The following is a 72089-nucleotide window of genomic DNA, read 5'->3' as shown; positions in this document are numbered from 1 at the left end:
TTTTTTTAAGCTTTATTGGATCTAGGCTGAGTGACTTGTTTTTCTCGTCATACACATTTCATTGTATGTTGACCCTGTGTTAACCTACATATGACAAATAAACCTAAACCTAAACCCAACACATTTATGAGAAGCATGTCCTTTTATGATAGAAATCGATTTTTCAAACCGTATTTTTGGGCCTTAAAAGGTTGAGAACCCCAGTCCTCAGTTCCAGTGTTAGCAAAAACCCATTGCCAGGTGTCGCAGTTACTTCCCCAATAATATTTCGTAACAGTCATACACACGTATTTGTCAGACCAGGTCCACTGGGCTTGTCGACCAGTCCCACAGTTGATAATAGAGCAGAAATCAACCTGCACTGATGTGGTGATTCCTAACGGGAAAGTCAAGGTGACCAGGGCAGTAGACAAGGGAAAAGGAAGCATAGTAGCACAGCAATCAAGGGTGCCATCTCTTGCAATGTGAGGTGTGAATCCAGGCGGGCAATCCTTCCATTTTCACTGCATGTGGAGTGGACAGAAGAACTTGGAACGGTCCTCTCCACCTCAGCTGATGCCAATGTTTCCTCCGAGTGTCATGGACGAGGATCCAAGTGCCTAAGGGAATCGGCGTGTCTTTAGATGGAAGACTAGTCCTCCAGGCCTGGTTAACCTGCTCGTGGACTTCTTTCAGAGAAGCTCGGAGACCTGTAAGACAAGAGAGAAGATCATTGTCCACAGTATGCAGGTTAACATTTCCCATAACCATGCCCACAGGCATGGGTCGTCCGGTCAGAATTTCAAACGGCGACAGTCCTAATAGCCGGTGTGTTCTACCCCTCAATCCCATTAAGGCCAGAGGCAAAGCGTCCGGCCAGGATAAATTTGTCTGCTCACAGATTTTTTTGCTAATTTAGATTTTAGGGTGCCATTATCAGTTTGCAATTTCTGTGGTATGCCCCACCTGGGAATAATTTCTTTGATTAAAGCTTTGGCTACAGTTTTAGCATCAGAGTGTTTAGAAGGAAAAAAATTCTACCCATTGGGAGAACACATCAACAATTACTAGAAAATAACGATAACCTTTAGACGGAGTTAGTTCAATGAAATCCATTTGGAGGTGTTCAAACGGACCCATTGGATTAGGTGTAACGGCGGGACTTACCTGCACTTACCTGCCCTTTCCTACATTAGACTTTTGACATAATGCACAGCATCTGCAGAACTGCTCTGCATATGTAGAAAAGCCTACAGCTTCCCAGTGTTTTTCAACATCCTGAATTATAGCGTCCCTTCCAGCATGGTCTAGACCATGAGCGATTTTTGCCATACCTGGGAAAGAAGCCTTTGGGAGGAAAGGTTTGTTAGTTTGCCTATGGGTTCAGACTCCATCAGAGAGGGACCATTCTTTGGACCATTTTCTTTTTTCTCTGTCCGTGGCTGCACTCTGTAAAGAAACAAGTTGATTATCAGGGTCCTGGTTATTTCACTGTTGGAATAAAGAGACTGGTGTGTTATTATATGCAGCCTGTTTAGCAAAGTGATCAACTAATTCGTTTCCTTTGCTGACAGGATCTTGTTTTCCTATGTGAGCTTGACATTTAACGATCGCTAACTTTGATGGTTTAGTTATAGCTTCTAAGAGGGTTTCAATCGTTCCATTGCTATGCCGATGACACTCAGCTTTACCTCAGGACTACTCCCACCTCCTCTACTGCTCCTCTGCCAACATCTACATTGTCTACCTGCCTGCAGGAGATAGAGGCTTGGATGAGGCTCAATTTTCTTCAGTTGAACAGATCCAAAACAGAAGCCATCTTAGTTGGTACATCACATCATCTTCGCTCTTCTACCATCACCAGTATTACTTTCTCTGTCCAAAATATTCCTCTTTCCACATCTGTTACTAATTTGGGTGTTAGAATGGACTCCCAACTTACTTTTGACACCCACATCAAATATCTCTGTAAGTCATCTTTTTACCATCTCAAGAACATCGCCAAACTCCGCCCATTACTCACCCTGGCAGATGCAGAGAAGCTCGTCCATGCCTTTGTCTCTTCCAGGCTGGATTACTGTAATGCACTCCTCATTGGGATTCCTGGCAAGAGTATCCAGAGACTCCAGTATATTCAGAACAGCGCTGCCAGGATCCTGATGAGGGTGCGAAAGTATGATCACATCACCCCAATCCTGAAAACCCTTCACTGGCTCCCTGTTTCATTCAGAATAGAGTACAAGGTCTCCCTTCTTACCCATCAGTGCATTTATGGACATGCCCCTCTTTATCTACAGGAACTCCTTACCCCCCATAACTCCTTACGTTCCCTCCGCTCTGTACTCACTAACACTCTTCAAGTCCCCAGAACTAAGCTCAGCAGCATGGGTGACAGGGCGTTTTCATCGGTGGCGCCGAGGCTGTGGAATGCCCTCCCTGATTACCTGAGAGCCCCACAGTCGACTGAGGCCTTTAAGCGAAACCTAAAAACTCATCTTTTTAGAAAGTCATTTTGTTAAAGTATTTTATAGACTCTTCTGTTCTTTTTTTATTTTATTATTCTATTTTTACTCTGTAGCACTTTGGGATTGCTAAAATATAAAGTGCAATATAAATAAAATTTATTATTATTATTATTATTATTCAATCAGCTTTTGATTTTGGATCGGTTTGCCAGCGCTGGTCTTAAATCCTCTTAATTTCCATAAGGCTCCATAATCATGGCAGACTCCAAAAGCATATCTGGAATCCGTATAAATTGTTATAATTTTCCCTTCGGACAACTGACATGGTCGGGTGATAGCTATCAATTCAGCTGCCTGCGCGCTTAAATTTGATGAAATTCGGTTTGCTTCCAGCAGGTGGCCACCTTTCACTACTGCATAGCTGGTCGAGGGTGTTCCATTTTCCAATCGCAAAGAACATCCGTCCACAAAAATTAATTCTCCAATATCTAACAGTGTTTCGTGTAGGTCTGGTCTAGGCTTTACAACTTTAGCTATTTCATCATGACAGTCATGTGGCTCTCCGTCTTCTTCAGTTGGAAGAAGAGTGGCTGGATTTAAGGTAGAGCATCTTTCAACAGTGACATTGGACAAAGTATAGAGTACATTTTGATAGTGTATTGCTCTTGCAGTTGTGAGATGTGAGGTTTTAGCCTGTACTAAAATAAAATGAACGGCGTGAGGTACCTTTACTGTTAGGGGCTCATGGGCACTTTGTTTGTCCGTATGTGGTTGCGTTTAAACTGCATTCATTAATCCCCCCTTTTTCATCCACGAACAGAGTGAATGGACGAGAATATAGTCAGTGAGAGTAATGCATTTTTTTTTTTTTTTAAATCACATAGAGCCTTGTCAGCCTGCTATACCACTGCATGCAGCCAGATGGCAGTGTTAGCTAGATTTTGTAAAGGCTGTGCTCCTCCTGAAAAACTTACAATCAAACAACTTCTCAGGCCGCAAGCTGGTACTACTTTTAAATTAGGAATACATCTTACCGTGGTGCCATACATGCTAGCCTCCAGATCATGGAAAAGTCCGAGGCGGGACCGGGTCAGCGACAACAAGGAAACACTAATTTCCGTGGCGACCCAAGTGCCAGCTGCAAACAAAGATAATCCATCTCGGGAAACACACAGCACAACTCCATAACAAGAAAACATTCCCATCAAAAGCTATGCAGCCACAGAGAAATATGCTGACTTAACCTGTTGTTTTGTGACCGGTCTTGGAAGGTTTTGAATGATGGTTAAACGGCCGCTAGAGAGAGCTCTTGTATCGCAAGAAATGTCATGACCTAAATACTTAACGATAGCTTGAAGTAACTGCAGTTTTTTTTTTTTTTTTCTTCGACACTTTTTTATGGCCATTTTCACCTAAAAAGAATAGCAATTTTCTGAGTGTCATGTGCACTTGTTGTTTATTTATTTTTCTTTTCTTTTTTCTTATCTACATACTGTATCAATTTATTATCTTTTTCCGGCCAAAACCATAAACACAAGGGGCTTCAGTATATCCCTGAGGCATGACGGTCCGGGTCCATCAGCGGTGTTGAAAGGTAAAAGCAAACCAGAATTGAGAATCAGGGTGCACGGGAATGGAAAAGAAAGCGTTAGCAAGGTCAATAACAGAGAAGTACCGGGCGGACAGGGGTATCGTGGAAAGAATAGTGGAAGGATTAGGAACAATAGGTGTTCTAGGAAAAACCGCAGAGTTAACTTGTCATAGGTCTGGAACAAAACACCAGGAACCGTCAGCCTTTTTTACAGGTAAAAATGGGGGAGTTGACTGGAGAGTATGTAATTGGAATAATTACTCCTCGCCTCACGAGATCAGAATGTACAGCGGCGATGCCAGCCTCTGCCTCTGGAGACAGAGGATCCTGGACACGGTACGGGCGGAAGGAAGATTTTGAGAAAATCACCATGGGTCAGTGTGCTATCCTTCCATAATCATTTTCCCCTTGGGACTACAGTGCTAAGAAAGAAAAAATTCTAACCAAGGTGTGTCCACTTCAGTAGGGAAATACTGGGCAGTACAAGGCAGGGTGTCCGGGACTTGTAAGTGAGGAAATAGGCATGAGGGGAAAGAATGAAGGGCTTTCAAAAGGAAGGTGTGCAGGGAGATGTTCAGGGTCCAGGCTTCAAAAGAGGGCTTGGGGTGTGAAGTTTTGGCACAGGAGCTTAGGAATGGAGCAGCAAAAATCCTTGTTCAGTTAAAGAAAATTGAGACTGACAATTAAGTCATAAGATCCCATCCCAGCAGTTTCACAGGGCACAAATGATTTAACAGAAAGCAACGAGTCAATAATGAAACTGTTAGTGCTGAGCTGTAATTGCAGAGGTTTTAGACCAGCAAAATATGAGGCTGTCCCGAGGTAGTTAGCACTTTTACTGTATCTGTCGAAGCAGGAAACTCCTTCAGCGCGTGGCTCCTGTGTCCATTTCAAAGGCAGTTTCTTTGCCATTAAAGTCAATAAAAGATCAGTTTCAGCATGACGAGTAAGCAAAGGAAACTGGAAAAAGTGGCTGGGGTCCCTGATAATTCTTAGGACCAAGGAATGTCATTAGGCTCAGGGAGAGGGGGTGACGGAGGCACTTGTGTGGGCAGTTGCGTCTGAAATGTCCAAGTTCACCGCAGCCGTAACAGGCATATGACGCTGGCGTCTGCTCTGAAGGGTTAGGCATCTCAGCAAAAGGATTATTAGGGTTTGATAAATGGAACCCGCGTCCTCTTCCGTGCCCTCGCCCTCGACCTCCAAAGAATTTTCCACGTCCTCTCCCCCTAGCCAGGTCAGTTCTTCCAGTATAGTAATTTATTTGTGCAGCCAAAAGTTTGGTCTGTGTGTCTGACTCTTTTAATTTAGTCTGACTGTCAGCATGCTCTGCATGACGCTTGTCTTCCTCGAACGTTGCGGTCTTCCAGCCTTTTGCAGGACGTGCAGACTTTGCTTTGAATGGCACTTCTCAGTCTCGAGATGAAAGGAGGCACTGCAGCACCAGTTCTATCGTTTGTATTGTCTAGCCCAGAGTGATTAGCCATCAGATCTTGCAATCGGTGAGCCGGCTGAAATTAGTGACCAGTTTGTGCCCTTTTTCTATTTTTTTTTCTCTGCCAGGGCTCCTTTCAAAGGCTCTCACTGGGCGAGGAAAGGACCTTCATTCCAACGCCAAGGGACACCGTTATGATCACCGTGATTTACAGTTGCCCATGCGGTGCTCAGCTGTCGACGGAGCACCTGTGTCCACTCTGCAGCATTTGTTTCATACATGTTATCCAGCTGCTGTAACAGCTCCACAAATTGCAGTCCACCGACTGCTCGTGCGCTGGGAGACAGATGACTCTTTTAATTTCTGCCATTGCAACCCAGTAGCACCTTGTGAATGATCTGAATTATCTTCCTCAGGGTCAATATGTGAGGACGGGTCATAATGATATTGTTCATCGTAAAAACCTGCTCCAGACGGTTCGTCTGTTAACAGAGGTGTTGTTGGAGAAGAGGGTGCAGGAGGTGGAAGCGGGGGAGTTTTGGTAAGGAGGAGGTGGACAGATTACGGGGTATAGGGGGTCTTTCTTTTCGGTCTGCTTTCTTTTACTTTCAGGCTTGGGCGCTGTCTCTATCTTCATTTTCTGCAACGCTAGCAATAATTCTTCCTTGTCTTTTTTGTGTTTTGACTTCAGCAGCCAGCAGGTTGTTACGCCTCTGCTTATTCCACTTCTTACATGCCTTTTAAAATCCAACCCAGTCTGCTTCTCTATTAACTGTTTAGGGGACCCGTCTTTCAATCCCGACGGTGTACTAGGAGCCTGGTGATTCTCTGAAAATAATCCTTCTAACATTAGGTTTTGAGGACCCTGGGGGACCTGTTTGACTGGCTTGCTATTTATTTCCCATAGTAAGCGGCAGGCCTTCAACAGAGAGCAACTCAATCCCCGATTATTTCTCGTCCCACTTGTCGTCCCGGAAATTAACCAGTCGACAAGTGGAAAACACGACCTCCCCTCTTCCAAATTTCACACGTACTCTAACTGCCCCTTTCACCCCTATTCCTCTTAATATAGGAACGTGCTACTCGGTCCTTTCTACTCGAAATCCTAAGGGGTGACTTACTAACATTCACACTGTGCCGTCACTCTCTATGAATCCCTAAAACCCTTCTATGTCGATACGGTTTGATTCTCTATTCTTTCAGCATGCTTTTTTTTTTTTTTCTTTTCCCCGTATACGTCTATTTCTCCCAGCACACCAGTCAAACCAACGGGAATCCCCCGAATCTACTCACCGCGACTCCTTCTGCCTGCCTGGAAAAATCCCATCCAGTTGCTTTTCATTTCGGTCAGGAGGAGGTCAGCGACTCCCCACGCAGGAAAACGCCCAAGGTAGGCCAGTCCTAACTTTTACCGGAGCTGGTCCTCGATCCGCGGAAATCAGTCCACTTGGACGAACCCGCCCAGGGAGTCGTATGCCCGTCTCCTGCCCCATGTTGGGCGCCAAAAACTGTGGACGAAAAAGGCACACTGAAAAGCAGACAGATAATATTTTTTCTCAATTCTCTTGTTTATTCATTCGGAGTCACAGTAAGTACAGATTCAAAAGAGCATAACTTATTGCCGCAAAGCTCAGTTGAACCCTGATCAAAAGCCAGGAGGGGTTTTTTATACTTCAGCATCTCATGATTAATAAGACAGAAAGAACATCCTTATCAAAACAGTAAAGTTAAACAATATGTCTGTTGAGCTAAGCATTATCTGTGTTTTCAAAGCTGAGCACAGGAGAGATGCCTTTGCATAAACTACATGTACTTTCTGCAGCTTTGTGACCTTGTCCCTGAAACATTTACTCTGAGAAAGGGAAAACAAGAAACAGCTTAGATTTTATTCATGTGGACACTATTTCTCCTGAACCCTGGAATAACATATTTTTGTTAGTTCATAAGCCAAAGCGTCTCTCACTGGCAAGTTGGAAAAATAGTTATTATAAAAATTCTAATTTACTAAACACACAAAATACATGGTGCTGAGGAGAACATTCTTCTTCTACACAACTTATTTGTTTAGAACAAAATCATCCTAAACTTCATCTAAAAGTTGTAAAAGTTGGGATCATCTGTATTATAGGTTAAAAGTGGGTTTGGGGTAAAGAATTCGCTTGTCCAGTGCAGCTAAAAAAATGCAAAAGGTAAAGCATTGAGTCAGCATATAAAGACGTTGTAAGGGTTAAATGGGTTTGAGAATGACATGCCATTTTGAATTGAAGCACAATCCAAATAAATAAGCAAATGCAGCAAATCCTTTAAAGATTGCTAAATACTGAAAAAATTCAAGGGTCTGAATTCTGAAACCCAGAAATCCATGCCACCCCAGCAGTATTCTTTAATGAATAATTCATCATTTTAATTATAACATGTATAATTCTGAACTAAACCTGTTCCTTTGCACTTTTCTCACACCCTTACAAAATTAACTACTCAGAAGGACTAGAGATTCGTTGTCATCATATCTCCAACGCTTTACTTATCTGACAGAATCTTTAGCAACTCCTAAAATGAGTCAGGCCAGGTTTATATTTAAAAACCCTCATGAAAACAACATCATCCGAAATATCCTATCAGCTAAGGTTGTGGTTTTGGGGTTTGGATTGACCGGTATACCAATGCTGGGATTGCAACATTACACCTCCAAACAGACAGAAAGAGTGCTTTATTAGTTCCAAGGGTGCAATTTAGCTTTTCAGAGAAGCTCAATAAATAAATAAATATTATAACAAACAACAACTCCCCTTAAATGTACACCTGAATTACTAAAAAGAAAAAAAAAATCTGATCTGACAAAAGATAAAAAGAGCAATCCCAGTCCTAGTGAGACATTATTTCCATTTCCATTTATTTATTAAGCTGGTGCGTTGCCGTTGGTATGAAGGACCCCCAATTGCGTTTCCTGACACACCTCTGCTGAATGATTTGTTGACTAAAGAGAGAGGATGTGCAGCTTTGTTGATAATGGCACTCGGTTTTGTCTTCATTTTCTGCTCCTTTACAGCCTCCAAGGACTCCAGAGTGCATCCCATAACAGAGCCTGCCTTCTTCATCAGCTTGTTGATTCGGTGGTCTTTCTCGAAGAGATGCTACCCGTGCAGCACACTAAAGACAGGCCATCACTGAGTTGTAAGAAAAGAGAGTCTGCCCTGCCCTGCCTCTTAAAGCTCTTCTGTCTTACTAGACCAGTCTAGCATGTCTCTGAATCGGACCCAATGCACCACCTGCACTTTCACTTATTAACCAATTCATTGGTTTTGATGATGTTGACTTGCAGACATTTCTCAAAGTTCTCCACCTGACTATTGCACTCAGTCATGTCTCCCTTGTCAATACACACCATTAGTGCACAATCAGATAATTAGATAATTTCTGCTAGTAACATGACCTGCTATTATAGTTATAGCCCGAGGTGTAAAATGGGACAGAAATGGTGAGAGGTCTGTTCCTTGCAGAGCTCCAGTATTGCTCTCTTATCCCTCGAGCTTCAGAAACTGCAGTCTACTGGACAGATAGTCCATTAATGCTGACACCATAGGCTTACCTTGGTACATCATACACTGGCTTTGTGAGGCTGTGTTAATGAGTGGGCCCTGCACTGTCCTGGGGTCACATCTCCTTCTGTCTCCCCAGCGATAAATTTATTGTGAAAGCCCAGGGCGTGTACAGCCGCCCTAAACCCGACACAGACAGGCAGGAGGCAGGTTTAGCACTCAGCACATGGTTTATTTACAGTTCTTCACATTGCACAAATTACCACAGCCCAACACAGTTCACCTGCTGCCAGTCCTTCTGCCTTCACTCCTCCTCAAGAGCTTTGTCCACTTCCTCCCGACTCAGGCCCCCCAAGTAGTGGCGGCTGGCTCCTTTTATATGACACCCGGAAGTGCTCCAAGTGCTCATTGATGCATTTCCGGCAGGACTTCCAGATGTGGAGGAAGAGCTGCACTCCAGGGCTCAGCAGCTACTGCAGCACCCCCTGGCAGTGCCCACAGATCCCAACAGGGCTGTATCCAACTCCAAATCCCATGGAGCCTTGTGGGAGTCTGAGGTACCGCTGCAACCCTGCGGGGGCCGCCATCTAGTATTCCAGGGGAGGTACTGCTCCGGATACGCTCTCTCCCCCGGTCCTTCCAGCGTGGAGACGTCTCGGCCGGTACGCCACAGCAGGCAGACTTGTTTTGCTCAACTGGATGAATCCCAATGCACCTTCTGTATCTCAGTTGGAAAGTGATTTGATTTTGATTTGATATATTCTATTAATCCCCGGGGGAAAATGGTCTTTTTGCATGACCTTTGTTGGTCAAAGCTCAGGGCCAGTCATTTTAGAGCACCCCAGAGCAATTTTCAAGTTTAGGGCCCAACGGAGTAGGATCCTTTTTGGCTTTGAAGCAGCAACCTTCCAGACACCAGCAGAGACCCGTAGCCTCAGAGCCTCCACTCCACCCATAACAGGTGTATTGTATAATCTCAAATTGGATAAATTCAGTATTATATTCATTGGTTTTAGTTTCATTGTTGCCACATATATAGAACTCAGACAAACTCCCAGCTTGCAGGTCCTGATCAACATGCAAAACAGCACGATTCTCAGGTGCCATTATAGGTGAGAAGAACTACTTTACCTTGAAATTTCTGACTCTGTAAATAAAGACCACAGAACAAATTTGTCATTAACGAATAGAAAAAAGAATGATATTATACATATGAGGGTATACATTTCCTGTAGTTTAAAGAATTACTAAAATTTCTTCTCAATGTGCACTTCCATTTTGTAAACCAATTATCTTGCAACACAGAGTCATGCCTTGTTGTAAAAATCATTTCCATAAATTGTTCTTTATTTCATTTCCTATGTGACTATGCCACTGGAGCAGGGGTGTCAGACTGGGGGATGCAGTGGCTGAAGTTCTTTATTCCTGCCATTTTCTTCATTAGTTTCATTACTGCTGCTAATTATAATTGACTTCCCTGTTTGTTTGTATTTTTTCCTTAAATGCCAACCAAACAATAAAGTGATACAAAGCAAGCCAACAGATAACAAGCTAACTTAAATAATCCTGAAGGGCGTTCATTTCACTCCAACCAGTCTCCTATTTAGCTCATAATGAGGCCCATTATTTGATTCTGTTTTGTTAGTGTACTCATTCTGCTATGGATTGTGGAAGAGGTGAAAAAGAGAGTGCAGGCAGGGTGGAATGGGTGGGGAAGAGTGTCAGGAGTAATTTGTGACAGATGGGTATCAGCAAGAGTGAAAGGAAAGGACTGGCGAGCTTTGTGGGGCTGGATGGCCTGTTTTCGTCCTGATTGTCCTAATGTTCTACAGATGGAATGGCATCATAAAATGTAACGTTATGTAATGTTAGTGTTTAGGAAAATGATGGTAACGAGACCAGCTATGTTATATGGGTTGGAGATGGTGGCACTGACCAGAAAGCAGGAGACAGAGCTGGAGGTGGCAGAGTTAAAGATGTTAAGATCTGCACTGGGTGTGACGAGGATGGACAGGATTAGAAATGAGGACATTAGAGGGTCACCTCAGGTTGGACAGTTGGGAGACAAAGTCAGGGAGGCGAGATTGCATTGGTTTGGACATGTGCAGAGGAGAGATGCTGGGTATATTGGGAGAAGGATATTAAGGATAGAGCTGCCAGGGAAAGAGGACAAGAGGAAGGCCTAAGAGAAGGTTTATGGATGTGGTGAGAGAAGACATGCAGGTGATCGGTGTGACAAAACCAAGATGCAAAAGGACTGAAAGATATGGAAGAAGATGATCTGCTATGGCAACCCCTAACGGGAGCAGCCAAAAGAAGAAGAAGAAGACTCATTCTGTCATTCAATTACAAAATTTTTTTTTTTTCTAAGATTAATACCGTAATTCGTTTTGGAAAGCAGCAGATCAATATTTCTCAGATCTTCACTTTTTTTCTTTCCTAATATTTAACTGAGACAGTTGATGTATGAAAGACACGGGTGCAAATGGGATCCAAGTTAGCCTGATCATCTGATGGCTCACTATGCACCTCATTATTACTAGGCTATTCATTAAAGAAAAAAAATGTGACAATTAAAAAACAAGTCAATTAAAATATAACATATAAAATAACTATAAAATAACTAAGACATATTATACAATTTTAGTTGTTGTTCACCTCTCTTTATTTAATAGTTTGCTCATTTCAACTGATGGCAGTGCAAACTGCTAGGTATTGAATTAACCTCTCAATCGATTTGAAGGCCTTTTTATAGTGTGTGTGGTTATTAAGATTATCTTGGGCATCAGTCTAAAAGAAGAACACAATCTTGTAATGCAAACATGGCAGTGCTTTTAAGATTATCAATCAATTATTTACTCATTCTTATCTCCATGTGGAGAAAGACCATTAAGTTTGGGATGCCTGCTGCACACAGATAGAGAAGACAAGACAATTCAAATAAAACATAAGAACAAGAAGAAAGGATCTTCACCATCACCCAGGCCAGATGTCTGCATTCCCACTTACACTAGTAGATAAAAGATGTCTGTGGACTGAAGAAACTTTTTAAGACAGGTGTGCACCAGGCATAAAGGAATTCTCCTCCTCCTCTTCCTCATCATCATCTTCATCTGTATCCTTACAGAAAGTATCTTTCAATAAGGCTTTTTTTATTTAATACATTTTGTAGTTTTCGCCACTACTAAGTTTACTGTGCTTTATTAATTTTGCTTTATTACAATAGTAAGTTTATATTGTTTGGTTGGGTAAAGACACACTGTTAAGAGCGCCTAACGTGGAGGGCTGCCATATTCCCAACAGGAGTAAAAGGCCTAGAGAAGGACACCTTGAACAAGTAGCCATGTAGTGAGTGGGCATCTGCTTTGGTAAGTGGCAGTTTAAGTGTTGTGGCACGCAGCTAGGGGTGGTACCCAGCCGGGACGCCCAGGAGGACCGGAGGAGGGCTCACGCCTCCTCCAGACCACGAGGGAGCGACCGCCCTGGTTCCTTTGGGGGCCATGGGTACAGAGCTGGGAAGCCCGGAGGACTTCCGGATACGCCGACAGAGCTTCCGCCACACAGGGGTGTGGCTACAGAAGCCCTCAGGATGCACCTGGAGTCCTTCCGGGGTGAATAAAAAGGGCCGCCTCACTCCAGTCAGGAGCAAGAGTCGGGTGGAAGAGGACAAAGCTTGGTGGAGAGGAGTGGAGGCGGACCAGAGACTGTAAAGGCATTGTGAGTGTGGCCAGGACTTAAGGGGTGATTGGTGCTGAGGCACTGGGATTGTGCACTTCTATTGTAAATATAATGTATAATAAATGTGTGTGTGGTGAAACCAACATGTCTACCTGTCTGTGTCCGGGCTGTCCCCCACAATATATATATACAGTATATATTATAAAGGACGGCACTCATGGGTGGGTGTCCCGACTGAAATGGGGCAAGATTTATTACCTGGATGGGAGGCCAGCAAGGGGCCTGGAAGCACAAGAAGAAAGGCAGGATCTTCCCTACTTTAGCCTGGAAGTTGGAAGAAGATGCCAGTCTGGAAGTGGGTACACTGGTGTCCTGGCAGGGTTGAACCAAGGACCATATACCCAGCCAGGAGAAAGGACTGGGAACTGGTCAGGGTTAAATGGTTCCCTGACACATTATGTGGCAACATCCCCAGGTGTGCTTACAAGGAATGCCCATACTGAAACAGAAATAAGGGCAAACTGAGTCACTCATGGTGTAGCTATTATATCGACGCTAACCAGACTTAACCATCTTGAGCATGGGAAAAGTGCTATATAAATAAAATGTATTATTATTATTTATTATTAATAAAATGTACCAGAATCCATTTAGTTGGAGCCAGATGACAGCTCTGTGCATATGTTGCTCCTGATGGCCATTGCCCTGTAGGCTGACCAGTGTTCTCAGTATTCATGGTTTGAAACAGCAGATAAGTAAAATCGTTCCATTCTAGTCATAGGAGAGACTATCTCGGAAGTAGAAATCCGGCCTTGTCTGAAGTTCATCTATTCAGCTCTAGGCCTGTGGAATGGGTCTCCCCTACCAAAATGGAGAACAAGACATGCAGAATGGAACCCAATCCATCACAGAGTAATATAAGAACACATACACTTGTACCACTCCTTAGGAAACTTTCCTTACCCTGAGACAGAACGATTATAAAATGCGCTGCCAATCCCTACAGCGGCAACTAAAGAGAAAAAAATAACTAAAACATCCGGAGTGCGAGTGACCAACATTGCTTTCCTATTAACTCCACAAGTACAGAGCACACCAATAGAATCAAGGTGATAACTAATAAAATTATTATTGTAAATAAGTTGTTTCTTATACAAAACCTGTGCCGCAGGGCATCCCCCCCACACACTTATGGATCAAAAAAACAAGACACATTACTGAAAAACAGAAAAACACAAACAACAAGTATTGTAACTGAATGGAAAGTAATGCTCATTGAATTATGGGATTACACTTCTTGTTTTTCTTTAATGTTCGATTTTATGAGGGATATACCGAGCCATAGCTCGATACGTGGAACTTCCTTATACAGGCTTGTCAGGTCCTCTCCATGTAACACATGAAGTGGAAGAAACCCTTTAAGCTTATTTGCCATCCATGCATGAACCCGGATTCACCTGATTCTTCCCGTAGTGGTTGTACTTTTCCCTGCAATTTTGCAATCTTCCTCTGTTGATGTTTCTTGACTTTTTCCTCCCTCTCCATCACTGTCCTTCACCCTTTTTGTACGGTCAGTTGCTCCCCTGACAGATTCTATTGGCCCATGTCAGGTAATACCGAGATTCCTCATAACCAGTTCAGTTTTTGTCCTTCTGCAATGATAATCCCCACACATGACAATTGTTGCACACTGTGCTGGTTTGGGGTTGCAAATGAACTCACCCTACATGTTTTTGGGTTTGACAGAAAAAGAGGAATAAAACAAAAAATATATAAAGAGAATGGGCAAAACACGGAGACTTGAACCCAGTTATCTAGAGCTTTGATTAGCATTGTGTTACTCTGTTTTGTCTTGGTAGAGTATTATATTGCTGTACTTTCCCCTTTTGTATAATTAATATGTAGCCTTTGTCAGAAGGCCTCAAATCTCACAGACTTACCACTGTTTATAAAGTATTATCGTATATACCTTCTCCCCACCTTCCCTTCTACATTTATAACCTCAGGCAATTACGTGTAGTAAAAGACAAGCTGGAGTTAAGTTACAGTTTAAATAATGTATTATTGATAATATTCATAAATAATAACAATTTGAATATTGGCATCCATACAACCTGATTAAATGGTGATGTGTAGTTTCAGCTGGCACACAGAGTTGTTAGTTACTTAAAATGTCTCTAGTCAAGTCCTCATTTTTGGTCATCTTTCTTCAGAACAGGCCACATGCCTGTCTCAATATAGCTGCCAAGCTGTGCTCTTCCTTGTGTTGTCCTTTTGAGTTCATGGTGTGTGAGATGGTCTTTCATCAGTTGGTCAGAGAAGAGAGAGAGAGGTAAAGCAAGCAAATTTATAGATTTCTGTCCAACCCCTACATCCAATAGGGCATGTCACACACGTGCGAGTAGGAGGCAGCTAAAGGGCCTGAGTAATTATAATAAAACATCTGACCAGGGGGCGGTGGAGTGCGCTGGCTATCTTTCTCAGTTCCCTACAGACCTTGCCTGAGAAATCCTGAAAGGTTCTGGTCCCTTTGATGATGCCACTTCCGGTCCAGAAGACATCACTTCTGATGAATGCTTCTCACTGAAGAAATACTAATATTTCATTGCTTTGCCAAAGTTACAAATAAAGACATACATAATTTTTATCAACTTGTATGCAAAATTTCACACCACAACATATCCATTGACTGATATCCACATAAATTCCACAGTCATCTAAAAAGGCAGTTCTCACAGTAGTGCATGAGTTGCAAAATGCCATCTTGATGATTGCCTGGTAGCAGCAGCTGCCTGCCTGGAAAAGAACTGAAGACGAGCACACAGGTGAAACAAAGAAAAGAAAGATTTATAAGAAAGCAAGAAGAAGGTTAAACATGGAAGAATGCTATAATCATATAAGAAGCTATCTAGTGACGCTTTTCAAATGACCCGTCAACATTGTGCTCTCATAAAGATGGACTGTGGAAATGTTCTTTAGCTCAGGAGGCTTGATCATATGCATCTCCATTCTGGGGCTCAGCTGATGTAACTGAATTTTTTAAAGTGGCTGACCTCTAGTGGCAGACCACCACCTTGATATTAAAACCTGACCATCGTTCTCAACTTTAAGCAGTTGAAGACTCTAAGAACGCTATAAAGGGGATACATTGTAGTGAGTGGAGCAGTGGCATTGACACTCTGGACTGAAGCTTGTGGACTGTTAGGTGGGTGGGCTTGAGGTTGAAGACCACAACATCACCATTATGCACCGGGAACAGCACCAGCCTTTCACAGTAATGTGTTACAACCATATTGGTTCATATCTTGTGAAAAAGAATATACGCCTCACGCCTGGACAAACTGGTGAGGAAGGCAGGCTCTATTGCAGGCATGGAGCTGGACAGTTTGACATCTGTGGCAAAGTGACGGGCACTGAGCAGACTCCCGTTAATCATGGGGAATCCACTCCATCCACTGAACAGTATCATTTCCAGACAGAGGAGCAGGTTCAGTGACAGACTGCTGTCACTGTCCTGCTCCACTGACAGACTGAGGAGATCGTTCCTCCCCCACACTATACGACTCTTCAATTCCATCTATGGTAAACGTTAACATTATTCAAAGTTATTGTCTGTCTGTATACCTGCATTGTTATCACTCTTTAATTTAATATTTTCTTTATCAGTCTGCTGCTGCTGGAGTATGTGAATTTCCCATTGGGATTAATAAAGTATCTATCTATCTATCTATCTATCTATCTATCTATCTATCTATCTATCTATCTATCTATCTATCTATCTATCTATCTATCTATCTATCTATCTATCCATCCATCCATCCATCCATCCATCCATCCATCCATCCATCCATCCATCTATCTATCTATCTATCTATCTATCTATCTATCTATCTATCTATCTCAGGACCATGATTTTGAATGGAGATACTTCCGAAGAATGACATAAAATGATCAAATCCGCTTGTTTCAATTCACGGTTGTTGAGGTCTTGGTCAGCACTGGGTCTTTGCAGGACCCAACAACACAAATACCGAATTGACCAATTCAGTGTCACCAAATAATCTAAGTTGTAAATCTCTGGGAATGAACAAGGAAGCTGGAGAAGAGTCCACAGACATTGGCCAAAGACACTAGTTGCAGGAGGCAAAAACATTACCATTGTTGCCGCCATTCCTTCCGCCTCTTCAAAGATCACAAGGCATTTTCTGTGAAAAGCTTTAATATGGAAGAATGACCTATTAGTGAAGCATTTCCGACACCTAACGATTACAAGCTCTAGAGTAAGGGACCATCAGCATCTCAGTATCTGATCAATATCTGATAGACTTAAACGTGTCTGTCTCATTTGTGTTGAGAATCATTAAGGAGATTGTTACAGGGCAGTTGGTGAGAGCACATCCCTTAGAGGATACTTCAGAATCAACTTGCTGATATTCAGTGATTAAGACACATGGATATAAAATAAATGTTTTTATCTAAACACAGCCATAGCAGTGTACCGTCCTTATTCACTTTACAGAAATTTTCACATAAATCTTAGAATAGTAATACACCAAATGGTTATTGTGCAAACACAGAACTTCTTGTTTTTGCATTCCTTAATTGCACTGTGGTTTGTGGTTACATCTACCACGCCACTTAATAAGTAACACCTCAAACCCATTTGACTTTATAAAGTCACCCAACGTAAGATGCAGAGACACTGAGAAGCAAAGACATGGCAGGTGCATTCTGGGGTGCTGTAGGCATCATCTGCCTCGCCGTGACAGGTAAGCTGACTGGAAAAGAAGGAAGATGTCAAGGCAGGTGTCCCATCCTGTTCTGACATGACTGAATTATTTTAAAATCGGCCTAATAACATGCACATACAACTGCTTTGTTTATGAATAGGTCATGTCAAAGTTATCAGTGCATCAATGTCCAAAACCATTGTATTCAATATAAAGACTGTTTAAAATTGGTGCAATTTGGCCTAATTTTCTTCAGATGGTCAAAATTTTGAACTCTCTGCCTCTCTTCATTTCTAGCAGGTGCTTTTGAAGACAATATCATCAACGGGAATGAAACCAAGCCACACAGTCGACCCTACATGGCCCAGCTGCATATAACAAGAGAGAAAGACACAGTGATATGTGGAGGGTTCCTCATTCACCCAAGTTTTATCCTGACGGCTGCCCACTGCAAAGGAAAGTAAGTTTCCCTCACTGAAGTCAGTAACTTCCAATCTGAGCAACTCTCAATCCAGACTTAATTAATTATCTAAAAATGAGCGGATGGATTAGGTCAATGTGGTGGTGTTATTACTTAAAACAAGTCCTTGGTGCCAAAACTAGAGAAGAAATATACAAATGGAACAGGTAGAATGGCGACTGTGTGAGTGTGTTTGTGTGAGATCAAGGTGATTTAGGACTCATTAGTGTTTTCTTGTCAGGTTCTCAGAAGTGGCCATGCTGAATGCAACAACCATTCACTTTACTCACACAAGACCCTACCAGGCAGCACACAATTCAAGAAATTAACAAAAAAATCAAAAAGGTCGCTGCAGGTTCTTTGGTTACAAAAATTGTTTAGTATAATGTTACTGCTCTGTACATGTTAATCACTATCTATCTATCTATCTATCTATCTATCTATCTATCTATCTATCTATCTATCTATCTATCTATCTATCTATCTATCTATCTATCTATCTATCTATCTATCTATCTATCTACAGTGCCTATAAAAAGTATTCACCCCTTGAAATTTTTCACATTTTATTTTTATTCAGCATTAAATTACAGTGGATTTAATTTGGCGTTTTTGACACTGATCAACTGAAAAAAGACTATATAATATCAAAATGAAAGCAGATCTCTGAAAGCAGACTAAATTAATTAGAACTATAAAAGACAAAAGTCAGTATGTAGTAGAGGGCAACCATGACAGCCTTGAGTCTGTGTGCACAGGTCTGTCTCGGCTTTGCACAGCTGCACTCTGCCATTTTTGCCCTTCTTTTTTTCAAAACAACTCAAGCTCTGTCAGAATGGTGTCTGTATGGCATGATGATTGTGACTGAAGAACCTTTTTTCAAATCCAGCCACAAATTCTCAATGGGATTTTTCATAAGTTACTTGGTGGTCTTCATCGCTCGTGTTCTTCCTTTACAATCCCTCAGTTTTGTGGATGACCTGCTCCTGGCAGGGTTACAGCTGTGCCCTACTCTTTCCATTTCTAAATGTTTAATTTACCTGAACTCCAAGAGATATTTAGTGACTTGGACCTTTTCCTGTCTCCATCTCCTGACTTGTGCCTTTCAATCGAGTTGCATGTTCTTTTGACTTTATTGTGTAGAGTAGGCCACCATACAGACTGGTCACAAGTTGGTCCTTCCACTTTTAGGTGCATTTATATCACAATCCACTGAAACCGAAGACAGGTGACCTCCATTGAACTAATGTTGGGACTTCTAAAACCAACTGGCTGCGCCAGTGATGATTTAGGGGTGTCATATTAAAGGGGGTTAATGCTTATGTGATCAATTATTTTGTGTTTTGCATTTGTAATCCATTTAGCCCGCTATGCAGAGATCTACAGTATTTTCGTTATGACATCAAGTCTTTTTTCTGTGGATTGGTGTCAAAATGCCAAGTTAAACTCGTTGTGATTTAAGGCTGCATAACAATAATATGTGAAAAATTCAAAAGGTGTGAGTATTCTGAGAGGCACTATATCTATCACTGCCTTTCCTATTTAACCTATATAGTGCCTTTCATTTCTGTCTTTTTAACTCTCAGTAATATAGTACATTTTTTAATGTTAAATGTTAAGTCTTTTCTTGCTCTGACTCACATTGTGACCCTGATTAAGACCCTCAGTTTTTGAATGCAAATGTTTCTACAGTTTGTCTACATTGTAAAGCACCTTGGAATGTTTTTTACAGGTGAAATTGTGCTACATGCACTGTAAATCCAATAAATGTTGCCTGTTTTAAGGACAATTCTAATAACGTATATCACCAAACTTCTCTCCCTTCATTCTCGGATGGTGGTCTCTTTGCTGCTGATAGAGCAGCCTTTCTTTATTTGACTTGTTCAAGCTAGAGAGTATTACGGTCATCTGTAATACCAATAAATATTGACTCCTAGTTCTCAGTATATGCCTAAAATAAAAAGGCAAATAATTGAAAGATGGATTGTAAAATTATTAGTAAGAAAAATTCAAACCTCAGTGTTCAAATGTGCAGTGCCATCTGATTTCAGAAGATGATAACCACCCTAAAATTAGATTACTGCCTTGCTCTCTTCTTGTCTCCTCTACTGGACTGTGAACATCAGAGCAGATAAGTGCAGTGTCCAGGATGGCCAGATTCATTTGTCCTGGCCCAGGTGTTTCTTAAAGTTCTCTTAACCTGATGGACAGTTACATCGGATTATAATTTTGTTCTGACCTTAGTGCCCTCTCACTGGCCCTTTTTTCCGAAAATGACACTTTATTCCTGCTCCTAAAATACAATCCAATACAATATAATACAATACAGTTCAATACAATTTATTTGTGTATAGCCCAAAATCACACAGGAAGTGCCACAATGGACTTTAACAGGCCCTGCCTTTTGACAGTCCCCCCCCCACCCCGCCCCACCCCGCCCAGCCTTGACTCTCTAAGAAGACAAGGAAAAACTCCCAAAAAAATGGAAGAAACCTTGGGAAAGGCAGTTCAAAGAGAGATCCCTTTCAAGGTAGGTTGAGGGGGTAGTGGGTGTCAAAAAAGGGGGTAAATACAATACAATACACAGAAGAGGACACAAGTAATCCTCAATCTTCTCTATATACAGTATATAAAAGCCAAATACCACTGTCTCACTCATCACGAAGTCTCCGAACCACGAGGACTTGGGATTTGAAATTTGGAATGTAGGTTACCCATGGCCCATGTGTGCTCTCTAAGAAACGGTTTTAAAAATTTCGTGGTCCAAGCACATTCTGTCTGTATGTCTGTCTGCTTTTCACAAGAGAATTACTTATCGGATTTAGATCTGGTTGTTTTCCATAATTTGCTTCAATTTTCTGGTTGATTTTGCGACTTCTCTCATCGCGTTAAGTGCCATAGTTCGCTTGCGGTACTGATGTAATTATGCAAATCCAAGAGAGTGGCCATGGGCCGAGAACAGGGGGGCGGGGCCTTCCTCATTTACTTGCCAGCCTCTGTTCGTGTTGGTCTATGTCTCACCACATGTTGGAGTGCACCTCACCTCCACTTAGCTAGTGATACCTGTTTGTTCAATAGGCTTTATCATTTGCAGATTGTTAAGGAGTAACGTTTGACGTTTCTGAGAGCGAGATCAGAGCTCCATGTGTTTTAGAGGGTAGCTGCTGATTGCCAGAAATATCACGGCCATGTGCTTTTCTCCCCAAGCGGGGAACGCTTTCCCATCAGAGCTGAACACAATCAGATATACTGCCAGCATCTATTGATTTTTAAAGTTTGTCCTGTTTCATTACTATGTGGGCGAAGTATAATTGTATAATAGTACAATAGAAATATTACAAGTACAGAGCCTAATTCAACAGGAGATGATATCTATAATAGGATTTGGATTTGTTCAGAGTCCTGGAGACCTCAGCCATCAAGCTTCTTCCCCCTGTTGGCCATTCCACAGCTGAGTCAGCTCTGGGCCAGCCAATCCGATGAAAGGAGCCCTCTACTCAATAATTCGTGCGATCCTCAACCAGAGGTGACTTTACCTTAGGCAGGCAAACCAACTTGGCAGGTGGGCAGTGACACCAAGTGCCACATTTGAGTACAGAGAAGAGAAACCTCAAATATAAGTTGATCACAGGGAAGTGCCATGCATTTTTCTGCTTGCTCAGCTCTCAGTGGTTTCTTAAATTTAATTGCTTAGACTCATGAGAAAAGAAACTTGCAGAAACCTTGAATGACTGCAAGACTTGCTATATAAAGTAGACAGACCCTGTACAATTCCATTTACATTTATTTACTTAGCACAGGAGGGATGCAGTGGCTGCAGGTTTTTGTTCCAACCCAGGTGCTTAATACGAAGCACTTTTTGCTCACTGTGGTGGGTTGGCGCCCTGCCCTGGATTTGTTCCTGCCTTGTGCCCTTTACAGGCTGGGATTGGCTCTGGCAGACCCCCATGACCCTGTTTTAGAATATAGCGGGTTGGAGAATGACTGACTGACTGTTTGTTCAAGTAACACTTCTGTTTCATTTTAGTTGTCTCTCTCTTTAAGATTTTGAACCCTTATTGCTTATTTTAACTGTATTCTCATTTTTTAATTCAATTTATTAGCAATAAGATACAAATGACAATAGAAACTGGCATTTCTCAATTTATCTTGTTTCCAATTACACCTGTGTATATCTATCTTGCATTATTTGCTTTAATTAAATACTTGTAAGGAAAGTGAAGAGAAAAAGTGAAGGATTGAGAATTATTGATTCGTTTTAGATTTCAAATCATTTGTATGATATCCTTACAGAGGAAAACAAAATCTAGGATATGTGAATGGTCTGATATGGCAGAGTTAAAGTACTAACAAGCCATGAAATTAAATTATTGGCAAGGATTGTTTTCTAATTAAGCAACTGGGTTGGAACAAAAACCTGCAGCCACTGTGGCCCTCCAGGACTGACTCTGCCCACTCCTGACTTAGCAGAAGCTTCTGTCCAAAGTGAAATACAAACGATGTCAACATAACCTCAAACCTCTTGGCTTGAAACAAGTGTTATAGGACCAAGTTACAAAATTGACCATTACAGGTGAAGAACTCTAAACCAATAGAACAACACAAGACTGGTTACTCTTATCTTAGAACCTTACTTCAAAGTCATTAAGAATTAGAAAGATATTCATAGAACAGTAGGGTCATCAAATGCTTCTTAAACACAACGATTGAGTTTGGATTGAGCTTTGCAGTTCATTCCATCAGTTAGAAGCCACACATGAAAAGAGTCTCGATAGAAATTTGGTGCCACATATAGATGACATCACCAGACACAATTTATTAGAAGACCTAAATGGACTGAATAGAGAATAGGACCACATGAGTGTCTCTATTTACATGGGTGCTGACATACTCACTACTCTGTAGGCACACATCAGGGTTTTCAGCTTAATGTGTGCTGCTAGAGGGAGCCAGAGTGACATGCATCCTTCTTGACTAGTAGAAGACAAGATACTGAATTTTGAATCATCTACAGTTGTTCGATGGTGCGTGTGGGTACTCCTGCCAGTGCAGAGTTGCAGTAATCAATGCCTGAAAAAACTGGGCTCCATACTCTGTCAGATACAGCCTGATCTTGTGTTTGTTATACAAAGTGAATCTGCATGAAGGGAAGACAATTGCACTGTCTTCCATGAAGAATAGCTGGTCATCGGTCATCACTCCAAGGCTGCATACTGACTTGGCAGTTGTTAGCAATAATGAGCCAAGCTTTACAGAGATAGGATGTTGAAAAGATGGGATGGCTGGGATAACAAGGAGCTCCATCTTTTCCAAGTTGAACTGGAAATGGTGCACCTTTATAATGGGTTGAAATATCAGTGAGAAATGCCAAGATTTTAGCTGATACTGTGTGGTCCTCTGGAGGGGGAGACAGGTACAGATGTGTATCATGCAGGCATAGCACTGATATGAAAAACCATTAGACTGGAGGATAGGGCCAAAGTGAGGTAGTGTACAAGGAGAAGCGAATAGGATCCATGGTCATTGCTAATGAACCAAGCTGAACAGAGATCTGATGTTGAATAGACAGATGAGCTGGGATAACAATAAAGTCCGTCTCTGCCAGTTTGAGCAGAAGAAGGTGTTCCTTCATCCACGTTGCAGTTAGATTCTAACTGATACCGTGTGGTCCTCTGGAGGAAATGACAGGTAAAGCTGTGTATCATCGACATAGCACTGATAAAAGAAACCATGGGATTGGGTGATGGGTCCTGCCTAGTGAAAAGTTGTAAGTGGAGAAGAGGAGAGGGCCCAGTATGGATCCTTGGGGCACCCTTGTGCTTGCCTGTTGTACCCTTGACATCTCTCATTGCCATGACATACGACAGAATTGATGCTATCTAAGAAAATTCCTAATGATGCCTAAGTCAGAGAAGGTATCAAGGAGACAAACACAGAAGTACAAATCCTCCTCTCTTCTTCCACTCCTCCAAAGAGTTTTGTCTTTTGCCTCCTGACTCTGACTCCCCGGGTAAGGCAGAGCAGCTCATTTTAAACTGGACCCGGGAGTACTTCTGGTGCCAGGGTATAGTCCGCTGGAAGCACTTCTGGGTCAAGTGGAAGTCTGCAAGAGTGGGGACCATGAATCTCCACTGGCGGTACCCATGGAAGCCAACTAGGCTTCTCCATGCAATTTAACATATTGGAGAAGCAAACTGTCTGAGACGATTGCCACCCCCTGTTTCTCCATTATACTGGCCTCACAGTTGGATAAAATTCTTCAGTCCATCCTACCCAAGATGCCAAGGAACTCACTTCCACATGAGCACCTCAAGGCAGGACAGTCCTCGCCTTTCTTTGTGTGCCTCCAATGGGCTGATCTTCTGTCCTGGTGAGAAAACTTGCCACATCCTGGCCAGGAAGCCTGACAATGCCAATCCATTACAATTTAATGAATCTCATGGAGAGCAGTACATATAATCAAATATATTCAACATCTAGCTACTGTAATCTATTTATGGGAGACTGAACAGTCCATTGCAGGGCACCTTCATGCATATGTGGAAAATATAAAATGAATAAATAAATACATTACGTTGGAAACTTGCAAAACTTACACAGGAAAGGCCAAGGCAGATGTCAAACTCAGAAGCTGTGAGATAGACATTTAGCACCTCTCAGTATGTATCAGTTACACCTAAAATATACTCATAAATCTCCCAATTGTTGTCACATGTGAACAAAAGACTGACTTAAAATTCCATGGAAATGGACTAATTATTATTTTTTGTGATCTATCTAGAAGAGAGCACTAACTTCTATTGAAATCAGTTGTTAAAAACAGCAGTCATGAGAAAAATACAACCGGAAATGTCCAGCTATGTTTGGAGCGTTTAGTCGTAAAGGAAACTAAAATTCTGTGAAAGAAAAGGGCGTTAAAGGTGCTAGTTTTAATGCAGAAAGTTTATAAGTTTCAGGAAGGACATGAGATAACCTCTTAGAAGAAACTGGTGACCACAGTAACATCTAGACGCTCTGCCTGTTTTTTCTTCAGCTGATTTAGAGCAACAGGATGTCATTTATTCTTCATTAATTTGCAGGCTTCCAAATTTCTTTAGAGTGTATTCTCCATTTTAAAGTTTTTGAGTTAATTATCCCAAAATCAACCAATCAAGTAGAGACATTCACTTTAACATACAGTACGTGCATTTTATTTCTTCATAAGAAAAATACTGAGCTTTTCCGAAAAACTGCCCCCCTCCAACCTTCTGTCATGTACACACCTCTTGATATATCTTTCTTTCTACAGTGTCTAAACTTTGAATTCATTTTTAACCCTTTAAACTCAGCTCCATTCTTTTGGACCTGCTGGTGGGACTGAACAATAATGCAAATAATAAATAAAAAACTCTATAAATTAATTACTTTCTCCATTGCTCTAAGTAAAGTGCATTGTTTTGCCATTAAAATGCCATACTGCATACCACAATACCACATTGCAATGTTTTTGTTTCTTCCCTCAAAGATGACTGAATTGTTGTATTACAGCCATCATTTCTAGATGGTGTGACTGAAATGTATGCAAATCCCTTTAAATGAAAGTCTGCAAAGTGCACTTTAATCTCATCTGAAATGTTTGATTTGTAAATTTACACCATGGAGTAGAGGAGTAAGTCAAGGATAAATACTCTATGTCTTGTTTTCAAACATTATAGAGGGCACTGTATAGCCTACATAATTTTTCAGCTGTTATTTAAAAGATAATATCTGGCAAATTAATTACATTTAAGAAAATCACAAGTCTTTTACAAGCAATTGAACAAATGTTCACTATTGAATGTATACAGACAGCTATGATGGACTGGCGCCCTGCCCAGGTGTTCTTCTGGCCTTGTGTCCAATGCTTGTTGAGACAGGCTCCAGAAAAATGGATGGATGGATACATAGTGTAGGAGACAAAGTATCAGTATGTACTGTATTACAGTATATGCATTTCAGTATATTGTGTATGTGCTTCAGTGTAGAGTGCATAAGACATCATAATCTTGGTATACAGAGCATGCACTTCAGTGTATAATGTACTGTATATGGTTCACTTTATGGCAGACATGTCTCAGTTTAGAGTAGAAATGCTTCACTATACAGCAGGGATGCCATACTCCAATCCTGAAGGGCTGCTGGGAAGGCAGGTTTTTGTTCCAGCTACTGTCTTAATGAGTAGCCAGTTATCCTTGCTCATCCTTGCATCTTTTGCTGTCATTTTTATTGATCCCTTAAGATCTCACTTTGACACACCTGCTATACAATATTTGCATTTCAGTATATAGCATGTACAGTATATAATTAAAAAGGAATAAAGGCCCGGAGAGCTTCATCTTCTTCTTCTTCTTTCGGCTGCTACCGTTAGGAGTTGCCACAGCGGATCATCTTGTTCTGTATCTTCCTGTCCTCCACATCTTGCTCTGTCACACCCAGTACCTGTATGTCCTCACTCACCACATCCATAAATTCTCTTCCTCTTTTCCTCTTGCCTGGCAGCTCTGTCCTTAACATCCTATTCCCAGCATCCAGAATCTCTCCTCTGCACATGTACAAACCAATGCAATCTCGCCTCTCTGACTTTGTCTCCCAACCGTCCAACTTGAGCTGACCCTCTAATGTCCTCATTTCTAATCCTATCCATCCTCGTCACACCCAGTGCAAATCTTACCATCTTTAACTCTGCTACTTCCAGCTCTGTCTCCTGCTTTCTGGTCAGTGCCACTGCCTCCAACCCATATAACATACTGCAGCTGGTCTCACTACCGTCCTGTAGACCTTCCTTTTCACTCCTCCTTATACCAGTATGTCACAAATAACTCCGGACACTCTTCTCCACCCACTCCACTCTGCCTGCACTCTCTTTCTCACCTCTCTTATCAAACTTTAAATTGGCAAGTCACAAATGTGTTAAGTAACTTCCATGACCCTCCTGAACTTTTCTCACTCCAGACGTGCCATGTGTAAATGCAATTAATGGTTGTATTCTTGAATAAAAACGCACATATTTATTTGATATTTGGACTAACATCTTCACACATTATACATTTCACGTCGTTATTAGTATAACATGGAAACGTTTCTACTTTAGGTATGTGTTCAATATTTCTTGCCTCACATTTCCTTTCCTCCTACACTTATCCAGATCTTTGTATACAGTAATCCCTCGCTATATCACGCTTCGCCTTTCGCGGCTTCACTCCATCACGGATTTTATACGTAAGCATATTTAAATATATATCGCGGATTTTTTGCTGGTTCGCGGATTTCTGCGGACAATGGGTCTTTTAGTTTCTGGTACATGCTTCCTCAGTTGGTTTGCCCAGTTGATTTCATACAAGGGACGCTATTGGCAGATGGCTGAGAGGCTACCCAGCTTACTATTCTCTCTCTCTTGCACTGACTTTCTCTGATCCTGACGTAGGGGGATTGAGCAGGGGGGCTGTTCGCACACCTAGACGATACGGACGCTCATCTAAAAATGCTGAAAGATTATCTTCACGTTGCTATCTTTTGTGCAGCTGCTTCCTGAAATGACATGCTGCACAAAAGCTTGAAGGGCACGTATTGATTTTTGATTGAAAAACAAACTCTGTCTCTCTGTCTCTCTCTCTCTCTCCCTGCTCCTGACGGAGGGGGTGTGAGCTGCCGCCTTCAACAGCTTTGTGCCGCGGTGCTTCGCATACTTAAAAGTCAAACAGCCCTATTGATTTGTTTGCTTTTCTCTATCTCACTGCTCCTGACGCGCACTCCTTTGAAGAGGAAGATATGTTTGCATTCTTTTAATTGTGAGACGGAACTGTCATCTCTGTTTTGTCATGGAGCACAGTTTAAACTTTTGAAAAAGAGACAAATGTTTGTTTGCAGTGTTTGAATAACGTTCCTGTCTCTCTACAACCTCCTGTGTTTCTGCGCAAATCTGTGACCCAAGCATGACAATATAAAAATAACCATATAAACATATGGTTTCTACTTCGCGGATTTTCTTGTTTCGCGGGTGGCTCTGGAACGCAACCCCCGCGATGGAGGAGGGATTACTGTACATGGAACACACATGAAATGCATGTATTCCAAATAACAAAATACTGTATTATTTACCCAATACAACTCCAGGAACCTCACATGCAGATAAGGAGCCTTGGTTTGAGCTGGGAATTTTGAGCTCTGGTGGCGTGGGGTAGGGTGGATGGGACAGCAGGCTGCTTGTTGCTTGTGCTGATCAACACATTTACAACACAAAAGACGCTGATGGAGAGGTGTAAAGGGATTTAAGGTGGGTAGGGATTGCAAGTTTTTTTGTAGGTTTCGGTAATTCTAGTGTTAAAAGTGTGAATGAGTGACTCTCATAAATCACCTTCTCACCTCCATTGCTAAATGGAGCAATGCTCTGTTATCAAGAAATTTTATTATATTTTATCGACTTAAACAGAAGTGTGTGCCTTTGTATTATAATAATAATAATTCTTTACATTTATATAGTGCTTTTGTCACTACTCAAAGTGCTTAACGTAGTGAGAGGCGAGCCACTTCAGCCAACACCAATGTGCAGCATCCACATGGCAGCCATTTATGTACCAGTACACTCACCACACATTAGCTATGAGGTGGTGAAGGGGTAACAGAGTTAGCCAATTAGAGACAGGGGATGATTAGGGGGTCAGAATGACCAGGACATAGTATGCAATTTAGCCAGGACATCGAGATACATCCTACTCTTTTTTGAAGGATGCCCAGGGATCTTTTATGACCACAGAGAGTCAGGACCTCGGTTTTACGTCTCATCTGATGGATGGCGCCATTTTTACAGGGCAGTGTCATTGCAATGGGGTATTGGATCCACACACAGACTACAGGATACGCACCACTTGCTGCCCTCACCAATACCTCTTCCAACAGCAACCCAAGCTTTTCCTGGATGATCTTCTATCTAAGTACTGGCTGGGCCCCAACATGCTAAGCTTCAGGTGGATTACATGTTCTGAAGTGCCGGTGTTATGGCTACTATGTTAGCTTGTATCTTGCAGTTACCCTTTGGGAATCTCTGCCAGTGCTTTGAGTGTGTCTTCAATGAAGAGCACTATGTAAGAATAAACTGAGCTGAATGGAATACTGCACCCCAGTGTGTCCTGCGTGAAAATGCTGGTCAATCAAAACAACTGACTCATTAGTAGTCCAATTTATTGTACAATTCTTACACAGAACCATTGAGCTTATTGCATATTATTTGGAAACTTAGAACAATTGTGATTTGAACTGGCCAGTTAAACTCAACAAAAGTCAAGCTGTGTACCTTAGATATTTATGTGATGTGCACAAAGCGGGCTCATTCCAGGCTCTGAGAAGGTAAGCACTACAACCCTGGGACAAGAGGAGACACTGTCGCTCACACCCCTCATCTTTTCATCCACAGCTCAGAATAACTACAGCCAGACAGCGCCTGACCACGGCGGTGCAAACTTTCCAGGCCACACCCATTCCTGGCTCATATATATACACACACCATCATAAATTATGCATGAGAGAAAGAGAGAAGATGGGTTCCACTCTGGCTATAATACTGGTTGTTTTGTTATTATTAATGGCGGAGGCTAATATTTTCCATTGTAACCTTTTTCCTTTTATTTAGTGCCATTTTGAAGGGGTTACCAGAGTAGTTCCCCAAATCTTCAACTCATATCTGACCAGTCTGTTCACTATATATTGTGGCTACTAGGCGGCTTCACAAAGAAAAATACAGCTCTCTAACAAACCAGTGATGCTTGGTCAGAAACAGCTACCGCAGTGGAATAAAATAAAAAGATTGAAAGCGGAAAACAAATGGATAACATCTTTAAACACCTGGTTCCCATTGGGGTTAGACAAAAAATAAATTGCCATTTTATTTTACATTTTATTAGTATTTATTAATTATTTATGGATTATTTAATTATTTTTCTGTTTTTTAAAATTATTTATGGATCAAATTTTCTCTGGTAGGGTCACTGTTTATTAAATTTTAGGGGGTGTTAGGTTTATCAAATTCTGCTTTTACTAAATTTTAGGGATTATTAATTTTATTAATATTGATTTTATTGATATTAATATTATTAATGTTATTAGGGATTATTTATTTAGATTAAAGAATTTTATTCATTTTTAAGCAATTAAATTATAGGATCTCAGTGGGGGGTTAAATTAAACAGACTATATTTAATTTTTAAATGAGGAGCTTAGTGTGCCAGAGCATGCCTTTAATAACCATATCCCCTTCCCTACCCCCTGACACAATTACAGTATTTTTATTGAACAATGTACCTTTGAACAGGTATCATCTAAAATAGCACAACCTAAGAACATTTATTTTCTTCTTCCCTCTCCACTCCTTCCAGGTGAGCTTCTTACTCCACACCCGACTCCAGCTCCCTGGGCTGTGCTCTAATATTTCAACATAAGTACTTCTTTTTGGTTTTTTTTTATATAGCACTGTTCACTAAATGCAGACTCAGAGTGCTGTGAACAATTCTCAGTATAAATACAAGTACAAATTATACTTATTACTAAATACGGAACATCCATCCATCCATCCATTTTCCAACCCGCTGAATCCAAACAGGGTCACGGGGGTCCGCTGGAGCCAATCCCAGCCAACACAGGGCACAAGGCAGGGAACCAATCCCGGGCAGGGTGCCAACCCACCGCAGGACACACACAAACACACCCACACACCAAGCACACACTAGGGCCAATTTAGAATTGCCAATCCACCTAACCAGCATGTCTTTGGATTGTGGGAGGAAACCGGAGCGCCCGGAGGAAACCCACGCAGACACGGGGAGAACATGCAAACTCCACGCAGGGAGGACCCGGGAATCGAACCCAGGTCCCCAGGTCTCCCAACTGCGAGGCAGCAGCGCTACCCACTGCGCCACCGTGCCGCCCAAATACGGAACATGGTACACATAAAAATACAGATTTGCTAAAACACATAGAGAACAAGGTAGTCCTGATTAAACATAAATCAAAATCAACAGTATCTGTCCATTAATTAACTGATGAACAATGACAAGTTGACAAAGGAGATGATTTAAAGAAACAGTAAAAAAACAAAGTCACAGATCTGGAGACCTCGGTCAACTATCCCACTCCTGGGAATTCTATAGTGAAGTCTGTGCTGATTTCCAATCTGATGAGAGAATCTTTCCAATGCTCATTTATCTGAGGTGACCTTTCCATATACAGGAGAGAAGCCTGGCAGTAGAGCCATATCCAGATTCCGAGAACAGAAAAAGAATAGAGGAGGGCTAGTAATGGTTTAAAAATAGTGTGATACTTCCAGAGGCCAATCACTGCCTCCAGGAAGCACTTCAGGTTTAGGTAAAACCACCCCAAGAGAGAGGACTAACCTTCCAATTCTACCCCCCACCCCCCATACCCGTGACACCTGTGGAACCCAACAGGGCAGTCCTACAGATCTACAACTATCATGCAGCTTTGCAGGTATCCAAATGGGTTATTACCAATGTAAGTGGGAGTGACACAACCACAGGAGTCTCTCAGTGCCCTTCATTTTCCTGGTACCCCCAAAGTGTTCATTCATTATATTGGCCTAACCAGCTGAGTAAGGACCTCCCATCCATCCCCTCCAGGACATCAGTCTAGCTGTATCTTCCATTCGTCATTCCCTGTGTGTTGCCCTTCTGTACAGGTAGGAGAATGAGGACCACCTCCCTTGTCCTACTTGTCCATCCATTACTATAAATATATCTGTATGTGTGTGTGTATAGCTTGAGGTTTTTTGGACTCACTAGCTTACCACTGTCAAAATTGTCCTAAGTTTCTAAATGTCTTTTAGATAAGCCACTGAGGCATCATCTTTTTGTTTAAAATGTGCACCCTGTTCTTACAACTTCATATTCTTTTAATAACACTTCAGGACCACATGTAATAGCCTGAACATGAATGCAATGTAATTCTTATTTAACAATTTAAAGTTCAGTTCTTAAGGCGTGCCTCATCTGATTCTTTCTCATCAACAGGAGAATCGTTGCCTACCTGGGGGTTCATGATATCAAAAAAATGGAGAACACCTGGCAGATCATACCGGTGCAGAGAAAGATTAGTGGATGCTACAATCCTAACACTTTTGCAAATGACATTATGCTTCTGATGGTGAGTGTCCTGGTTCCCATTTCCTCAAGGACCTCTTGGTCTTTCAGTTGTGTTCTTCTGAAGCAGCATGTAGTCCTCAGCCCCAAGTGTGTACCTTCCATTTGTTTATTTGAGGTTTCTTATTCATGACACTATATAAATCAGCATTCATCACATGTTGCTGACCAAACCTTTGGACACAGTGGTTAAGTGTGGAAATGTTTCAGCCAACTGGAGCCCCTAAACCAGCCAATGGGAAAAACAAGATTTTGAGAGAGGCCATTTTTATGTTACCCAGGTCACCTGAGTAGCATGACTATAGCCAGTGAAGAGCCATGCCTCAAAACATTCCGTATTGTTATTTAGATTGTTCAAGTAGGTTATTTTATTTTGTCATCATTGTTTTTACACTCCCATGGTTCTTTAGCAACATTGTGTAGAGTATGCATGCCACCAGTCGACTTTGATATAGAGCAGGAATCAACAGTGTGGTTCATAGTCTGGTCTCCCCACACTAACATTTATCAATAGTACTGGGGTGCCACTGGAAAGAATTTGGTTCACTCAGGCCTTGTCTAGTGTGAAAACAACTAAGTAGAGCCCAAAGGCCAAGTGGGAGTCCAAAGCCTGGCACATGGAGTACAGGGTCATCCACTAGATGGTGGTTGATCACAACTGTTAATCGCCAGTTCTCCCTCCAGTGTTCTAATACATCAGTAGGTCTGATATCTGTCCATAGTGGATGGCAAGATATAAAGTGACGTCAAGAAGGTTGTATTGCATCATTGCAGAGCCATCATTCCAGATGCTGTTTGACTTTGTTTAACAAATGATAGGCTGCTGCCTTTCTACGCAATGCGGGAGGAGAAATGTTAGGTAGCACAGAGAGCCAGGGAAGTTGGGTTGATCACAGCATGCCTAAAATGATGTGCCTTGTGGTATTCTGCTGTGTGTCTACCCACTTTGCATGTGCTGAGCTAGCCCATAGGGGGCAGCAGTGCTCAGCTACTGAATAGATTAGAGCCGAAGCGGAGGTCCGCAGGGTTGGTTTGTCTGCACCCCATGTGGCACCTGCAAATTTTGTGAACAGGTTACTGTGATACTTCAGTCTTTCTGCATTTTCACAGAGATGCTTCATTAATGACAGTGTTTGGTCAAGCATAGTGCTAAGACAGATGGCATATGGATCGTATTTCAGTGTGTTTTGTTTGTAGACATTAAGCTCATTAGCTGTTTTAGCATTACGCAGATGATGGATGAAACAGTTTTACTGACATTGTGATAAAGGACGCTGTATAGCACCCGACCCGGCACAGACTGACACAGAGGTACGTGTAAAATCCAAGCAAAGACTTTTCTTCAGCTGGAGGGCACGTCTTCCTCGTGAACCCCCCAGCCACAACACAGTCCCAGTAAGCACAAATCGAAAGCACAACTACACTCCCGTTTAGCACCACTACTCCTCCCTGGCAACCTTGTCCTCTTCCTCCTGATTCTGGCCTGAGTGGTGGATGCTGGCCCTTTTTATAGCCCACCCGGAAGCGCTCCAGGTGCTTGATCACCTGCTTCTGATTGCACTTCCAGGCGGGGCTGTAGAGTTGTCCAGGCCAGCTCAGGGACCCATGCAGCAGCCCCTAGCGGCCACCCCAGACCCCAGCAGGGCTGTGGAGGACTCCATTTCCCATGGAGCCCTGCGGGAAACTGAGGCACCATCCTCAGCCAGGGAGGCTGCCACTAAGCATCCTGGGGGAGGTACTGAACAGTCTGTGATTGCTGCCCTGGAACATGTGTAGAAGGGGCATCCCAGCCGGGTATGGGACCCGGCCGCCCGCCACAACATCAACAGTAATCCACCATGTTCTAGCAGTGATTAGACACAAGGAACAGTAAAGTGGTGGTCACTGATGAGCCTTGCTGGTCTATATTTAATCATGTACAGTGTCAGTTTTGATCCCTAGTGGGCTGGAGCCACTGACTTACATTCCGATAGCTGTTTTCTTTGGATTTCAGTTTATTCTTCGTAATAATTTCCATCTTCATTTTAAGTTCTTGCCCACAAATCTGGTTTGAGGAGCTGGATTTTAAAATATGGTTGGCTCTTGTCTTGATTGAAGATGCTGCTAGAATGGTGAGTTCATTTGATTGGTCATGTGTCATTTAAGGTGTACTCAACCTCAATGGTAGGGAAGAATGAATGCTAGGGACTGGAGAACAGAGCCACAGACTGTTTCATCAGAATATTACGATCTCCCTAACAATTCTAATATGGTGTTTGAAGTAAAGCAAGCAATGCCCAAGAGGTAGGATAAAAATGCATATTATGCTACTTACCAAGAAGAGTGGTGATGCACTGCTGCTTTTAAGCCCCCATTCTCCTCCTTCAAATGTCAGCCTGGCACACACTCTCCACGTCATGTTCATGTTGGCTGTCTCAGTCCTGCATGTTAAAGACTTGCGCGTTCAGTTCATCTGTCAGTCTGAATTAGTCCGGAGGGAATGCATGTGGCTGCTGTGTCCTACAATCCATCGTAATGTCTACTAGAGCTCCTTCTTACCATTCACTTGATGTTGTTCTGAATTTTCTCCAGCTCCCCAGTGATCCTGTAATGTAATGCAACTGATTTACAAAATTGCTATAATGGTTGGTTTACCTTATTGCTTTATCCAATAGATAGAATATATATATATATATATATATCCAACCATCCATTTTCCAACCTGCTGAATCCGAACACAGGGTCACTGGGGTCTGCTGGAGCCAATCCCAGCCAACACAGGGCACAAGGCAGGAACCAATCCTGGGCAGTGTGCCAACCCACCGCAGGACACACACAACACACTAAGCACACACTAGGGCCAATTTAGAATCGCCAATCCACCTAACCTGCATGTCTTTGGACTGTGGGAGGAAACCGGAGCACCCGGAGGAAACCCACGCAGACACGGGGAGAACATGCAAACTCCATGCAGGGAGGACCCGGGAAGCGAACCCATGTCCCCAGGTCTCCCAACTGCGAAGCAGCAGCGCTACCCACTGCGCCACCGTGCCGCCCAGTGATGCATTATGCAGGCGTATTGCTGTTGGTATAAAGGGCCCCCATTAGCGTTTCTTGACACACTTCTGCTGAATAATTTGTTGGCTGAAAGTCCTCAGTGTGTCAGAGAGAGGAAGTGCACCATTGTTCATAATGGCACTCAGTTTTTGTTTTATTCATCTCCATTGCTATGACCTCCAGGGGATCCAGAGTGCATCCCATAACTGAGCCTGACCTGTTAATTAGCACGTTGATTTGGTGGGCCTCTCTTGAAGTGATGTTACCACCCCAGCACACCACAGAATAAAAAAATCACACTGACCATCATAAGAGTTGTAGGAGATGTGAATGATGTCACTTCACACATTAAAGGAACACAGTCTCCTAAGCAAAAAGAGCCTGCTCTGCCCTTTCTTATATAGATCCTCTGTGTTCCAAGACCAGTCCAACCCCAAGTACTTGTAGAAATGGACCACCTCTACATACACACCCTGAATAGTGACCAGACATAGAGGCTGTTTGGTGTGCTGAAAGTCAATAAGCAATTCCTTGGTTTTGCTGATGTTAAGTTGCAGACAGTTCTCTTCGCACCAATGAACAAAGCTCTCCACCTGACTCTTATCCTCTGTCTCACCCCCCTTATCAATATGTCCCATAAGTACAGAATCACCTGAGAATTCTAATTTTAATCTGCTTCTAATCTTATATAACAGCTCCAGTTGATTCAAATCTCTGCTATAAGTGTCCGTATATGAACCAGCAACAGCGAACACATCACACCAATCCTGCTTCACCTTCACTGGCTCCCTGTGTCTTACAGGATCGAAAATAAAATTCTATTAATAACATACAAAGCTTTAAATGGCCTCACACCAGACTACATCAGTGACCTTCTACATTGCTATGTTCCTGTTCGCCCACTAAGTTCCTATAATTCTGGCTATCTTGTTGTGCCCCACACTAACCTGCACTCTATGGGTGACAGGGCCTTCAGCTCCACAGCTCCCAGACTTTGGAATGACCTCACAAAATTAACGACATCAGCCGACTCCATTCATTCTTTTAAAAAACAACCTAAAACAAATCTATTCAGAAAAGCTTTTAAGGTAACATCCTGCTCCTTCTTTCAGTTTACCTCTCAGCCCCAATGCTCAGGATAATTTGTGTGTGTGTTATTTGTTCAGGCTTTTTTTCTAGTATTCTTTTATTCTATTTAATGCTTTGTATATCCTGTATTAATCTGCTTTAGTGTTCTATGCAGAAAATATCTGAATCCAATGTTACATACTACATACCCTACTCTTCTTTCTGAGACTCTGTGCAGCACCTAGAGCAGCATTTCTCAACCTTTAAGTATGTGCGACCTGAGTTTTCATAACAGTTTTAATCGCACCCCTAACGTTTTTTTGAAAAGAGCCCACTAATACCGATTTGTTCTTTTTTAATTAATGATACATCATAGATGCATATTTCATTATACCTACTTAACTTTTATCGACTTTTATCTAACTCTATATTTATTTTTCTAGTATCAGAATGTAGTTTAAGTTAATTTGTTTTGGTTTCAATAGATGTATTTTTCATATTTTAGATTCTTGTTTTCTTTTTTTCACATCTTTGTGCCCACCCTTTTTGTTACTTCGCGCCCCCCTAGGGGGGCCAACCCCACAGATTGAGAACCACTGACCTAGAGGATGGGAAAGGTGCTAAATAGTCAGTCAGTCATTGTCTATTGTATATCCTAACACAAGGGTCACAGGAGCCAATCCCAGCCAGCACAGGGCACAAGGCAGGAACAAACCCCAGGCAGGGTGCCAGCTCACTGCAGGGCACACAGAAACACACACACCAAGCAAACACTAGGGGCAATTTAGTATCACCAATGCACCTAACCTGCATGTCTTTGGACTGCGGGAGGAAACCTACACAGACACGGGGAGAACATGCAAACTCCATGCAGGGAGGACCTGGGAAGCGAACCAAGTCTCCTTACTGCGAGGCAGCAGCGCTAACACTGCACCACTGTGTCGTCAGACAGAACTGTTCCTTGTGATACTCCAGTGTTGCTCAAATCAGATCAGAAACATAGTCCTTGAGTCTCACAAACTGATAGCTAACTATCCAGAACTCCATAGGCTCATCCACCTGCATATCTCTCAGCTTATTCCATAAAAGGGAATGGCCGGATGGTACTGAAATCACTGGAGAAATAATAACAGGAGGGCAAAACAATAACCATATAATATGTAAATTATGGTACACACTTACAGACCTGTTTCCAAGGAACATCCAGGAGAAGTAGAGGATGGTAAACTTCCCTTATTCCCCTTGAAATAATATACCTCAAGCAGGACATCACACTGATTGCAACTTGCTGTGACTTCAAAATACAAGGACGAGTCAAACATTATCCGCACTACAGTTGTATTAAAAAGTCTGTTGGCAGCACTGTATTTCCATACGAGGTCCCCGTCTCCCCAGTCAATGCTGTGCAGGTGTGAATGTGTTACATCAGATCATTTGTAACTACGGTGTGAGAAACAATAGCTGCCCCACTTGTGATCTGCATGAAAGAAGAGCAACGTGCAATGATTTATGTTTTATGGTCTGAGAGTGTGCCTGGTACCGATATTTATCACAGACTTTGTTCACAGTATGGAGAAAGGGTTTTGCCACAAAGAAGTGTGTATGAATGGATAGAGAAGTTCAAGAAAGGTCGCACAAGTGTCAGCCATGAAGAAGGAGCTGGAGGCTGGTCCACGACTGATGACAACTTGAGCGTGCACGTGAAATGATTCTGTCGAGTAGGCAAGTAACAGTTGATGATGTGGTAAATCATTTTACCAATCAGCTATGGCTCTGCTATGTAATAATCTACGAGGACCAGGATTCATGTCTGATGAAGAAGTGAAGACAGCAGGGCATTGGTGGCTTGCATCTGAGCCTAAAACATTTTTTAATGAAGGAACACGAAAGCTTGTTGACAGATGGACAAAGTGTATTAAAAAATGACGTATTTGTCTTTTCTGAAAGTCGTTTAAAAAAAATTGTATAGCCAGAGTGCGTATAATTTTTGACTCACCCTCGTATAAATGATCTCAGCTCAGACTGGCCCCTCTGTACACTGAAGCACAGTGGACCCTTGTTTATATGTAAAATACATGAAGGTGTTCAGACACTACTGGTTAGAGGTTCCACTAACTGCACCTTGCTTATTCCTTATTTTGAAACAGCTGGAACGCAGAGCCATAATAACAAACGCGGTGCAGCCCATCAGGATTCCACAGAGAGGTGTGGAGGTCAATCCCAATGCCCAATGCTTTGTGACAGGATGGGGAACCACCGTCACCAATGGCTCACTGAGTAACGTGCTGAGAGAGGTGGAGGTGACAGTTCAGCGATCGTGTTATTCTCCTTCAAAAATCTGTGCGAGAGGGAGTGGCATCAAGGGAGCCTGTAATGTAAGTAAAGGATGAGTTTCATAAGTGCTCTATAAAATACAGTGTTCTTCTCTGTACAAGGTGTTTTTATAACAGTAAAAGAGAAACATGAAAATGCATGGAGTGAACTCTAGAACATAATGAACCATAAACCATCATTTGTATTTCAGGGAGACTCAGGTGGTCCGTTGGTCTGTTTAGTTAACTACGGCATACCAGAAGCTGTGGGAATTGTGTCTTATGGCCCAAGGAAATGTGAGAGTCCTGGAAATAACGTCTATACCAAAGTGTCTGCATATCGAGACTGGATTGACTGGAACATCAGGACCTGTTCTACAGCTTGAAGCTCCTGCAATGAGTCCACTGTGCCTGCTGTAACTGCCCTCATAAAGAGTCTGGGATGCCATTGCTTTTCTAAATATACCCACATTTGTACCCACTTACCTGCTTAAATAAAGCCTGCATTTGAATGACATAATTGTCTGACTGCAGTTCAGTTTATTTTTGTACAGCACTCTTCATTGCGTGTAGGAACAAGTTTGAAGGTAAATACAATTAGAAAGTTTACAAATTATGAATTATTTAATGAAAACACTGAAAGATAAAGATGTGTTTAAACACACAGGGAGACGAGGCAGTTCCTAACTGATTCAGATAAATGGATATTAATATCTTGTAAAATCACAAACAGATTCATACACAGCAATATCCAAACAAAAGAATCCATTGTAATAAACTAAAGAAAAACAAGTCTTTTATTTGTATCACATCCATAAAGCATTTTTTTCTTTATGAAATGAGTTTGATCTCTCCCAGCCATCTAAAGGGACTTTTAGTTACTTTTCCCTGTTATAAGGATTGAGAACATCCAGTGAACAACATCCATGAGGTGAACCATCCTGAAGTTTTTAAATTCCAATTAAAATTCCTTCTTTTCTACTCCTCACTCCACAAGATGATTCCCTTCCTGTAACATTGTACTACACAATAATATCCATCATTCACATTATACAAGGCAGACTTTTCAAAATACTGTAACACCTTAACAAGCAATTCAGGATTGTTCTACACATAAAATGTTCTAACTAAAAAATTAAAGTTTATTAATGGCTTTGTTACTTGTATCCATGTAGAAAATAAAGCTCAGGGGGTCCACGGTCAATTGTAACAGACAAAGTCAAAACATAATGTCCGACACACTCAGAGCCCTGGAGTCCTTGGCCAACTGGACTGCAGCTGTCACTTTCAAATCAGCTGTTATTAGGAATGAGGAACCGGCGTGTAATAAAGGAGCCAATATCTTTAACCACCCAAATTGCAGCTCCTCAAAGAATAATTCAATAATTGGATTAATCTTCATATCTGAAATGGATATCAGTAATGCAGAGGAAAGGTTTGAGTTTGCAGTTTTAGAACTCCCGCATTCACAGATCAGGAGTTTCAGGAAGACTAAATAAGAAATCAGGCAAATCACCTTCTACTGTAATTGCATTTCCAAATGGGATCAATCAATCTGAAAAAACAAAACAGCTAGATAAAATAAAAGTGGTTCTGAAAATGTAGATTTTTCTCATTATATACAATGTAAATCAAATATTGGTAACTGCAGCCACATGACGTATCCAGTAGCGCAAGACAGAAGCTCTTGTCTCTAAATTAGGGGCATTCAAATAACCTTTATATGGTGGCCTAAGCGGTGGTGTCAGCAACAAGTGCAAATATGTTACAAATAAATGTCATGAACTCCAGCCAGGTTTGTTTTCTGGAGACTAAGCACATCACTAGTCACTAAGATATGGGAGGTATTTTCTGCAAAAAAGGCAATGAAAATTAAAATTATAAAATGAAAATGTAATGTTTCTTTTGCCATATGTGTTTCAAAGTGTACGCACAAGAATGCCACAAAAACTAATGATTAAATTACACCATTTGCAATTTCATTTTAGGCCTGAACAGCAATGAAGCTGCAAAAATGAAAAGTAACACACAAAGAAACACTGGCGCCACTTGCTGCTCATTGAATTTACATTTTCCTCTTTGCATTTTCAGTTTCAAGTTCTCAACATGCAAATATGTTTTAATTAGTTTGGGTCAATGGACGAGGCTTTGCACTTCGATTTCCCACAACTCTTTGTCCTTTGTAGCTGTAGCCAATTTGATCGATTGAATCCTTCTCATTTCGACTGTGTTTAATTCACAACATTTTGAACTTTTGACCTCTGTATTGTGAGCTTCACAGCAAAACTATCACAAAATCTGACCACACATTATTGTAGTTCCAAAGTAATGAATGTGCTATTTAATACAATATTTAACATGGCAAAAAATTGATTTTATTATGTCAAAATGTACATTTATTTACACTGAAGTGGAAACAGGACACTTTGTATTTTTTTTTTTGTAGTATTATATAACGTACTTCTCTGCCACTCCCGACTTCCTCATACAATACCACAGCTCCTCTCGAGGCATCCTGTCATTTATCCCCTGTACAGTTTTCGCCACCTCCTCGCCTGATAGTTATGCCCCATTCCCCTGTAGCTGAGCAACGACTTGATCGGACTCTTTATTGTTATAACTTTTTGAAATAAGGTGATACAGTAATCATTTTTTTACTCTTATTTTATTACTTTACATAATAAGATGATACCATGGTGATTATTTTATTCAGTATGAAGACCTTCCATAATCTGTATTTTTCATTTACTTCATGCTTCTTTTTCCATCATTTATAAGATTTTTTAATCCACCTTGTAAGAGCCATTTGTAAATTATTTATCCATCCATCCATCCATTATCCAACCCACTATATCCTAACTACAGGGTCACAGGGGTGTTAGTTATTTAGGTTATGCTAAATTGATAAAAGTATTTTCTTACTTACGTTAAAATGTTTACCTTTGTATTAATGGATAGTCTATGGGAGATTCTATTATAACCCCCACAATCTAAATTGAAATGGAATATTCTCATTATTTCTTGTCCTCTAACTGCTATGTATTGAAAATATTAAGTAACGCATATATACAGTGGTGTGAAAAACTATTTGCCCCCTTCCTGATTTCTTATTCTTTTGCATGTTTGTCACACAAAATGTTTCTGATCATCAAACACATTTAACCATTAGTCAAATATAACACAAGTAAACACAAAATGCAGTTTTTAAATGATGGTTTTTATTATTTAGGGAGAAAAAAAATCCAAACCTACATGGCCCTGTGTGAAAAAGTAATTGCCCCCTTGTTAAAAAATAACCTAACTGTGGTGTATCACACCTGAGTTTAATTTCCGTAGCCACCCCCAGGCCTGATTACTGCCACACCTGTTTCAATCAAGAAATCACTTAAATAGGAGCTGCCTGACACAGAGAAGTAGACCAAAAGCACCTCAAAAGCTAGACATCATGCCAAGATCCAAAGAAATTCAGGAACAAATGAGAACAGAAGTAATTGAGATCTATCAGTCTGGTAAAGGTTATAAAGCCATTTCTAAAGCTTTGGGACTCCAGCGAACCACAGTGAGAGCCATTATCCACAAATGGCAAAAACATGGAACAGTGGTGAACCTTCCCAGGAGTGGCCGGCCGACCAAAATTACCCCAAGAGCGCAGAGACGACTCATCCGAGAGGTCACAAAAGACCCCAGGACAACGTCTAAAGAACTGCAGGCCTCACTTGCCTCAATTAAGGTCAGTGTTCACGACTCCACCATAAGAAAGAGACTGGGCAAAAACGGCCTGCATGGCAGATTTCCAAGACGCAAACCACTGTTAAGCAAAAAGAACATTAGGGCTCGTCTCAATTTTGCTAAGAAACATCTCAATGATTGCCAAGACTTTTGGGAAAATACCTTGTGGACTGATGAGACAAAAGTTGAACTTTTTGGAAGGCAAATGTCCCGTTACATCTGGCGTAAAAGGAACACAGCATTTCAGAAAAAGAACATCATACCAACAGTAAAATATGGTGGTGGTAGTGTGATGGTCTGGGGTTGTTTTGCTGCTTCAGGACCTGGAAGGCTTGCTGTGATAGATGGAACCATGAATTCTACTGTCTACCAAAAAATCCTGAAGGAGAATGTCCGGCCATCTGTTCGTCAACTCAAGCTGAAGCGATCTTGGGTGCTGCAACAGGACAATGACCCAAAACACACCAGCAAATCCACCTCTGAATGGCTGAAGAAAAACAAAATGAAGACTTTGGAGTGGCCTAGTCAAAGTCCTGACCTGAATCCAATTGAGATGCTATGGCATGACCTTAAAAAGGCGGTTCATGCTAGAAAACCCTCAAATAAAGCTGAATTACAACAATTTTGCAAAGATGAGTGGGCCAAAATTCCTCCAGAGCGCTGTAAAAGACTCATTGCAAGTTATCGCAAACGCTTGATTGCAGTTATTACTGCTAAGGGTGGCCCAACCAGTTATTAGGTTCAGGGGGCAATTACTTTTTCACACAGGGCCATGTAGGTTTGGATTTTTTTTTCTCCCTAAATAATAAAAACCACCATTTACAAACTGCATTTTGTGTTTACTTGTGTTATATTTGACTAATGGTTAAATGTGTTTGATGATCAGAAACATTTTGTGTGACAAACATGCAAAAGAATAAGAAATCAGGAAGGGGGCAAATAGTTTTTCACACCACTGTAAGTCTGCCAGAGAGAAATAACACAACCTTTAAGTATAGAAAGTAACTGAAGGTTAACAAGAAAAATCAGGAGTGGTCTCCCCTCGACTTTCTCGTATATTCAAATATGGGGATGAATATTTGAGGAGTAAACATGCAAGACAATGATTATATTTTTATATTATGAACCATCAGCAACAAATCTAATCAAATCAAATTAATAATATATTGAACAATTATTATAAAAGTAAAGAATAAACTGGACACCGCAGCTGCATGAATAAAAAAGTTCCAGTTAGCGGAAATAGCTCAAAAGTTATGTTTTGTACCTAATACTTGTATGCAAAATTTGTTTGACCTAAGTGAAAGTGTACTAACGTTATCATGTTTACACACACACACACACATACACACGGACATAATTCCAAAAAATGTATTTTCGGACTCAGGGAGGTCTAAAACATCGAGATTCATCAAAATCTCAAGGTCAAATTTTTGGAAGATTACAATACTTTCCCTATACTTCGTATACAAGAAAGTAAAAAGGTAATTTTGTGGAAGAAACACTTTTTTTCTTTTTGTCTTTTATCCTGTGTGTGTGATAACTTTTATCTCTATTTTTGTGTGAATTGTTTTCCTTTGTATTTTCACAAAAACTTTTTAAAATGAACTTTATTGGACTGAGAAATGTCTTTTATTATGCGTTTGGCTCATGCTGGATCCTGCTTTACCAGCTCAGCAGCAGCTCGATTTTGGGAAGCAGGAAAAGATGCAGCTACACATCTCAAGAAATATATGAGTAGCAAATATGAACTCTATTATCTATCAATTAATTTCATGTTTAAAAAAATGTAAACAATCCAGAATCAATTTTCTGACCATTCTAGAAAGTATTGAACATATCATTCCAAACATAATAATTCCAAAATATAATTGAATAGGTGCAAAAATATTTTTGAATTGTATATTTTATATTTTTTTATTGCACAAGGGACGTTCAAAAAATTTCTGTACTTTATTTAACTCTCCTTCTTCTTCTTTTGGCTGCTCCCATTAGGGGTCGCAACAGTGGACCATCTTCTTCCATATCTTCCTGTCCACATCATCTTGGTTTTGTCACACCGATCACCTGCATGTCCTCTCTCACCACATCCATAAACCTTCTCTTAGGCCTTCCTCTTTTCCTCTTCCCTGGCAGCTCTATACTTAGCATCCTTCTCTCAATATACTCAGCATCTCTCCTCTGCACATGTCCAAACCAACACAATCTCGCCTCTCTGACTTTGTCTCCCAACCGTCCAACTTGAGCTGACCCTCTAATGTCCTCATTTCTAATCCTGTCAATCCTCATCACACCCAGTGCGAATCTTAGCATTTTTAACTCTGCCACCTCCAGCTCTGTCTCCTGCTTTCTGGTCAATGCCACCGTCTCAAACCCATATAACATAGCTGGTCTCACTACCGTCCTGTAGACCTTCTCTTTGACTCTTGCTGATACCCGTCTGTCATAAATTACTCCTGACACTCTTCTCTACCCATTCCACCATGTCTGCACTCTCTTTTTCACCTCTCTTCCACAATCCCCATTACTCTGTACTGTTGATCCCAAGTATTTAAACTTATCCACATTTGCTAACTCTACTCCCTGCATCCTCACCATTCCACTGACCTCCCTCTCATTTACACACATGTATTCTGTCTTGTTCCTACTGACCTTCATTCCTCTCCTCTCTACAGCATATCTCCGCCTCTCCAGGGTCTCCTCAACCTGCTCACTACTCTCACTACAGATCACAATGTCATCAGCAAACATCATAGGGCAGGGGTGGGCAGATTCAGTCCATGGAGGGCCGCAGTGGCTGCAGGTTTTTGCTCCAACCCAATTGCTTAATAAGAAGCATTTATCACTCAAGTAACACTTCAGCTTCACTTTAGTCGTCTTGCTCGTTAAGATTTTGAACCCTTATTGCTTATTTTAGTCTTAAACAGCTGTATTCTTGGTTTTCAATTGCTCCTAATTAGTAATAACATGCAAATGACAAAAGAAACCAGCATTTCTCCATTTAGCTTGTTTTCATTTACACCTGTGTATATTTATCACGCACTATTTGGTTTAATCAAATACTTGGAAGGAAAGTGAAGAAAAAAAGTGAAGCACTGAGAATTACTCATCTGTTTTAGACTTCAAATCATTTGGATGATATCCTTAGAAAGGAAAATAAATCTAGGATATGAGAATGACCTGACATGGCAGAGTTAAAGCACTAGCAAGCCATGCAATTAAATAATTGACAAGGATTGGTTTTTAATTAAGCAACTGAGTTGGAACAAAAACCTGCAACTACTGCGGCCCTCCAGGACTGAATCTGCCCACCCATGTCATAGAGGACTCCTGTCTAATCTCGTCTGTCAACCTGTATATCACCATTGCAAATAAGAAAGGGATCAGAGCCAATCCCTGATGTAATCCCACCTCCACGTCGCTCCTACCACAGACATCACCACAGTCACACTTCCCTCGTACATATCCTGTACAACTCTTATGTACTTCTCTGCCACTCCCGACTTCCTCATACAATACCACAGCTCCTCTCGAGGCATCCTGTCATATGCTTTCTCCAGGTCTACAAAGGCACAATTCAAATCCTTCTGGCCTTCTCTAAACTTCTCCATCAACATCCTCAGAGCAAACATCGCATCTGTGGTGCTCTTTCTTGGCATGAAACCATACTGCTGCTCACTAATCAACACCTCACTTCTTAACCTAGCTTCCACTACTCCTTCCCATAACTTCATGCTGTGGCTCATCAATTTTATCCCCTTGTAGTTACTACAGTGTTCTCCCCGTGTCTGCGTGGGTTTCCTCCGGGCGCTCCGGTTTCCTCCCACAGTCTAAAGACATGCAGGTTAGGTGGATTGGTGATTCTAAATTGGCCCTAGTGTGTGCTTGGTGTGTGGGTGTGTTTGTGTGTGTCCTGCGGTGGGTTGGCACCCTGCCCGGGATTGGTTCCCTGCCTTGTGCCCTGTGTTGGCTGGATTTGGCTCCAGCAGACCCCCGTGACCCTGTGTTCGGATTCAGCGGGTTGGAAAATGGATGGATGGATGGATAGTTACTACAGCTTTGCACATCCCCCTTATTCTTAAAAATCATTACCAGTACACTTCATCTCCTATTTATTAAGAATTTCAAAACAAATTACATCACTTTTCTACATAGTCACCTTTGTTTGTGATGCAATTTTCCCAGTCACATGACACTCTCAGACATGACCAATTACAACTCCTCCCACCTTCGCCGTTTCCATTGAAACTATAGAAGTGTGGAAACGTTTTGAAGTCCCTCGTATATATTGTATGTGTCATTGTTTCATATTATCTTTATATTTGTATGTGTATGTGATAATTGTTTCTATGAAATTACCTTCGTCGTGACTGGAATCCTCTTTAATGTTCATAGCTCATCAATCTTAATAGTTTTATCATTATTATTATTAAGATATTAAGAGCTGTACACAGTATGTTAAATTAATTTTATAGCAAATTGTTTTTAACATATTACTTTTAAGTGTCAAAATAGTGAAATCATTAAAGTCGTATTTCTTGATTGAATCATCTGTTGTTTTGGTGACTTGATTATTTAAGAAAGTGAGACAAGAATGAGGAGTGTAGAATGTGTTTAAAGTTAAACTATAAACTTCCAGTCACAGTTACCTGTGATACCAATAAATGCAGCATTCAAAGAAATTAAAATAGCAGAAGAAAACCCACCAAGCCCCTCTTTGTGGCACAAGCAGTAGCCAGGTATAGAACCCAGGTCTTGGGAGTTATTATACAGCATTTTCTGACATATAGCAAATATACATCAACACTTTAATAAACCTGTGTGCCAACTCCATTATACAGCAGAACCCTAGGAAGCTGCTAGGACCTGTGCTTGGCACATTCACCCAAACACACTCCCAAAATTTGTGCACAATTAGCATGTGGAAGGAAATTGCTGTACCGGCATGTCATATCTTGTTATCTTTAGTTTTACTTCTAAATACAACAAGTTACACAAGGTAATGAACAACAGGAAAACTTTATTTAACAAATCTGAAAATCACCAAGAAGCATTTATATGTCTTTCTCACACACTTGTCTCATTATCGCTCGCCCCACACGCTTCTCTCTTACACATGCACATCTAACCTTCAACATATAAGGAATATCATGATACCCCCTGACATTTTGCTTAATCTAGTTTACCACATAACACCACAGAAAACTGATGGAGATCCCAACCCCTGGGTCAGTGAGGTAGCTGCTGCCATCTCACCCCTGAGCATTTTCATTTCCACTGGCACTCCTACTGTAAGGACACCAAACTCCTCTATGGTAGTTCCATTAATTCTAACAATAGACAATACAATTATATTTCTGTTTTTCTGTCAATGTTTTTTAGCAGTTAAAGAATATCACGTAACGTTTGTATTACACTGGTTTTATTTATATCACTGGTGGGCCTTTCATTTTCCACACTATACAACTTCATACTACGCAAGCAAAGATTAGCAGAAAAAATATCGAGATCACCAATGTGCAAACCAAGACTGGCCTATTCTTTAAAAGGAATTGTGAAAGTATCAAGTACAATATGGGATGCCCCCCCCCCACCACTAGGTGCACACTCTATTGGTGGGCTAACTCATTATCTAAAATTGAACAGTCAGTCTGACAGGAAATGTCATTTCTCTCAACCACCTGCAGCAATTGCGCATTAATCTGTTGCCAGTTTAAATTTGCCCGCCTCCACACTGCAGCTAGCATCACCTCCGCCCCACCAACTTCAAATACAAAAATTGTGATCTGAGAAGTCGAGCAGAGCAGATGCAGAGTAACAAAGCCATGCTAGCAGTGTGCTGGAGCACCATCGTTATTGCCACTTACCTTGGACTGGCAGGTAAATTGGGATGGTGATGGGAGAATTTGTATAGTTCTGGATCATGTAAACAGGTACACAGTTACTGGCCCCAGGAGAAAGTGGTACAAACTGGCAAAATACATATTCTTTTCCAATCTGCTCAAGATTGAAGATTGTTATTTTTTGTATCCCACTATCTCATTGGATTAACTTTGATTTCCCAATATTAGATGGAGTGGTGGCTCTGAGGCTAGGGATCTGCACTGGCAATCGGAAGGTTGTCGGTTCGAATCCCGTAAATGCCAAAAAGGGACTCTGCTCTGTTGGGCCCTTAAGCAAGGCCCTTAACCTGCAATTGCTGAGCGTAGTCAGAAAAGCGCTATATAAATGCAAAGAATTATTATTATTATATTGGGGGGCTGACATACCTGACTGCAGAACCTTCGGACATGACACACTTCGTCTGTGATACTAGATGACTACTCCTTCTGTCATGTTTTGAGGTAAAGTGGAGTTCATCATCTAGGAAATGCACACATATTATAGCTTTCTGCCATCTTCCACCTTAAACATTTCACCAACAGAGCAGATGTGACCGTAAGTTCCTTTTTGGTTTCTCAATCACAGTGAGGGATAGGGGAACTGTAACTTCAATGGATTCCCATCATGAGCCATGCTTCTGCTTTTTGTTTATTCATTTATTAGTCCTTGAGAGAGAAGGACAAAATAGCATGGGGGGATAACTTATACTACTCCATTGTTTGCCACCCTAACATTCCTGCTCAGTCTCATATGCGTATCTTTTCTCTTGTAGGTGTCTCAGGTGAGAAAATCATCGATGGGGAGGTAGCCAAGCCACACAGTCGACCTTACATGGCCTATTTGAGCATAAAAAGAGGAAACAACTTTTCCAGTTGTGGAGGTTTCATCATTCATCCAAGCTTCATCCTGACAGCTGCTCATTGCAGTGGAGAGTAAGTGACTCCCTTGCTTAGACTCTGAAGATCGAATTAATTGATTGAATTTCTAATCCTGTTTGCACTTTTATACTGGTGTAGAACCTTTTAGCCAACTCTTCTTAGGGAGTCAAGGATGGGTGTGCAGGCTGTCATAAAAACAGGGCCAGTTAAAGCCCATTAAGGCATTCCTTGTGTGATTTTGGACTATACAAGAATTGTTGTTGAATTGTTGAATTAATTTGTGTATTTATGATTATTATTTATATTTTTTATTTAACAAGCTTTAAGATACAGTTGTTACACCACTAAAACAATGACCAAATAAGGATGTGGACCTCTTAATCTGATGCCAATTTAGTATGAATATGTAAGGACTGCTTTTCCTGTATGTTCTGAATTGATTCTAAGTTGCTGTAACGTCTGAGTTGGCATTGCCTATTATTTGTATCACTTTAGGCTTTAAAGTATTAGAAAGAAATGTTTACATGGAGCCTCAGAGGTTAAGTATCATTTAACTAGCATATGAATGATCATGAAACTTCAGGAGCTAAGTGGCTTCTTCTTAGCATGTGTTGCACAAATAGTATTTCACACGCAGCCACAGAGGATACAGTAAATACAATTCATTAGCATGTGTTTCAGAATAAAGCCTCAGAGGTCAGGCAGCTTAACTTAACGTGTGCAACATTTAACTCAAAGTCTAACTATAAACAGAATAATCACCAATTATGAATATTCACACTGTGAACCTCAGAGGCTGATTGTCACAAGGTTATACCGTTTCAGCGTTAATACTTCTGATAGCAGAGATAAAAGCCAGTACTATACAATAATTAACAATTTATAAACTAGCAAACTCAAAATGATATACAGTACTTACTTAACAAGTCAGTGCCATCTTTTCAGATCAGCTGCTACCCCTTCAGTGTCTTGCCAGGGAATGTTGATTTGTTTCAGGTCATCGTGGAATGTCCTGCACCACTTGAGCTTTGGCCTTCCTCATTTCTGCATCCCTTCCGGTGGAATCCATTTCATGGCCATCTTTGAAGTAATGTATTCGGGGAGACACAGAGTATGACCAACCAGCCTCATTTGCCATTCCGTAACAAGTTCAGGCAGTGGACGTGCCTTTATCCTTCTCTGGACCTGTTTGCTGAAGATATATACAGTAACTGAAATACTAAAATTACAAAAAATACAGTATATGGTGAGAAGTGACTAAGAACACAGATGTGTTCTGGGAGATTATCCTGGACTCTTCCAAATTGTTCTTGGGTACTATGCCTTTTTAGATTCTGTTGCATAGTCTAAAGCAAGTTAGTGGACCAGTTCTAGTATACCAACTGGAAACAAAGACTGTGATTTGATTACATAAACCTTTGCAGATCAATAGTGATTAGATGGAATAGGGTGAGACCCCTTGACTCCAAGAAATGTCAAGTTGATGTAACAGACACGAACCTGATGTTAGAAAACACCAAGCAGGTGTGTTGTGTAGCCAACAGATATTGTTCCTGAGAAAGTACAAGAGTTTTTGAACTTTGGCTTATCTTCTGAGGAAGAGACGGCTTTCTTATGTGTTTTTCAGGGAATGGATTACTTAACTGTCTTTAATTATTTAGTCTCCCTGAAGACTTCTCCGAAACTGACAGCAGTTATTTCTCTCATCAGATGGGAGCTAGTTTTCTCACTTTGTCATGCATGTACAGGTTATTACAGATTATCTGGAGTCAGTTCATTCATGGTGATTTGGTTAATGCAATATTTAGTAACTTAAATCAGACAAAATATTTATTTTAAGATAGATGATTTTAAAAATTCATCAGTTCTTTGTAAAATGAATGTCTGAAATTTCAGTGATGGGCACATGCACACTCTTTTGCAGATAACTTAATGGAAATGTAATTTTCAAAACAATTTCTTTGAGCAATAAGAAAAAGATTTGCTGGTAGCCTTGATTTTTCATGTGTACAGAAAGACAGACAGACAAGAAAATGTGCAAATTCACATGAAAAGGGAACTGAATTCAAATGTACCAGTTGTTTTTATTCAGACCACCTGGACACACTGCAGTTTGATTATCAGACCAAATTTGGAGTTGAGGGTGTAATTATTTATCTGCTCCACAAAGCTGGCAGCACTGTGAGAATTATGTCTTTTAATTTCTCCAGCGCATTCGATACTGTCTCTATTAAAGGGTCAACTTGGAGATATGCAGATGGATGAGGGCAGTTTGTGAGGCTCAAAGGCTGTGTGAGCAACACTGGAGCACCACAAGGCTCTGCTGAGGGGGACGAGTTGACGGTAAATTGGTGAACTGATGCTGAAATGTGGGGATGGCTTCATTATCTTTTGTTGGTATTTATTAACTAGAAAACTGCTGTTTTACTGCATATGCCTTCGAAGGTCATGAATCAATGTGAAAAATACAGGATGTGTGACTTGGGGACGGGGGGATAGTGGTGGTGGTGAATTTATTTAGAATCTATACATTTATTTTTAACTGGTCTCTAACTGGAGAGAGGAACTTGTAGATGGTGGATTGTGTGATGATACTTATGAGCATTTTGATTTTACCATGGGGGGGAAAATATAATTTGTGTACATTTATGATACAAATAATAATTGTTTTGAAAATTGTTTTCTTTTCTTGAGAATATGAAACAATAGTTATCTATATCTATCTATCTTACCTGCTGTTCTTTGGTCAACAGGAATATCACAGTACTTCTTGGTGCTCATAATATCCTAAAAAGGGAGCCGTCCTGGCAGAAGATCCCAGTGCAGAAAATAATCATTCATGAGAAATATAATAGGATGACGCATGAAAATGATATCATGCTTCTGAAGGTGAGTGTCACTTGAGCACAAATGATGGATGGAAAGACTCCACAAACATCTGGGTGCTTCTTCAAACATCTTCATATTTTGTAGCATGAAGCAGTCCCTTAACTCAGGTTGGGATTAAAAGGCATATTTGCTGCTTTCGTAGATAGAGCTAGTGGTCTAAAGGGTGACACAGCAAAGGGACATCAAAATTTTGAAAGAAGTAGCATTGGGAAGTTCATGAGTTAATTAAAAAGCACAGCACTCTCAGGAGTGGGTCTTAATCTGCTGCCTTTGCTTCATTGTTCATTATTTTGGGTGCCGTGGCTGAAAGGTGAATCCAGAGTTAGATGGTTACAGAGAAGATGCCTGAACTGAATTAGATAGGAGCTTCAGTAATAGTAAAGGGAGCTAATCATTTATGTAACAAAGGGAAAACAGGAAAGATGAAACACAGCAATACGAGATTAATTTATTATGTTCTTCTGGGTGAAAAATGGGATCCACTTATTTATTAAATTTCTGAACTACTGGGAGGATAAAGCCTAGTTTATACCTGACATCTATAATGATGAAAATACTGTAATGTCAGATTTGGATACACCGCCTGCTAGGAACTTTTCTGACTATGCACTGCCACAAACACCATGGCTGTGTATCCAAAACGATGAGAATGGTTTCGTAGTGATGGAATGATGAAGAAAGGGATGAATATAAAGCAACAGGTCATCAAAATGCAAGGATTACATGCAAAAATGCCTGAAATGCATCTGCTCATCATATAGGTCCCCAACTCACAGGAATATTATATTCACCCTTTCTTCATCACTTTTGCTCAATAGGTCTGACACTCCACCTTCTCCTTTTCTTTCTCTTAAAGTCAGTAATAGCAGGCACAACTCTTCTTCCATTGGCAAATCTCACATCATCTGATGTGAAACGTTGTTAGCTACGTGACATTGACCAAACACTGTCACTTATTGACAGTGAGAATATCAATGCACTGATGAAATGGGCCACAACATGTATAAATGTGTTGTGGTTGCTCACTGCACACGTGCTTCGTGGCGCAGTCTGTGTGTGCCGGCTTCACTCGGTAAGTATAAACCAAGGCTTTGGCACTGGACACATGCAAGGAACTAACCCAAGGAAACCTGGAAACACATAGCTATACTCACCCATGTTGGGTTACTTTTCAGTCTTTTACCATAAAAACTCCATGTGTTGACTGTGGACGTTAGTGCAGGAAGCTGTGAAACATCATCAGTAAGCACCACATCACCTGTTTGTTACCTTCTACATTTCAGTTGATGCTACTGTAATAGAAGAGAGAGAGCCTTCTGTCCCCTAAGTGGACCAAAAATTAAATAAAAACAGAGTCTTAATGACAAGGGAGGAATGAACATTCAGGGGACATGAACACATAAAGAAAATAATTTGAAAACACTAACTGTGATTTTCCAGAAGAGGACTTGTGTCCCTTCTTGCCTTGAGGGGTGGCTCACCTACCTGTCCACCTCTTCTTACACTCCCTCTCTCCTTCCTCTGCCAGAAGAACATTCACTTTAAACTCTCCTCTTGACTTCAGACTCACTGTAACATGGGTCATGAGTTTGATTTGGCCCCATCCAATGGTCATGTTGGGAACAGTGGTTAGTGGTTGCACACTCAATGCCCTGACTGATACACTATGTGATAAGAACTCCAAAGGCAAGCAGAAATGGCTATCAGACATCAGAGAAATACAAACAGTTGATTTTTAATTACAGCTAGCAAAGTTTCTTAGATGTCTTTTACCAGAGGCTGACATTGTATTGAAATATCCATGAATAAAATCTCAATTCACTCTTGATGCATAATCCATACAGTCGAAAACCAGATCTGAAAGAGAGATTTTTTGTTTGTCTCTGTTCTGCAAAAGAACATGAGATTATTGTCTTTCAGCCATTCCTATAAACAACATGGGGTAAGTAATTGATTGCAAAACTGATGCTTTTGGGTACAACCTTCTTTTAAAGGCATTTGATATAGTGTACATATTTATCACACAGCACACTAGAAACATTTTTCTAGTTCCTCTTTCATTGATCACACAGCCTCATTGATTATTTATTTGCATTAATATTCAGCCCAGCAGTCACTTCCAGTCAAACCCTAAGGAGAAACTCAAATCTAGTGACTCTTGGCATCCCTACTGGATGGATAGGAAAGTACAGGCCTCCTGCTTATCACTTCCACATTCACCCTTAAATGAGCCACCCGAGGTAGTGGCCATGCATAAAGATCTTGCAACCTCTTGCCTGTTCTCCCTTGCCTATCTCTTCCTCTTTGATATCTGCTAGTTTTTCATGCCCCTCTAGCAAACATTTCCACCCAGGCTGAGTCTCTTTCTCTGTTTTTAGTGCTTAGTCCTAATGAACGTCTTGGGGAGCAGGGCATGCTGCCCCTCTAGTGCATGGTCTTCTTGAAGGCTTTTAGTAGTGTTTTTAGCTGACCCATATCAACCTGGTTATTCTGTTGCTCCTGCTAACCTCTTGTCAGCTGGGGTCTGCTACATACCACAAAATCAGGTGATCTCGACTGTGTCAGTCTGGTGTTCCACTTAAATTCAGGAGAAATCGTGGCTGTCTGTTTACACTGTGAAATCAGGGAGCTTCAGCGACTTAACATGTAACCCTGACTGACCCCGGTATGTTTAATTCATTGTTCTGATTCAGCTGCAGCACCAGGCCATGAGGACAAGTGAGATACAACCAATCAAAATTCCTGTGAAAGGTGTGGATGTCTGCCCCAATACCAGGTGCACTGTGGCAGGGTGGGGCAGCACAAAAACCAATGGGATGGGTAGCCATGTGCTGAGAGAAGTAGAAGTCAAGGTTCAAGATGTCTACGACTGTAAGGCTGCAAGAAATTCAAACTTAACAGCCTTTGCAATCTGTGCACGAGGAACTGGTATTAAAGGGACTTGTAATGTAAGTATACATTTTACTATTGCCGACACCTCATTTTGATTCCTTTAACCTGAAAACAATTCACTTGTCATTAAAAAAAGAAAGCTGTGCCTGTGTGAATATTTTCTTATATGAAGTTCTGCACATGAAAGTCTTTTAAATATGGGAGAAAGGCCATTGTGCCTGGTGTGAAAGAAACCTTACTTAATGCTTGAATAGAGTCAGAAGACAGAAGAGAAACAAGTCGGTGCAGCCATTTAGTGCACATTGTACAATGAGATGTGCTCATCTGGTCAATAAATAGCAGAACGATAATAATGGAAGTTCTGAGGTGGGACCACCAATTAGAATACAGATCTATGTGAAAGAAATTTCTGGAAAAGACCTCCACTTCCACCAAGGTAAAAGCCAGCAAAAGAACATATAATTTATCCGGTCTTCATTTACACTTTCAAGGTGATCTTGATCGCACATACTAAGCAGCATGCAACACATCACCATAATCCTTAACACACACCTGTCGCTGGGTGGAATAGTGACATAGCACTGAATCCAAATCCTAGACCCAGCCAATGTATGTTCTCCCTGTATCAGTTTTTCTTTTTCTCCGGGTACTTTGGTTTTTCTCCCAATTACTAAACACCTGAATATTAGCTGAATTGCAAAACTACAAAAGTGTGTTTAAGTGGAGCCAGCAGTGAACTGGTTCCTGCAATGTACTGAGCTAAGTGCTGCTGGGATACGCTTCCCTGTGGCCCATAACTAGACTGAGCCAAATAGCCAGGATCTTAAAACTAAGGTGAAAAGAAAAGAAACTGGTCAGCTTGGTTTGGCTGTCATTTATATCTGATATTCTAAAAGTATGTCCACCATTTTTATTTCAGGGTGACTCTGGAGGTCCTTTAGTCTGTCCCATCAATGGGGCAAGACCAGAGGCTGTGGGGATTGTCTCTTTTCGCTTGTCTAACTATAAACAGTGTGAAGACCCTGAACGCAATAATGTCTATGTGAAAGTGTCTGCATACTGGAACTGGATTAAAAAGAATATCAGGGTCAACTCTTTGGTTTGAGGAAGCCACCTTGTTGCATTAAGCCTGCTGAGTCCCACAGCTGAAGACCTGTCCCAAATGTCAACGTGTCACACACTTCAAAAATGTGCCAGTCTGCAGAACAGAAAGGCGGGCACAGGATGACAATGTCAGGATCTTGTAATGAAGTCTGCCTGCTGCAAATGTAACCACCAGTGTATATGAATAAAGCTTTTGTCTAAGCAGACAAACCTCTGATTTATGAGTGCAGCTTCGGTTTCTGGACAAGAACAGGCCATTCAGCCAACAAACAGTCCTCTAGACTTAATTCTTCCAAAATAACATCAAGTCTAGCTGTGAAAGTCCCTAAAGTCCTACTGTCTACCACACCTTACTCCATGTGTCTGGGGTTCTCTATGTAAAGAAAAACTTCCTAATGTTTGTGTGAAATTTACCCTTAACAAGTTTCCAACTGTGTCCTATGTTCTTGTTGAACTCATTTTAAAATAACTGTTTCGATCCACTGGACTACTGTAATTCCCTACATAATTCTCCTTTTGCTTAAACTGTAAAGGCTCAGCTCTTTTAGCGTTTCCTCATAATTCATCCCCTGTAGCCCTAGAATCAGCCCTGTCGCTCTTCTCTGGACCTTTTCTAGCTCTGCTATGTCCTTTTTGTAGACTGGAGACCAAAACTACACACAGGACTCTAGATGAGGCCACACCAGTGTGTTATAAAGCTTCAGCATATCCTCCTGGGGCTTGTACTCCGCACATTGTGCCATATAATCTAACATTCTGTTATCCTTCATAATGGCTTCTGAACACTGTCTGGCAGTTGATAGTGTCGAGTCCACTACGACTCCTAAATCCTTCTCATAAGGTGTACTTATTTTCAGACCTCCCATTGTGTACTCAAACCTAACATTTGTACTTCCTACATGTAATACTTTACATTTACTTATATCACCCAATAGGGAAATCCTAACTACGCCACCTAGTGTAGTTTTCAGGCGCTAGGATGCCTGCAACAAAGGACGTTTTCACCACCCTTTTATCTCCCCTTCTTTCAGTTTGAAATGTGGGACCCAAAGACAGGCACACACAACAACACTTCAATGAACAATCAAACCTTCTTTCACAAAATTTATTTAAGAGATTAAAATAATTAAAACCCTTAAATAAAACTACCTTTTTGACCTTCTTTTTTGGGTAAAAGAGTAGTCACCAAGAACATTCTCCCCACAGTTTTTAGCCTGATCCTCCAGAAGACCCACTCTGATGTTTCATCCACTTTGAAATCATCCTCCTCCCAAGAATAAAGGTCTCCAGTACCCAATCGAATGCGGTGCCGATTTGCCACTATCTGTGACTCGGCCCCCAGGATTTAAATACTTAGCTTATAGCTGCCGGTTTCTTGCTTACTCAAGGAAAACCACAGCAGTTTCAGCTCCCACCCTACTTTATCACGACCCTCCAGACAATGAATATACGTTGCTGGCACACTGTAGCCACTGCCACTTCTAAAATGTCCTGGAACTGTTTTCTGTCTTTTCTCCACTTCTTTTCTTGTCCTTTCATGCCCGTCATCAATATAAATCCAGCAACCTTCTGTACCCCTTCTGCCTCCAAGAGTCCCCTTTTTTTTCTTTGTTAACACCCTTCAATCCAGTTTCCACCCAATTAAATACAGCTTCAACATACGTGAAAAATACACAATCGATTAAATAAAATTATAAACAGGTGAATTCAATTAACAAGTACTCAATCAAAAAAGAAATGTACCACAAAATGAAAATTACCTACTCAACAATAAAATATACTTTAAAAATAAAAAAAGAAACCCTCCATGCATTAAAATACTGTGACATTTCCCACCCCTCTGACTATTCAAATTCCTCATAATATCTCAAAGGGGCTTTTCTTCTATTTTGTCTATGTGGTGTCCTCAGCTCACATTCTTCCCTAGGCAGCATTTGGTCACTATTCTCCTATGTAGGGTCTACAGAGGCTACTGGAACTATAGTCCAAGGTACAACTGGCACTACTACTTGTGGTTCCAAGGCCTTGCTACCCAGAACCCCATCTTCTTATGTTCCCACTTCACTCCTTAGGTACATACATTCCCTCAGATTATTCTGATTCACTATTCTCTCAGGCCCTACTTTATGGTCGGATGTTATAAACTGGATGCAAGGGTCGCAATGCACCAATCACAATTCAAGGCTCTTTATACAAAAAAAGGAGTCAATTTATCCTTCCGACAAAAATTGCGAACCAACATCTGTAAGCCTGGTAACTAAGGACTTCCCTTTACATGTCGATTATACCGTTTCTGGTCCTTTTCTCTATTTTGCCCGCCAAACTTCATTACATACCCATAGGCTTTAAGCAACTTCTGCCTATCCTCAGCCTCCACTTATCTTCATCCTTTACTCCTTCTCTTGGAGTTGGAAAGTTTCCCACGACCATATCTATGGGTAGCCTTTACATGTCACCCAAACATTAAGTAAAAAGCGGTGAACCCGGTACTAGAATGTAAAGTACTGTTATAAGCATGAACCAATTTTGGCAAAAACTGTTCCCACCTATCCTGCTGGACTTTCTTCAGAGTGCTCTTAGTAAATCTCTTGCAAGTTCCATTGCCCTGCAGATGGCAGGCAGTTGTTAGACTTTTTACACATCCATACATCTCATAAAGATTATAAATAAGTGCCGATTCAAAACCTGCTCCTCGATCAGACAGCAATCATTTTGGACACCCAGATGGCCGGATCAAAACTTCCCATAAAACCCTAGCGCTAGTGTACACTGTCTGGTTTTTAGTTGGAACTGCCCAAGCAAATATTGAGAAATGATCTGTCACTATCAAAATATTAGGCCTTGGATCATTCTCCTGCCCCAAAGATAAGTAATCAATTGCTATGACCTCCATGGGAGGAGAACAGGCAATTGGGTGCAATGGGGCCATTGCTTCTGGCCGCAGCTTACTCAGGATACAACACTGACACTCCTTTATCCACTGTCCAACATCCTTCCCCATTCCTGGCCAAACACAATTTCTCCTCAAAATAGCAAAGGTCTTCTCTCCTCCCAGATGGCCTACTGCTCTGTGATATTCCTCCCAAATACTTCTATCTCGGTTTAATAGAAAAACTTGGATGCGCAGTTCCCCAGTGAAAGGACCGTGACAATCTCTTACCAGCACGTCCTGCACCACACGCAATCTTCCAATCTAGCAATAGTCTCTGATGGCCCACAGATATGGCTCTCCTCTCAGGCCCTGAATGCAAACTTCACTGCATCACCTGTACCTGTACTTTCATCCTCCACATTTCCTCATCTTCATCTTGCCATTCTTTCCAACTGTGTTGTCTCCATTCAACTCTCACAGCGGTATCCTGTAAGGACTGCCCCCCAGCACTGGTTGATACCACTGCACAGGTGGCTTACAATTCCTGAGGCAATCGAGACAAAACATCAGTGTTCTTACTTACCAATCCTGGGGGATACTTTTTCTCAAAATTATAATTAGCTATTTGTGCTACCCATTGTTGGGTACAAGTCACAACTGGGCAGGATTAAAATGCACCAAGGGGTTATTATCTGTGAAAGCGATGAACTGAGCACCCAATCATCTCCATAACAGCCCATTTGAGTGCCAATAGTTACAGCTTGAAAGAGCTATACAGTACAGTAGTTCTCATCAGTTCATTCCATGAGATTTAAACTGTGACTGGCATAGGCAATCACACGTTCTTTCCCTCCTTGTTCTTGGGTGGAACAGCACCCAGCACCCTCATAATGGCATCAGTATGTAACGTAAAAAGTTTACTAAAATTCACAAAGTCCAAAAGTAGCGAAGAAATCAAAGCACATTTTATAGCCTCGAAAGCAGCTTGACTATCTGGAGTCCACTCTATGGATGCAGTCTTTTTTTTCCCTGCTGTGCCAACAAGTAAGGCATACAGTGGGACAGCCATCTTTGTAAAAGTGGGGATAAATTGTCTATAATATCCCACAATCCCCAAAAAAGAACAGACTTCCCTGACTGTAGTGGGTATTGGCCACTTTCTCATTGCAGCTAATTTTTCAGGATCTGGGGGCACCCCTGCTCGACTCACAACATGTCCCAGATATTTCACTTGCCTCCAGAAGAGACAACACTTAGCTGGCTGGAGTTTTAACCCATATTTAGCTTGTCATTCGAACACTGCCTCCAAATGCAGCAAATGGGTCTCAAAATCTGGTGAACAGACGATGGCATTATCAAAATACACCAGTAAGGATTCACAAACCTTATCTCCTAAACATTGTTGCATCAAATGCTGGAAGGTTGGTGGACCATTACACAAACCAAATGGCATATGATTAAATTCATACAAACCAACTGGAGTTGTAAATGCAGTTTTCACGATCATCTGGAGCAACCTCTACCAGCCAGTATCCACTAGCAAAGTTGAGAGTAGAACACCACTGTGCCTGTTTTAACACTAGAATCCCTGAAGATTACAAAAAACTTGTAATCCCGGGCCACCTTCAATTCCTTCGCACCTCCTCATCAGCGTCTTTTGTTTTGCAAATGTGTCGATCAGCACAAGGAGCAAGCAGTCTACTATTTGAGTAGTGAGAAAAGCGCTATATAAATGTAAAGAATTATTATTATTAAACCCACCCCCCCACCCCCAACGACAGAGCTGAACTTGGGCAAAAAGTTCTCCCAGCTCAAGTCTTGTTTATCATGGTGTGAGCTGCTTGAAATTGTATAGGGTAAATTATATATTGTTATTGGGAACACATGCATTTCGTGTGTGTTCCGTGTCTACAACCATCTATGTAAATGTAGGATGACAGGAAATGTGAGGCAAGAAATGTTGAACACATAGTTAAAACAGAAACTTTTTTCATGTTATACTGTAGTACTAATGACAAAATTTTGATATGAAGTGTATGATGTGTGAAAATTTTGAATTCCAAATATCAAATAAACACTTTCACAAAAGGTACATGTATAACAAAACAAGTGTGCTTTTATTCAAGAATATAACTGGAGAAAAAGAAATCGGGTTAGGGTAAAACACTGACACAGCCACTTGGGTGGTGCAGCAGTAAAAACCGCTGACTCCTAATCCAGAGGTTGCGGGTTCGATTCCATGCACTTCCTAGACTTACTATTTTGAGTACAGGTAGTCCCCAGGTTACGGACATCCGACCTATGACTTATGAACGAGGACACTGCTGCAATACATGCGCCTCAGTAACTCCCGCTCCGTTATCTTTGGCCTGGGGATGCTGCAAGTGGTGGCTGGAGGGGGGCGATTTCGCTGCTCGCGCAGTGTAGTGTCCCTTGGGCGGCTCCCAGCGGCAAGCGGTGACCCGTGGTCCATAGTCAAAATTCAAAGCAAATGGTCCAAAACATAATTGCTAATTCTTTTCCATATGCACCATAATTCTTTAAAAACACAAAAAGCTTGGACCTTCAGCAATATGCACCACCATCTTATATAGGTGTGGAATTATGACTCACTGTGTCATGTGACTGGCAGTGAGCACAGAAATTATTTTGGGACTTTAGCCTGCCAAGGTGTAACCTTATCTGGGCAGGCTATTGAAGGTCTTGGCCTGCTTTTGGGGGACTTTTGGAGGCTCCATAACCCTTTTTGCTGTTTTTAATGCATATCATGACAGGCATCACCAATAAAAACAAAATGAAAAGTAATAAAATAAATTAAATTCAATACAATAATAATGAATCTAGTATCTCAAAATGTTAAAACAGAAAACAAAGATAATAATTCTAGGCTCAAGCTTGGATTGATGACTCGTTTTATTTAATGGCTTTAATTTTCTGCACTTTTATCTGTTTCCCATGAAGCTTAGCCAGCGTGATTAGTTTGAGAAAACTTGTGGTTCGGAGTTCGAGGCCATCTTTTTTTTGATAATTTACTTGCTGAGTTCAACAATTTCTGTTGCACTGACCTTAGCTCTGCTTTGATGTTACTTCCTGCTCTGCCATTTTGTTTGTAAAAAAAAATCCCTTTCAGCTACATTGTATTAAAACAGCAAAGTGGTCTCAACCCTCGTCTTAAGCTCCTTTTATCCCTCAAATGGCTCTAAGTTCCAAGGTTACTCCCTGGAACCACTGTTGGGGTCAAGAATGTTCTACAAAAGAACTGGCAGCATTGGGTATATTTAGATTTTTGAGTGCCAATCCCTAGTGGAAGGCCCCAGACACCCTTGGTGCCATAGTTACATCATGCAACATGACCAGTACTTCAGCTGTCACCTAACAGTTTGGGGGAGTTCCCTGGTCTACTGACATCTACTATGAACTCTCTCTCACCTTAGCATCTTTGGATTGATTACTTCCAGGACACTGGTTAGCCTTAAATGATATGGGGCTCCCTAGTTGTGGTGGACGGTCTTTAAGTGACCTCAACAATGGAAGGACCAGGTGAGAGAGCTTGTCCAAGTACATAATTTCCCGTGGAAAGCTAGAGGGCAGTCCCCGTAACTTGCAGCTGGGCCATGCTTTGAAGCATGGAAGCTCAACACCTCTGGGGCCCTGTCTGGCAGCACTTCCACCACACCCGGAAGTGCTACCGGAAGAAGATCGTTGGACACTTGGAGGGCTTCCGGATATCCTATAAAAGGAGCCAGCCGCCACTACTCAGGAGCCAGAGTTGGGAGGAGGTGGATGAAGCTTGCCGGAAGAGGAGTGGAGGTGGAAAGGGAGAGAGATAGAGAGACAAAGAGAAGAAAAGGACTGCAAACTGTACTTTGGTGCTTTCTACTGTGCTGTTCTCTGGGGAGCAAGGAAAAGTGCTCCACATGTGTAAATAAAAATGTGTTGTGTGCTGCACTTGTGTCTCTGCCTGTTTGTGTCAGGTTAGGGCGGCTGTACTCACCCTGGTAGTCCACACTACCAACACTCCTACTTGTAGATGTCACCCAGTTACTTCATTCACATCTTACCAGGCCATCCTCTTGTTGTGTTTCTGCCTTATAGGCCCTCTGTTCCTGCCTCTTCCCTGCTGACCTGTTCCATTATATCTGACTGCTTTCTCACTACCTAACGTTTCTCAGTCACTTCTTGTCACTGTTGGTATAAACCACACAACATCACAAGAGAGATCAAGAGGATGGATTCACATCAGCAAATATGCCTGCTTTTTGATGTGGCTACTGGTTTCCTTTCTTTCAAAACTGTGGATAGAACTGTGTACAAATTTTAAAAATTAACTCCCCTCAGAGACTCTATAGCCAGTGTTCTTTGTAAAAAGCTGAAGTTATTATTTAAATGGTGCCAGTATGTAAACACTCTTACTTTTTTAGGACTAATAATCATGATATTGGGAAGCACAATAGTTCAGTGGTTAGTGTTGCTGCCTCAGAGATCTAGCATCCTCAATTTAATTTCCCCATCTTGTCCTTTCTACATAGGGTTTGCATGTTCTGCCCATTTCTGTCTCAGTTTTCCTCCAGGTACTCTGGTTGGGATGTGTTTTAGGTCTATCAGTGATTCCATATTGGCTTCTGTCTATTATTGGCAGCTTATCCAGGCTGGTGTTGGTGAGGAAGCAGAAAGGAGTCAGTGAGTCAGTGCCTCGCTTTGGCACTGTAAGTTGGGACATACGTGTGCCACTTCTCCAGAAGAGCAGAGCGTAATCCTTAGGCCTAGTGGGACACATGTACATTTGTTTGGTTTTTCTATTCATGTGTTCTTTGATTTACTCTTTGTCTCTATTTGTCCCATGGGTGTATTTGAGGTTCAATGGACATATCTTTATTCGGGTTGTTGGCCATTTAGCCTTATTCAGATTCCTATTGTTGCTATTCAAAGAAACAAAGTTTATCATGGCCTCAGAGATGGAGAGTAGTGACATTCTGCATGCTGGTCCAACACAGAAATACGAATTTCAATCCACTTTGTACATGTGACAATACTACAACTATTGCTATTCCTACTACTATAACTACTATTCCAGAGAAGCAATAGTGTCTTCTGCTGGACATAATAGACATTTAGATATTTGTCAATCTATCCATCCTGATTCATTTAATAATTCTGATTAACTCAGTTATCTGAGCTTGAACAGTTGCAGAGCCCACAAGCAAATGAATCATATAGGTCGTAAAGATCCATCAGTGGACAGAAGGAAGGAAGTTTCTTTATTAAAGCTCCAGAAAATACAACATCAATGCAGAGGAGTGAATGCTTTTTAGTTCTAGTTTACAGACTATATGAAATGTACCTACAATCACTTAAAAACCATCATTCCATCTGCCTTCTTAAAACTGGGCTGACCTCAGGTAACAAAGTAGACGCATTCCGGCCCAATAGGAAAATTTTACTGCTCAAAGGTTAATCTTAGATGGTCCATGGGCATTAAAAAAGATTGTTATTTAGGTTTCTTTTAAGTGAGCTTTTGAAGCTCGAGGCTGACTGCACCAGCGGTGTGATTTGATCAAATGCGTTATCAGCAGGGCTCAGATTGTGTGGTGGCTAAAACAGCATGATTTATGAACTAAAATGAACTGAGCAAATACTAACTTTGTGATGCTGGTTGGGATTTGGAGGCTAAATTAGTGTCCATTAATGCAATAAGTAAAAATGTGACAAAAGCAGTGTAACAACATTTTAACTGCAGTTGAGGTCAGTCCTACCAAATTCTAGATGAGTCCCCGTGCATAGGCAAGCACAAACATCTAACACCTTATGTGAGGCACCTGGGAAACACCATAGCATTATTCTACGGGATTTTGTAAGTAATAGATTAATCTCCAATTGGAAGGTTTGATTTTATTAATGTGGCTTTAAAGTGTGGACAACTGTAAAAATGTAGGGAAAGGAATAAATGGCTCTTGGGTGCTTTAAAACAGGCTAAACGGTCAATGAATATATGGAAATATAAGTAGTACTTGGGTGTTGTACCATGTTAGCCATTATGGATGTAGTGAAAAGTCAAGCAAAATGACACCTTTTATTGGCTAACTAAAGAGATTACAATATGCAAGCTTTTGAGGTAACTCAGGACCCTTCTTCAGGCAAGATGTAATACAGAAAGTGGAGTTCCCTGCGTTTATATACACACTAGGACAAATAACAACATTGGAAAACCTTTAAGTGAGAAATCTTAAATGTAAAAAATTAATAGACCTCTTCAGGCTAAGATTCATTTAGCAAGAGAGGAGAACAATTTTTGGTCAAGATCTTTGAATAAGATAACTGTCCAACAAAGTCTATTGAAGTTTCTGGTGAGTTTTTCAATACAATGTGGGTCTGTAGTCAGGTTGCCTGGGACAGTCCAAGAGATGCAAACAATCCTCATATCTGGCCATAAAGCTCTTGTCTCTATTTAAACCAAGTTGTAATGTTTTCAATTTTAGCATGAGATTAACTTTCCATTCTTTCCTCTCTTGCTGTGTTTTGAAGTTGCCCATAAGCACTGTGACTTTAAACTCCTTCTCAAAGTGTCCATGGCCTTTAAGTGAGCTCCTAAAGGAACATCCCTATTGCCTTTCTTTTTTTTAACATTGTATTAATTTTATTAGAATCAAACAACAATTCATACAAACAGGTCAATGGCCTACTACCATTTTTAACGTAGAACCTGTGGAAATTCATTCTTTGGCATATTGTAATCTTTTAGTCAGCCAATAAAAGGTGTCATTTTGCTTGACTTCTCACTACCTCCATAATGGCTAAGACTGTACAACGCCCTAGTACAATGGAGTTTAGAAATATAAGTAAAAAATAGTATTACACTGACCTCTAGTGGTTTCTCCGAGCATTGACCCTCTAATTTCCTCTTTTAAATGGCTTTGGACCACAGGATGACACCTATTCTGTCTGTGTCTTGTCTGCTGCCAGCTGATATCTCAAAAGCCCTTCTTGTTCACTATCTTTCATGGATGGCACACAGTGGCAAGAAAAGTTATATTCCGCATTAAAAATGTATGACACATCTTCTTACATAATATGCTACAGTGGCTGTCCGTTTGTCTGTCCAGGATTTTAAATCACCTGTAGCTCGCAAACCGTTTGAACTATCCATCCATCCATCCATCCATTATTGACCTGAAATTTGGTACACATATAATACGTGACCTCTACTGTTCGCTTTCGGGGTGATGATTGACCTCCAAGGTTATTCCTCTTTTCATTTTTATTTTATTTTATTGTACAGTCGTCTCTTCGGGGCAGCCATGTGGCTCAGGTGTACGGATGCCTTCTCATCCCTACCACCTTCGCCATCACTTCCTCTACCTCTTCATATCTTAAATCATTCTTGAGGCAGACTAAACACTTACAGTAAGTACCAGCTTAAGTGAAAAATTAAGGAAAACATACTAAGTAATTGCAACACAAACACTGACTTAATCAGTTTTAATGCAAAAGATGCCGACGGAAGAAGAGAAGAAGCGGGCTGTTAGAGTGGAGAAAAGAAGAGCAGCTCAGGAAGCAGCAAGGGCATCAACCTCTGAGTAAATGAATGATAAACGTACAGAGAAAGAGGATGAAAACTAGGAGTTAAGTGTATTCAGTGCACCTTATCATGAAGTGCGCTGTTACTGGTTATGTATAATTGTGTGTTAATTAGATGTAAAGCATGGTTTGAGATTTATCACATTGCAAATAGAAACAGAAAGAAACAAAGCAAACAAATAAGCTTCACTGATTCAACCTTCACCAATGTTGATAACACAAATGGTGATAAATATCTAAAATCATTAGAACTATTAAAAGGTAATTTGAGAGAAATAGTTCAATAAACAGAGGTGTTTTTTAGGAACCCTCCACTATGTTACATGGAGCATCAGCAGTTAGGTCATATAAATGCTGCCATTTTTTTTGGTAATTGACCAGAGGACTGTAATTGTAATTCCAAGCCTGTCTACCTTAATGTTTATTTTCAAAAATTACTTTTAAACACTGAAACCCACTGTGATGGATTTTTTACTTCCACTAACGTTGTCCTATCAGTCCCGTCCGAGAATTACAGGGATGGGAGTGCTGGGTGTAACAACCACCCAGATCTTTTGTGTGAATCCGTTATAAGGGATAATACATTTGGTGGACCAATACCACCTTGGATACAAGTCAGGCTGGTTGAACCAGACTCCCATTGTCATGGAAGTATGTATAGGCGAGCTACGCTAGGAATGGTGCTGCCAGAATCAATAAGTGCTGACACCTTAAACCCATTCACAACTACCACGTCAACTGTTGGAAAAAACAGAGGGTGCATAAAACAACAATACCTCTCGTCTTTGGCCCCTACTGCAGTCCATGGGCTCACCGAAAGTTGTGACAGTTGGGAATGGTGTGGCCAAGCTGTCTGAACCTATAACAGTAGGGTGATGTGGACTGCTTCTCCTTTAGACGCATCTTAGGATCGTTATTATGCCAGGATGTAGCAACTCATCCCTGCTGAGACTTGTGTTGTTCAGTGCATCTTTCTGCTCTCTCAGATTTGAGAAGCAGCGTGGTTTCACTCGAGGGCTGAAATCAGGGCATCCATCGATTTATATTCTTGTCTCCAGACCGGATGGGCGAGATGCTCTGGGAAGGCTTGCATGTGGTAATCCCAGGCAACCAGCTCCATAATGTCTTTTGAGGAGTTGGTCTTGGGTTTTAACTAGCGACCCACATGGCTCCAGATTTCATAGTCCTGAGCGCATGCAGGTTTTTGGGGGGTTGAAGGTCCACTCATGACAAGCCCTAGTCTGTTGGTCCAGAGTGATAACAATATCTCAACAGCACCTTGGTCTTGAGTTTCTCATAACCACCGGCCACCTCATTGTTGACATCATAATAGGTGAGCTGTGCCGGTCCCCGCAGGAAGGGTGCTAATATGTGTGCCCAGTCTACGCAGTCCCAGTGATGACATGTGGCTGTGCAATTGAAAGCTAAAAAATAGGTTTAAAAATCATCATCAGAGTATAATAATAGTAGTACTTTAGGTGGTTCCATACCTAAATCCCATTGGAGAGCCACTTGAGCTTGTCCACGTGCCTTTGGCGATTTGGTTCTTTTGTTGCCCCACCTGGATTTTTAATGCTTAGAGCTCTGCCATCATCCTCTGCATGAACTACACAATATCTCATGCCTCGCTCATGATTCACATTTTTTTAGAACTCCTACAACTGCAGCACTGTAAAGTAACAAAGGCACAAGATAAAGGGTCTGGGGCACCCAAAGACAAACTCCATATCTTGAGGTTATGCAAAAGGTGTAAAATAAAATGCGTGTTAAAGCGCAAGATGGAGACTTCATTAAATTCATATAGTCTGCCCTAAGATTGTGTTGTTTCCTCTTACGTTGGATTCTGGGGAGAAGAGGTGGGTTGAGGTGTTCTGACCCTGGACGTGACATCAGAGAGGTAGAGGTGTCAGTTTTTCTTTCTGCAGAAGGGGAAGGAGAAGAGAGAACATTATTAGACAGTGCTCCTTCATATCTTGGCAATAAGTTACACTCACCTAAAAAAATTGGTTGTTCTCCAAGCACACGCATGTTATACCAGCAAACATTGTTCAATTACACAAGTGAAGTAGCTGAGAAAGTGTTAAAGAAAAGAGTGAGTAGCACGTAAAGTACAGGGGTAGTAATCAATAGGGCCCAGACATGGGAGGTTGTGTTTCACTAATATACTGGATAAAATTATAGTAACAATAAGATTATGAGTCAGCAGTTCTTACCGCTGTACTATCAAAGCAGTCGTGACACTGAAGTACCCTAACCCGATTTCTTTTTCTTCAGTTACTGTATAGTCTTGAATAAACGTGCACTTGTTCTGTTATACGAGGGGGGACCCAAAAGTAACCGGAATTTTGTTGTTGTTAGGTTGGTACTTGTAGTACGTGGTTGGGCCGCTAGGGCGATCTAGTTACACTCCTCACAAGTCAGTCTGCCAAGTGCCATCAGTCTGGAAGGTTGTGCTTGTGTTCAGTGAATTTTTTTGTAAAAGTAGTTTTGTGCAAGCGTCGTTTTTTTACGATGGCCGATTATCGTGAGCAACGCGCAGCAGTGAAATTTTGTTTTCTTCTTGAAAAAGGTGTTGCAGAAACTATTGTTAGAAACGGTATGACAACCCTGAACCACCCACCCTACTCACCGGATTTAGCTCCGTGTGATTTCTTTTTGTTCCCTCTGATGAAAAAAGACTTGAAAGGAAGGCGTTTTGCTGACGTCGAAGAGGTAAAACAAGAAACGACCAGAGCATTAATGGGCATTACTTCAGACGAATTTAAAAAATGTTTCGAACAATGGAACAAATGGTTAGATAAGTGTATTTCCGCCAATGGAGAGTACTTTGAAGGAGACTAATTGTAGTTTGTACAGAAAATTAAATTAAACATGTTTTAAAAATATTTCCGGTTATTTTTGGGTCCCCCCTCGTATTTGTACCTTTTGTGAAAGTGCTTATTTGATATTTGGACTTCAGTCTTCACACATTATACACTTCATGTCAAAATTTTGTTGTTAGTACTAAAACATGAAAAAAGTTTGTCTTTTAGGTATGCGTTCAACATTTCTGTCATGCTACACTTACATAGATCTTTGTAGACATGTAACATACATGAAATGCATATGTTCCAAATAACAATATATTATTTACCCTCTACAGCTCCCGGTACCTCACTCCCAGATAATCAAGGCTTGAGATGGGAGAGCTTTTTGCTGTTTCTGTGGCAGTGAGAAGATGGGATAGTAGGCTGCTTGTGCTTATCAACACATTTTCAACACAAATGAAGCTGACAGAGAGGTGCGAATGGATTTAAGGTGGGCCGGGTTTATGAGTTTTTCCGTAGGCTTTGGTAATTCTAGTGTTAATAACTACCTTTTGTAGAATTTTACTTAAGAAAGGTGGGTTAGAAATTGGTCTAAAATTGTCAAAGACAAAGGAGTAGAGATTAATTTTCTTGAGTCGGTTTTAACAACTGCAGTCTTTAGATAGTCAGGGAAGACCCCCACATCTAATGATGAGTTCACTATGTCAAATATATTATCAATAAGGACATCTGATACTTTAAAAAAGCTTGGTGGTAGTGGGTCAAGGACGCAGATGGAGGATGTCAACTGAGAAATTATCCCATAGGAATATTTTACTGCTGAAAGTTTAATCTTTGAAGGCTCATGGGACTTAAAAGAGGTTCTGATTTAGGTTTCATTTAAAAATCAACTTTGTCACAGATGTTTCTCCTAACATTCCTTAGCAGAAGTAGCTTCAGACAAAAAGAAGGCATTAGATACAATTTAGGAGTCAAAATTGAGAATTTGGTTTCAAAAAAGCATGGTATATTTGGTGAGGGCTCTTTCTAGTCTTGTCTTAAAGCCACTCATAGGTGGTTTGATAACTTTGAAAAGAGGTGTGGCATATATAGTGTGGTGAGACATAGAGAGGCAGCCAGTGAGAACAACAAAGCAGCTGATGAATTTGTTCACAAGTTTAAGCACTTTGCAGGTGCTCAGGGTTTTATTCCCCAGCAAGTGTTCATTTGTGATGAGACGGGCTTGTTCTGGACCTTCATCACTCGAAAGGAGAAGGCATTACCAGGGCACAGGCCAATGAATGGCAGGCTAATGCTGTTGTTGTGTAAGAATGCAAGTGGGGATTTAATACTTGAGCCCCTGCTAGTCTACCACAGGGAAATCCCAAAAGTTTTCAAGAAAAATAACATGATAAAGAGCAAGTTACATATGATGTGGAGGGCTAATTGTAAAGCTTGGGTCACCGGGCATTTCTTAAATGGAATGGATAAACAAAGTATTTGACCCATCTGTGGAAAAATATTTACAAGAGAAAGATTTGGCTCTGAAGGCTCTGCCTGTTTTGGACAGTACTCCTGCTCACCCTCCAAGCTTGGAGGACAACTTGTTGGAGGCATTTAACTTCATCACTGTATGGTTCTTGCCCCCTAAAACAACTCCTCTGATCTAGCACATGGACCAGCAGGTCGTCCCTAATTTTTAAAAAAAAACTGTACACAAAGGCAGTTTTCCATGAGTGCTTTGAAGTGGACCTCAGATAGAGAGGTGACCTTGAGAGAATTCAGGAAGAACCATTATCATATCCTCCACTGCACAAATCTTATTGATAAGGCCTGGGGAGATGTCTGTTGCAGGACCATGAACTCTGCCTGGAAGAAATTGTGACCAGAAGCTATAACTCAGAGGGACTTTGAAGGCTTTAAGACTAAGCCTAGGCATACAGTTATTGTGGAGGATATCGTGACTCTGGGCCTGGAGGTCCATACTGATGATGTGGAGGTGTTAGTTGAGGAGCATAAAGAACAGCTCAGCACAGAGGAGCTACAGGAGCTTCAGAGGGAGCAGCAACAGATAATGGCTGAGAAATGGCTTTCAGAGGAGGAGGAGGTACCTGTAAGGGAGGATGTCCCTAGTTCACTAATCAAGGAAATGTATGCAAAATGGGTGCAAGTGGACAATCCTGTTGAAAAATATCACCATGACAAACATCTAACAAGACGCAAAGTTCATTTTTTGAATGACCAAACAATTTCCTACTTTAGAATCACCTTGAAACACAAGCAAAAACAAGCATCATTGGATAGGTTGCTAGTGAAAATTAAACTTGGTGAATCTCAAGCAGGGTTCAGTGGTGATGAGAGACAGAAAACAAAAAGAGAAAGACCCCCTGAAGGACAGTTACCTCCAGTTTCTACGGTAGGAGACTCTCCTCCATACAATAACATCTCTCCTCCACAACACCTTCATCACCACCATCCCTTTAGGCAATTAACTCCTCTCAGTACAGGTAAAGTTAAATTTATTTTATTTAACGTAATTATAGTTTTTTATTTGTCTATGAACTTATACTGTTTATTAGTAAAATACAGCTACATTAATGCATATAATGTCTTGTGAAATATGGATTTTCTGGAGATATGGAACAGATTCATTCTATTTATATTATTCCTTATGGGAAAAAATTGTTTGGTATTCATCGTTTATGCCACTCATCGGGCCTTCTGGAATGAATTAATGATGAGTACCAAGGTACCGCTGTAGTTTAAACAATTTGAAAGTCATGGGTAAGTATCAGTTTCCTAGAAATAAGACTTCTTGTATAAATTGTTTTCACAGAACAAAATACAATTTTAAAATGTCATATGATCTCATTTCTATAATAATGTGCTGGTACAAACTTTCAGAATGTCCTAGTTAGACAGGCAGGCACAGTCTCAAGCACCTTCCACATTCATACAGTAAGCTTTTGCCTTACAGTGGAAGAACTCAAACTCCCAAACGTTGACTGTTCGTCATTAGCAGAAGG

General features: G+C 41.1%; 2 protein-coding genes across 3 annotated transcripts; both read left to right on the top strand.

Moving 5' to 3' along the window:
- The first annotated feature begins 17370 nt into the window (after nucleotides 1-17370).
- Nucleotides 17371-38967, top strand: LOC127529948 (granzyme B(G,H)-like). 2 transcript variants are annotated; one of them, XM_051935356.1, is made up of 5 exons: nucleotides 17371-17456; nucleotides 17718-17877; nucleotides 31911-32043; nucleotides 38291-38518; nucleotides 38668-38967. In XM_051935356.1, the coding sequence occupies exons 1-5, from the start codon at nucleotides 17405-17407 to the stop codon at nucleotides 38839-38841; spliced, it is 747 nt and encodes a 248-aa protein (XP_051791316.1). In that variant the 5' UTR covers nucleotides 17371-17404; the 3' UTR covers nucleotides 38842-38967. The 2 variants fall into 2 exon arrangements, with proteins under 2 accessions (XP_051791316.1, XP_051791315.1); XM_051935355.1 differs by having other exon boundaries at nucleotides 17715-17877.
- An 8927-nt stretch (nucleotides 38968-47894) lies between these two features.
- Nucleotides 47895-56031, top strand: LOC114663169 (mast cell protease 1A-like). The gene is made up of 5 exons (XM_028816920.2): nucleotides 47895-48064; nucleotides 48840-48999; nucleotides 51699-51834; nucleotides 54528-54782; nucleotides 55646-56031. The coding sequence occupies exons 1-5, from the start codon at nucleotides 47992-47994 to the stop codon at nucleotides 55829-55831; spliced, it is 810 nt and encodes a 269-aa protein (XP_028672753.2). The 5' UTR covers nucleotides 47895-47991; the 3' UTR covers nucleotides 55832-56031.
- The last annotated feature ends 16058 nt before the right edge of the window (nucleotides 56032-72089 follow it).

The sequence above is a fragment of the Erpetoichthys calabaricus genome, chromosome 12 (assembly GCF_900747795.2).
Source record: "Erpetoichthys calabaricus chromosome 12, fErpCal1.3, whole genome shotgun sequence".
NCBI lineage: Eukaryota > Metazoa > Chordata > Cladistia > Polypteriformes > Polypteridae > Erpetoichthys > Erpetoichthys calabaricus.
Note: the sequence above shows the minus strand (reverse complement) of the source record. Positions and strands in the feature narration are given on the sequence as shown.

Coding starts and splice junctions, on each gene's coding strand:
- LOC127529948 (XM_051935355.1), top strand. CDS start 17,405: ATGGCAGGTGCATTCTGGGGTGCTGTAGGCATCATCTGCCTCGCCGTG. Junction 17,457..17,714: donor CATCTGCCTCGCCGTGACAG/GTAAGCTGACTG, acceptor CTTCATTTCTAG/CAGGTGCTTTTGAAGACAAT. Junction 32,044..38,290: donor ATGACATTATGCTTCTGATG/GTGAGTGTCCTG, acceptor ATTTTGAAACAG/CTGGAACGCAGAGCCATAAT.
- LOC114663169 (XM_028816920.2), top strand. CDS start 47,992: ATGCAGAGTAACAAAGCCATGCTAGCAGTGTGCTGGAGCACCATCGTT. Junction 48,065..48,839: donor CACTTACCTTGGACTGGCAG/GTAAATTGGGAT, acceptor TTTCTCTTGTAG/GTGTCTCAGGTGAGAAAATC. Junction 51,835..54,527: donor ATGATATCATGCTTCTGAAG/GTGAGTGTCACT, acceptor GTTCTGATTCAG/CTGCAGCACCAGGCCATGAG.